Raw genomic sequence first — 58,588 nt, 5'->3', positions numbered from 1 at the left:
TATATATATAAAATTGCAATGACCCTCCTTCCCAGGGCTCTCCTAAGCGGAGCCTGCCCATGCAGTGGACTTTGCAAAGTGTCTGAATGACCTTGAACTCATCAGACCACCTCGGAATTAATTTTCCAGCAGAATCCCTTCCCAAAACTTGCTCTAGCCCTGCACTCCCCACCCTCCGTGCTCTTCCCCTCAGCCCGCTCACAGTGTCATGTCCTTGCTATGCGGTAGCGTCACCGCAGCCACGCCTGTTGCTCCAGGACAAAGATTTCCACTGGGAAATGCACGAGTGGGAGAGAAGGAGCTTTGCTGAGCCAAGAGAGGCTCATCACCGCTCGCCCCTCCTCTGAGGACAGTGGAGACACATTCTTCTTGACCTGGAGTCCCTGCCCATGGCAGGGGGTTGGAACTGGATGGTCTTTAAGGTCCCTTCCAACCCAAACCATTCTGTGGTTCTGTGATTCTGTGATAGAGAGACCCCCCTCAATTGATTGTGGTTGGGGGTTGCTTCCCTTTTGCTGGAGGATTTGGGTCAGGATGGATGCAGCCAGTCCACTGACCAGTCTTTCAGGGGACACAGAAAGAGAGAGGAAATAACAGAAAAATCTAGAGAGAAAAGGGAAAGGATGTGATTTTGGAAGAGACCTCCAAGAGCCAGGTGCTCTGAAGGCGGTGCCAAGCGTGCTTGTTGCTGGATGGAAATAACACCAAGAAATGCTGTTTTTCATCATCCTGGAAGTATTTGATAAAAGGGCAGATGGTTTTGCACTTCATTTCCATGAGAAATTTTCAACCTCTTCCTCTGACCTGGAGGTAGATGGCCACGTCTTCTGAAGATGTTTCTTTTGCGGCATGTTCCAGACCCAGCGCTGGATGCAGATTAGCCCTTCAGCTTAGGAAAATCAACCCATGGAGGCAGTTTTATCAAAAAGTGGGATGGTGGGAGGTACCCAAAGCTGCCTTGTGATTTTGTGAAAAAAAACCCAAAAAACAACAACAACAACAACAAAAAACCCCAAACATGCATGTCCTCTTTGTCCTGCTGGCAGACCAGCCAGTTCTGATTTTCTTACATTCTTCCCAGATTTCCCTTACACTACATGTTCTTTCTGGCTTACCCAGCTCTTTGTATTTGCTGTCCAGAAACCCTACTAACCCAAAGATGTAGAACAGGAATTATTTATAGGAGTTTTCAAAGCCAAGTCCCAGATACAGGGATCGTTTTGTTACAGAAGTACCTGATCCTGTTTCTCTATGGATGGATCATATAGAAACTGATGCTGGGAGTCTCTCTGTGGCAACTGGCAGGCATTTTTATGCAATTTAAATAGGATTTGGTTGACTTGCTAAGGAAAGGAAGTCACTGTGTGGGGGGTGAGGCAGTGGCCCAGGTTGCCCAGAGAAGCTGTGGATGCCCCATCCCTGGAGGGGTTCAAGGCCAGGCTGGATGAGGCTTTGGGCAACCTGGGCTAGTGGGAGGTGTCTCTGCCCATGGCAGGGGGTGGAACTGGATGGGCTTGAAGGTCCCTTCCAACCCAAACCATCCTGTGATTCTATGATTCTATGAAAAGAAGCAAGGACTGGGATATAGGGAAAGTTCTATTTATATTCCAAAAGCCTTAATGTGTGGCTGGGGGGATTGCAGGTTATCCCTCCTTACATGTGTCCTGGGGAAATGAGTTTGAAATTATATTTAAGAGCAGGGTAATGAAGTTTCAGGGAGATAGCTCACACCAGGAGAGCAAGGACCCAGCAGCTCGTGGAGAAGAAAGGTCTCATGGAGGGATGGGAACTCAGTGACCGTGTCAGGAAAACCATGGGTAAAGGAGACGTGGTAGATATGGTGTGGTCAAATAACCAGGTCTTTAATGAGGTCTGACTAGAGAGCATCCTGAGGGAGCTGAGGGGTCACAGGATGGATGGGGAACTGTTGTCACGGCTCTACAGCTGTCCTAGGAGGAAGCAAAGAGCAGGATTAAATGGTCAATTATGGCAGAAGGTCACAGCTCAGTGCTTAGTCCCAGGCGTGCTGTGCTGGTTAATGTGCTGATACACAGCTGGGAAAGAGAGGGAGATGAATCCGCTGATGACACAGAACTAATTTAGGGAGTCAAAGGCAAGGAGGAACTGCAGAGACACCTAAACAAGCCAAGGGGATTAGCATCGCCGTAGGAGTGGGAATTAAGCACTGATAAAATGCAAACTAACAGAGAAGAGAGGAGAAATTAAGCAAATCCTGAGCTGGACAGGATTCTCAGAGAACCTGTGCCTGGTCGAGAGTGACACCTCTGTGTCAGGACAGACAGTTCAATACAAACCTCTTTTCACTCTATAATTGCTGTCAGGAAAGCAAACAAAGCAGTGTGTTTTAGAAATACTAGGATGCTGACTATATTGATATCGCCTTCACGTAAAAAAAAAAAGTGTAGTCCTCAAAAAAATATTGGCAAAGTCACTCAGATGGTGGTAACTGGGATCCAGGACCTAGAGACACCTGAGAGAGACTGGAAAACTCTTGCATTATTTACAACACAGCTGAAGGGGGGTATTTTGCAAAAGGATATGAAATAATCCTAATGAAGGACATGGTTTAGTGAGTTAGGTGGTGTTGGGTTGATGGTTGGACTTGATGATCCTTGAGGTCTTTTCCAACCTTAATGATTCTGTGATTCTAATACAGACAGTTTAATGTCACAAGATGCAGAAGACCACAGGCGTGCTGGGACTTGCTGTTCTGCAGATTCCCAATGGAAAAAGCTCCTGGGACTAGGTGACCTGGCATGGTGGTGATCTTGCCTTGCCTTCCCATGGCACCATCCGTATGACATCTCAGTGGGCCATGGTGTAAGAGGACCTGCTGCTGCTGTCAAAAAGTGGGGTTTTTTTAATCTCACACCCCTTCTTCTCAGTGCCTGTCATCAAAAAATGTCAGATGGACCTTGATGGAGGCAACCCATCTCCCTGGTCCAGGCTGTCTGCTTCTGAGAGCCACAAGGCCATACAAGTGCTGCTGCTCTGACCAAATGCAGTTGTTAGATGCTTGGTCATAACTGTTGTCTCTTTTTCAAAAAGTCAAAACCTCCGGTAGCAACAGTTGTATGAAAAATTTGACAACTTCTCTGCATGTTCTGAGTGATTCACAGAGGGGCAAAGATACACTTTGCTGGCTCTTTTTTCCTGACATAGGCATATCTGCACTCAATTTTGTCCCATTATGTGTATTTATTTAACTTTCTTCACTGATGAGTTGGGGCAGGGAGTTGGACTCGATAATCCTTATGGGTCCCTTCCAACTTGAGATACTCCATGACTCTATGTGGGTGTGATCAAAATGTTGAAATCCCTCTCATGTACTTGGCAGGGATCGTGACCCACTGAGGAGTCCCTGGCTTAATCTGGTGGGCTTTTGTGATGTCCGTGTCCCGTTAGGTCTTCAGCAGGTCCTTGAGTGCTATGTCTGTCCAGTGGAGCCACAAGACAGATCCCGGCACTGCTGTATCCTCTTTCCCAATCCCACCTCTGTGCCAGGGCAACCTTAGCTCCTGAGTTGGAGAAACACCCAGCGTGGGTGATGATGTAGAGCAAGGACTGGGGAGTGTGTCACCAAGGATGATGCCCATGTTATGAAAGACCCTGATCAGGCAGGAGGACTCACTGACCCCACCAGTGCCAGTGTGATCACCCCCTCAGGGGGTCACACACCACTCTTGGGGTTCGGTAGGGTGGTTGTCTCCGTGCTTGCTCACACAAGTTGCCTGTGGGTTGCTTGGGCAATGGTCCAAGGAGATCGTAGGTCTTGAATTCCAGGTCATCAGTGTGGGTGTGGTGGAGGGATGGTGGCCTGGAGCAGATGTCCTTGCCGTGGTGGAGGTGAGAGGTAAATTGCATGCTGGGGAGGGGGTTTAGGAGTGGGAAGGTTTTCCCAGACCCTGTGTGAATGAAGGGTATTCTGGCCAGAATCAAGCTTTTGGAATGGAGGCAGAGAGAGGAGGAGAGATGCTGATGTGGTTCGTAACGCTCCTGGTTAGAAAGAGATCTGAGCCAGCCACAACTAAGAAACTCAAAATATTAGAAGAGATCAGCTTCAGGATCAGAGGGCTTTGATATGGGAATGCTTACAGGCAACCCTCCCCGCAGATCAGAACAACTGTAGGATTTATATTTATTTCCTTTGGCATTGATTTTACCATCCTGGATCAAGGTGCTTTGCAGTTATGTGCTGCATTTTGGGCTTTTATTGAACTACCGCTGTTTCAGTAATTGCAACAATATTCTTCTTAGCTCAGAGTCATTAAGGAGGAGGATAAAGAGAAGGAGAAGGCCATGAAAAATGAAGTTGTGCCCCTCAGCAGCAAGAGGTGATCAGTGTCACACCAGTCGCAGGTGACCAGGGAAGATAAGATGGAGGTGTGGTACCCACATGAGCCAACCTCTGCTTGTTTTTCTTGAAAGCAACACTTTCCAAAGATAAAAGAATGGGGAGAAGTTACAGAGAACAAAAAGGGAGAGTTTTTCTGAATAGCTGTGTACATACATAAAGAACACGAAGGTGCTTTTATCATAAACTTCACTTACAATAAATAGACAATTTTATGTACTCACTGGGGAGGGCTGATGAAGATGTATTAGCATAAAAGTGATTCAGTCTCTCTGTGTCTAGATTCTTCCCAGTACATCCCATTTATTTTCCACATTTAATGACAAATTTCACTTTCAGTCATCAGCAATTTTTTTTCCAGCTGATGATATTTACATGCCTTTTGTTCTGGAGCTGAGAGGAATCCACACGAGACTGTCATTTTTCTGGTTAACTTTCTCCATTATCTGGGCAAACACTATTTGTGCCCCCAAATGACCCCCAGACCCTGACGAGCTTGGAAACACGAGCTCTGGGAGATGTTGGCTGTCACCCATGTGGGGTGTCCTGGAGAAATGGGTCTCAACCAGCTCCTGCTGTGGACCAGTGCCTCCTCTCGTCTCTGCTGGTACCCGCCTTGATGAGGTTTGGACAGTAAATATTGGGGTGTCAGGATGGGAAGGTCTTTCCCTTGGAATTACATGGCTTGACCTCGGTGTCCTTTTTGTCACTGGCCCTTCTGATGACAGGACAGATGTAATGAAGAGCTATAACCAGGCAGAACAAAGTCGGGTGACGAAAACTTAGGTCATGAATGATTTACGAGCAACGTGGGACTGCAGGGTGTGCTGACCTTAAGAGCACATCTGAACTGAAACTAAGAGGGACTGCGTTTTCCCCTTGACATAAACAAATCAAAACCAGCAGGGAAGAAGAGCATTTTTACTTTTTAAAAAAAAAATGTTTTTAACATTCTGGATGGCGGCCAATGTTTCTCAATGAAGCATCTTTAAAAAAATGTGCCCAGCCAAATCTGAGGCTGTTTGAGGGGTGTAGGTTTGGCTGCTCTGCAGCCTGATAAGAGCTGTTTCTTCTAAGGCTATTCAGAGCCTCTAATCGTGCCCTCCTGTTCTCTCCAGAACAAAATGACCGCTGTAAAGCTCCATGCTCTGCATGTCATGGAAAAAAAAAGGATGGCATGTCTCACTGGAGAACTCTCTGAGGAATTGAGCCCAACGCAAATGGTAGCCTACAAAAAAAGCAACTCCTAAAGGGGAGAGCTGGAAGCCTTGCACATATGTGGTCTATTTTCCACCGAATGTAGGCTTGAGGAATAAACAAGGTTGGTGGTCTATTTCAGGCCCTCGTTCAACATTCAGCCAGCCTCAAGGTTGCTCAGGGTCTTGTTTGGTCGAGTTTCAAGTATCTCCAAGGCTGGAGGCTGCACAGCCTTTCAGGACCCACAGGCTGCACTGTACTCAGAGAAATATTTGTTTCTTTGTGTCTAATGGACTTGCTTGTCCAGGTCCCTTGGCAGGACAGCCTGGCCTTCCAGCGAATGGACAACCCTCCCCAAACTGGTGGGTCCCAGGGACATCTCCCAGAGATCTGCCAACGCATCAGGATCGATGCCCAGATGTCTCCTCTGGATGGGGAAGCAGAATATTTGTTTAACTTTTCTTTTCCTTGATTAAATATTTATGGTCTATGCAAATACAAAGGTCAATTTTTTTTTTTTCTTTTTTTACTTTTTAACTAGTCCTGATATTCTGGCTGCTCTGTTTGATCTAAGGCTCTCAGAGGAAGAGGTTCATCCAGCTGCTTTTTCAGCCTGTCTCACAGTGACCTGCAGAGCAGGAAACCTTTTCCTCCTTTGCTCTGCGCTCAGCTGAGAGATTCCAATTCCATTTGAAGATATTTACAGATCCATTTTCAGTTATTTTGGTACCTGATCCCTCCATTAGATATTACCTCTTGAAGACACTTACAGGTTGGAATATTTTTAAGCTACATTAGATATTTCTAACCTAAGGCAATTACGGATTTAGTTTTTTCCTGTTTACCTAAAATATTAATAGGAAGAAGCTAATTCATGCACAGCCCTAGTTGTATCTGTTAACTGCCCAGGACTTATTTTTTTCTGTGCTGTTAAAAGTATTTTTAGGAATACATTGGCATAAGCACCATTTTCTTGTTAAAAATAAATAATTTTTTTCTTGCCCATGTAGTCAATATTACCTTCTCTCGTGAAGGTTGCATAGTGTTTCCAGTCTTTTGTTTAATATTCAGCAGTCTGTCCTGACAAACTTCCTAGCTCTCTGTCATGGGATAAAGTAAAAGGTCCTCTGGTTTAATAACTGGTGGAATAAACAGAAAAGAAGAAGAAAAATAGGTATGGTTAAAGAAATTAACTAAGGCTATTAGAAATTTTCTTGAGGCAGTGCTCAGTCCCATAAAAACCACTGTATTCCAAAAAAATCTGGGAAAAGGCATAAATAGGTTGGTGACAGTTTGCTGACAATCCTTCATTATGCAGGGTAGTCAAAGCTAATGCTAAATGTGAATATTTGTGGAAGAGATGTCATGATATTGGATTAGCAGGTGGGGAATTTAATGCTGATGAATGCAAAATAATGTAGATGAGGGAAAAGCTATGCACAGGTGATCATGCACTCAAACCTAGCCATTAGCATTCCGGAAAGAGATGCTGAATCTTTGTGAACAGCTTTATATTCAGATAGAACACATAGGTTAGGACTCCTTCCGTGGAAAGGAGGATGATGGCTAGGATGGGTATGATGGTCCATAAACGGTGAATTAATTACACCCATCTGCAGATAGGGAATAGTTATTTGACTCATGTCAGAGTTCAAAATGGGGAAGCACTGGGCAGCCCATCGACAACGGGCAGAAGTTATTGCCACAAGGTTACTAGGGAGGCTGAATGTAAAGGTTGGATAAAAAAGGGAACAGAAAAATCCACTGATCTGAGGCCCATTGGTGACCATTTCTTGACATGCCATGAGTGTCAAAATCCAATTCCTTGGCTTAAAGAGAGGACAGAGAGAGAGAGACCTCTCAGACTGTCAGTCAAGATCCTTTCTCTGCTAATAAATCCCTCCAAAATAAATACCTAAGTGAAAAGAGTAAAAAATAACTAATCTGGACAGTTTCCACCAGCTAAAAATAGCTGCAAGGGCCCTTGATAGAAAAATGCAATGCAAAGAAAATGGGTGCTAAAAATACAGTGAGAAATAAACAGATGAGTCAGGGAAGAGGAGAGGAGAGAAAAAGAGAAAAGAAAAGAAAAGAAAAGAAAAGAAAAGAAAAGAAAAGAAAAGAAAAGGAGAGAAGAAGAGAAGAGAAGAGAAGAGAAGAGAAGAAAGAAAAGAAGAAGAAAAGAAAAAGAAAAGGAGAGGAGAGGAGAGGAGAGGAGAGGAGAGGAGAGGAGAGGAGATCTTTCCATCCAGGTTCCTTTGGGTCAATGGCAGATGCCCCTCACAGTGTATTTTCTCCTTTCAGCAGAACAGGTGCTGTCTTTGGGTAATATTTTAAGCTCGGCAAGACTTGCCAAGTCAGGCAGAAAACCATTTATTTTTAAGGACAGACAGCATATTTTGATAATATAGCCTGACCTCCTCTATAAGCAAGGCAGGAGAGCAATCTTTTACATCAAGCCCATTACTTCTCCCTGAGCCAGAGCGTGCATTAGAAAATAATTCTCTCTTTTCTTCTAAGTTTTGCATTTCAAGAACCTATCCCATATTTGAGAAAATTGCTCCAGTTGTTAATTACTCCCTGTGTTCACTTTTTGTTTTTAATTTTAATTTACCAAACCTCAGCTTCCTGCCAGTGGATTTACTATTCTTTTGCTGAATCAGAGTCCTGCTTACCCAGAGCCCAAGAGGTCACTGCTGGAGATGTGGTCTGTGGAGAGAGGGGCTCAGCTGAAGCAGCTGGGACTCTCAGGAATAGGAAAGATGGACGGAGAAAGTGGAGACTGGAAAGAAAATCTAACCCATGTCTACCAGTAAATTAATGGCTTTGAGCAACCTGGTCTAGTGGGAGGTGTCCTTACCCATGGCAGGGGGTGGAACTCAATGATCTTGAAGGTCCCTTCCAACCCAAACCATTCTGTGATTCTATGATTTGATGATTCTAATCAGCAGGGGGATGTTTATTCATTTTTACAGGCAGTTTGGTAGCACAGTTGTTCATCCTTGCTCAGTTTGAAAAGCTGGAGATGTGGTAAATACTCATAGTGTATTCAGGACTAAATGGCCAACTCATGCAACTTGAAAAAAACAGTTTCTAATTTCTTGGGGGCAGGTTAGGGAGAAGAACGTATGGAACAGTATAGAATATGGAATAATATGGCTCATAGGAACCTCAGAAGGGTAAAATAACCCCACAACCTGCAGCAGGATTTGTGCTTTAGATAGGATACCTGTTCTATCCAAAATGCTTCCTAAGATAAATATTTGCCTGAACTCAAGTGGTGGAAATTCCACATCCTTTCGGGGCAACCGATTTCAGTAATGGAATGTTAGAAAACTCGTTATTGATTTCTGCGTCACCCACATGGTGATTCAGCAGCTGCACTCAACACGATGACTTTTGGGTGGTAGCTTCTGGCTCAAGAGGACAAGGGACACAGCCTGGGTAAGAAGTTACCCACAAACAGAAAAGCGTTTATGCCAAAAAAGCACAAACAAGTATTTGAAGGATAAAATCTATACATATTTATCAGTTTATCTACATATACCTATGTAGAGTTATCTAGTTATACACATGTATGAATATATACCTGTATAAAAACTTATTTATAAACTGTCAAAAGCCCCATCTCCTAAAGCTTTGAGAAGCAATGTTTAAACTTGCAAGCCTAAAACAGGTTAGAAACAAAAGCACCGCAGCAATCAAAGTTAAATTGGATTTGTGCTGTGAATCATGTGTTGAAGACTGGAGTCATAAACGCGCGTAAAACAATGGCAATTTGCTCACAGATTACCATTAGTGCTGCCAAGGTAGCAAGCCTTTTAAACCCACAAAACTACCTTGCTGTGATAAAAACAGGGTTACCCAAGGGCATTTTTCCAATAATTTTTCGAGATATTCCAATCTGTGTCAAGGCACCTTGCAATGACAACGAGCTTGTGGGATAACTCAATGTAGCTATCGTTTTGCCTTGTGCGTTCATATTCTGGACTTGGGGCTTTTTTGGGTCTTTTTCTGTTCCTGTCAGGTTTCTGTATTTCAAACACCTTCTGTGAAACTCTGGAAATGGAAACTCTCCACTGAGAAAGAGAAAGGCACTTGCCATGGTATTCCTCTTCTAACCGTGCCACCTGGAGCCTCCTGGCCATGGATGGAGCTAGGCTTTGGGACGTTCTCCTTCCAAAAACACCCTCCTGTCACAACAGAACTCAAATTTCTGGTCTATTTATTATTCTATCAGGATTTATAACAACCACAGGTCTTGTAGGAGGCAGCAGTGCGGTTCGAACAGGTGATGCTAGAACTAGATGATCTCTAAGGTCCTGTTACTGATCCTAAGGGTCTGTTACTTAATTATGGTCAGATTTCAATGAGATTTCAAGAACTAACTATAGCCCTTGGGGAGATTTTTTTAATTTTTTTCCATCCAGAACGTAACAGCTGTGGAGGAAAGAAGAGGAGTAAATATTCCTCACAGGGGCTGGACTGGGCCTTGATTTTTTATGAAAAACCCAAATGCCTTTTTTAAGGTCTAGGTGAGATTTTTAGCATTGGTGAGATGGACCTATCATGGGCAGGGTCCCTGCCTTGCTTCAGTCTTTCTGAAGGCAAAGGAGAGAAGTGCAGGAAGTTCGTCAGTTTCCAAACTGTCTGAAATATCCATGTTGCGAAAATGAAATTGGAGAGCTGGGCATAATAAATACAAGATAATGTTTAAAGATAATGCATAAAAATTATTTTTGATGGCTACGCCCTACCCTTCAAACCCCAAGACATCTGTTATCCACCAGCACTGCACACAGGAAATCTTTAAAGCTGGGTAAGTTTGGTTTGTTGAGCTGAACAGAACTGAACATTTTGCTATAAAATCTTTTTTTTTCTGGCCACATAGGACTTCAGGATAGGTCACTATCTCTGACTTGTCCATCCTGCCCTCTTGGCAGGACTGTGTCTCCCAGGATGCCGTAGGGACTGGTTGGCGTGGTCCCACCTGAAAGTCAAACGTGTATCTGACTTTTCATGATACATTAAACCACAATAAAAATTCTGTTCCCTGGGGAAAAAACAGGGATCGGAACTTCAGTTTCTGCCTGTTCTTTGCCCAACATTTACTTCTCCTTCCAGCTTATAGATCAGGTCCTTCTGCCATGCTCCTGAGTCAATTTTGCACAACACATTTTATGTCCTATTTCCTGGCCATGTTCAGATGTCTTGGATAACCTTGGATGGATCAAATGGCATGAAGCACCTATATTCAGGCAATGTTTTTTTTGGCCTTTATCTCCATAGTGGTGTTTAAACATCTGGCTCATACACAGGCACCTTATTGGAGCGGAGATGTCTTAATCTGTCAGTTGAATCCCACCAAAGGTACCTAGGAAAAGCAAACCTGCTTGTCAGTGGCCTTAATGTCACTGGGCATGATCCGTGTCTCCATGGAAGTCTGAATGTGGAAAAAAAAAAAATATATATATATATGTATAAGGATATGTAAATGTTTCCAACAGCCCTTGATGGATTTTTTTGTCACAACGGCACCTAATTGCTGTTCTGACCCCTATAGATTTTTGGCAGATGCAATATCTCCTGGTGATGAGTTCCACCATTTGAGAAAGTGCCATGTGAAGGATTACCTGGCTTTGTCCATTTTGATAATTGGGTTTGATGTCATTTAGTTCCTGTGTTATTATGAGAAACAGTGAACAACCATCCTTTATTTGTCTTTTCCCTGGCACTCCTGGTTTTATAGACCTCCACTGTGTTCTTGCTCAGTCATCCCTCTTTCCCAGGAAAGTGCCCTTTGATTTAACTCTTCTTCGGATGGAAACTATCCCATATCTTTGGTCAACTTTGTCAGCCTTTTCTGAACCCTTTCTAAAAGTCCATTCTATCCTTCTGAGCTGGGCTAATCAGAAAAGCAGGTAGCAGTCAAATTACAGGTACATTATAGATTTATCCAGAGGTGCAAAGATATTTTTGAGGTTATTCTCCATCTCTTCCGTTCTCCATCTGTTTTTCCAAATTCCCTGACATACAGTTTTCTCCTGTGACTGCTATCAAATATTGATCCAATGTCTTTATATTTTGATTTTCCCTTTTCCACTGCCTGTCTCAGATACATATCCTATATATATACATATATGTATATATGTCATATATCCCAACAGCTGATCCTCCACAAAACCTCGGCAGCATCTCCCTCAAGCTCTTGCAAGTGCTGTGCTGTCCCTGGCAGGTTTTCTTGGTGAAGTTCCCATCTAATGATGCACCAGGCTCAGGGTGTGCAGAAAGCCCCATCAGAGGGTGTTGGGGCAGGACCACCTGGGTTTGACCAGCAATGTGACAACCCTGGGGTGAAAGCTTCCTAGGTGGGGTCAGGGAAACAGATCTCTGGGACTTCAAGGCCAGGCTGGATGAGGTTGTGAGCAACCTGGGCTGGTGGGAGGTGTGCCTGCCCATGGCAGGGGGTTGGACCTCGATGATCTTGAAGGTCCCTTCCAACCCAAACCATTCTGTGATTCCATGATTCTGTGATTCGCTTCTCTGGGAAGGGGTGCTAAACAAAGAAGCCATCCCCAAAAGTATACTGGTGCTCCAACCTGCCAGGCAGTGTCCAGGCTCTGCCCAGGTTTAGCTCCAGTGCACTGGGTTCAAAATACTGCAGCTCAGCAAATATTGAGTCTCAAATGGTGACAAGTCCATCATGGAGCTAAGAGCAACCTAAGTACCAAGTGGTGGCTTTCCTCAAACCTGAATAGAAATTAAAAAAGAAAGAAAAGAAAAACAGTAATGAACTCAGTTGGATAGTCATCACCAAGATTTTAGAGGTGGTCCTCATGGCCATGGCCATGGCATTGGTCTTTCTTATCATACCCTTGGAGAAGTCATCAGCAAAGCACCTAATGCTTTTGTACTGGCATTTGAGCAGAGCAGCAGCCTGGCTTGACAGTCGCAGAGAAGGGAAAGAAGTCCCTTTAAAAAATATGAGCACCATCAGTCAAGAGCATCCTTTGCTGCAGGCTCTCCAGGGAACACAGCATCCGTCCCCCTTCCCAGCATCAGTCTGACTCAACCACACATGAGCATTAACAGGATGCATGACAAAGTCATAACGATCTTTCCCTGGAGCTGGTGAGTTGCATTTGGTGGCTGCTGGCTTTACTTCTGCCTGGAGCCATCCCTGAAGGACATCCAGCCTTGGGCTGTGTTTGGTCATTAGTTTTGCAAAGAAATGTTTCTGGGATACTTGCTGGATGTTTTCAGAGCTCTGTTTCTGCCCTCACTGCATTTCAGACTCTGCTATATGATATTGCTCTAGCATCCTATAGGTGTTGCAGATGTTTTGTTTTGACCTTCTCCCCTCTGGGCTTCCCAGCTGGGAGTCCTCGTGATACCCAGCCCTGAGACACCACTGCCCAGTACCTAGAGGTGCCATCAGGCTGCGTTTTGTGAAATGGAGTGTACCTGGAGTGAGACAGAAGCGTAAGAAATGCTATTTCCATTTCACCATGGGTAGGGGTTTTGTGAGTGATGCTGGAATTTTAACTGTAGAAGAAAGATGAAAACTTTCCAGAGAAATCTTCAATGAGCTGAAATTTCAGTTTTCATTAAAAAATATTACTCTAACGGAAATTCTTTCACCAGATCTTGTTCCTGACAACTGACTACATATCAACCTTCCCTCCTCCTGCCCTCCTTCATACCCATGGGTCATGGCTGCATCCAGATTCCTCCTGCTCCAGGGAGCATCTGGGCAAAGGCATGGCTGGTGCAACCCCTTCATCCCTGCCTGCTCCAGGGAGCATCTGGGCAAAGGCACGGCTGGTGCAACCCCTTCATCCCTGTGAGGCACAAAGCTGAGCATCCTCTTCTGACTTGTTTTTATCATAAATTCTTGGATGTGGGAGCGATTATCCTTGTGAAATTACAAAAAGGCCTTTGAGTCTTCCTCCCTCCCTCATCCCCTACAACCTGTGTTTTAAAAAATCAGACGCAGGAACAATTCACAGCAATGTTTTAGACAGGTTTGTGCATGTATTTGGTACAAACGAACAAAAATATGTGCATTCTGTTTCATAGAGCTTACATCAATCCGACAGAACTTGAATCACAAAACAGAAATACTCTGGCTAATAAATACATCTGGGGATGAAAAATAAAAATCTATACATAAAAAATTTCCGATGTCTGCTAAAGAAAATGTACACTTATATACACACTGTAAACAATAGTAATGCAACCCAACTGCGGTCCAGCTCAGGCTGACAGGGACCTTCCTTCCCCTTCTAATAGGACTTGTGAGAGTCTACTGACATGAAAGCTGCTGCTCACCATCCTGCACACTTGGTTCATCAAAGCAGCAAGGTCTGACGATGCAATGGTGACACAAAGCCAGCGCGACGAGGTGAGAGCTGCTGGATAACCAAAGTACGGGTGCTTCGGGCAATGGGCTGCTTGGCAAGTTTGGAGAAACAGGGACATACCCTCGGCTGGTCACACCCTTGTGTGTCCAGAGAATTCAGTGGGATCAGATCAAACTGACCTCCTGAAGATCTGAGCCTGTTTTTCCAAACTTGGGAGATCTTGGAGATTAAGGGAGTCGGAGGGAAACGCACAATTTCAGATCCTCAGGTTGTATTTCATACAACATTTTCCTTCCTCCCCTGCCAGCAAAGGCAGCCCTGTCTACTCAAAATGAAGTTCTACATGTAGAGCCTCAAGAGTCCTGTCCTGGCATCGCCTCCTCTGATGCAAGATGCTGAATAAAAATGAGCCCTGGCTTAGGTAAGAAACAAATATTTTGCTTGAATGCAGCCCAGCAGAGCTCAAGACTTTCCTACAGCACCTTCAAGGGTATCTCTTGGGGACTGATCAGGTGCAGGCAGAGCTGCAAGGGAGGAAAGTAAATGAGCCAAAGTTTGGGCATTTATGTGTGTGTATGCGTATATGTACTTAAACAGATTTCATCCTCATTTTCTCCCCTGTAGAATTGGGGTGGCAGGGCAGGTAAACCCCCAGATTAATCTTTCTTTCCCTTCTGGATGCTTTCAAGGGAGCTGGAGGCTGTAAATGTAAATACTTTAAAATTGGAAAAAAAAGAAAGAAGTCTATTTAAAAGATTAGGGAGAAGTGCAAGCAATAATTTCAACCCGCTCTTGGGAATGAAGTGCTTTCCAGCAATTGCAAAAGCCCCTGCAAAGTCTCCATTTATAGGAGAACGTTTGCCATTTTGGAGATGATATTTATATATGTAAATGCAGTAAAGTGTGTATGTGTGTCTGTATGGTCGTGGATGCACACGTTACCGTATGCTATGGGTCTCTGGCTGTGGAGAGACATCAGATAAATCTGCTCCTGAGCACCAGAGAGCATTTAATGGCAAATGTCCATCTTCCCTGTGACTATAACTTCTGATGAGATCTGTATCAGCTGGTCCTAAACTGTGCCCCCAAATTTCTTACATTTTGCACTTGCATGTGTTAGACCTGCAAAGCGGTGTCGCCAGGGGCGAAAAATGCAGGTCTGGGTGCATTCACTCCCTCCAACAGCGCCATTTGTGCACGAGCATCCCAAGAGGTGGGTGGAAGGTGGGAGGGGTCATGCCTTCACCTTGACCTTCCAGGCATTTCTGCTCTTCAGCCACCGTTCTCTCCCTGATTCTCTGCTATGTCCCCAGTGCCAGCAGTGTCCTTGCCTATCAGGATCCCAAAAACTCCCAGGAAACCAGGGGCAGCTGCAGACCTGACACCGCAAAATGACAGTCTGTGTCACCTCGTCATCACTATAGGATCTCACTTCCCTTGAAAGCCAAAAAAATGGGGAAAAAAAAGATGGGAACGTTGTTCCCATGGGGTACTTGGGCCCTTGCTTTGGTGGGGCTGAACCTCTCAGGCTGGAGAACTCTGGCTGATTTTGCAAACACTTGTCATCACCTGCGAAGGTGCAGGCAGTGATGTGCCTAGGTTCAGTGTAAGTGCAATGCTGCCCATGTGCCTTGGTGGGATTTGCTGCTGGGAGGAAAAAAATTGGACAAAATCTGCAGGTCGTTGTACAGTAATTCATCCAGTTCAGAGTCTTGCATTGAGTAAAGGACAGAAAAGTGTTAAGGGTGTTGAGACAGGCCAACTCCAGATACCATGTCTCAGTATGCCCCGTGCAAAAAAGTAAAAAATAAAAGAAGTCCTACTTCTCCTCTGTTTCGATTTCATTTGACGGACATGAACAGGAGAAAAAATGGTGACATTCTCTTTGCTATGCCCAGGAGCCTTTCATCTCCTTTGACAGCCACCCTCTAGAGGATGAGCTAGATGTGCTGTAGGCACATTAATGAAAGACTCCTAATGGGTCTTGGGGACAGTGCTGATGTGGATGAGTTTCCATCCAGGACACATTCAGTGTCATATCTCCACCCCTTGTCTTCACGTTCCTTTTGCTCACCTGGCTGGTGACACCACCCCTCAGATCTAGACTTGGCCTCCATCGCATGTGTGTCTTGTGCCTCTTCCCATGCCTAAATCTAGCAATATCTCTTTGTGGTTCATTGACTGAATTAGCACTCTGGGGCTGTGAGGAGGGCAAAAATCCCCCCTTGTTGACTTTGCTTTTGACATAATCAAGGGCAACAGTTGATAGCCACCGAAGGCTTTGATATATCAGGGATGTGGGAAGCCACTTGGGAGAAGAGTCATGGGCACAGCCCTGACTGGGGAGAAGATGCATCTACCCGAGGAACTGAGAGAAGAGAGACCTGCACATCCATTGGCATCAGCATATACATCCAGACTAATCCTCTGGCCTAAAACCAAGTGATATGGAAGGGGCAAAGCTGTAATCACTGCAGACATGATGGCTGAGATCCATGATTCCCCCACCCTGCTTGGGAATACCACAGTCTGCTCACCATCCAAAGCAAAGGCCTCTCCTGGAGGTCCTGCCCAGCCCTGTAGACCTGCAAGCTCCTGATCCATTATCTATCTGTTATCCTTTCTGGGTGCTGCCTCTGGATGGAAACGTGATCACATGTACTAAGGCAGGGTTGGCATCTTTTGGGGACTGATCTTTCCTTTAGGTTTTGTGGTGGTGGTGGTGTTTTTAAGGCAGAGGAGACACCCTGCTTTCCCTTAATTGCACAGCTTCTTCCAAAGTCTAAGATAACCATCCACTGGAGGAAACAGCTCTTTTCCCAAGGCCATATCCACCCCACATCTGCACTCCTGCTGCAGCTCATTAAAATGGGATATGCCACCGGCTCTTTTCTGAGGAACCCATAATCCCAGAGAAGGGGCTGACCTCCGTGTGGCGGATGCTTGGATAACCTTTGGGCAACTGCATTTTATACCTGATTGCTGCTTCCAGTCTGCCTGACAGACCCACAGATGGTATCCCTTCATGTTTCTGATAGATACCTCTAAAGAAACCATCGACAGCTGTCCCAGGGGCTTCAAATATCTGTTTCTCTCAGCCCGCAGCAGTCTGTTAAGTCATAGGTTTGGTAGTCGATGGTTTCCGTGAAGTCATGAGGGATCCCGATAGAGACAGACTCCACCTCTGTTTTGTAGGTGGCTGTCACCCCGCCTTTGCTGGAGCCACCCCGGATTTTATTGGAAAGGCTGTTCATCTTCTCCTTCAGCTGGGTGGATGCTGGTTTCTGGAAAGGAGTGAGCATTTTCCAGCCCTTGAAGCTGAGCGTTCGCCTCTTACTGGCTCTCTCCTGCAAGGAGGAGTTAAATATGAAGGAGCTGTTCAGGGTGTTAATCCTGGGCCTCAGGTCCGTCTCAGAGTCTGGCACCGGGCTGTTGATGGAGGCCCCTCGCCAGTGGTGGTCGTAGACACGCCAGATGGGCCGTCTTCTCCGGTGGCATTGGCACTTGAGCAGCCTGATGAAAGCTCGCTTGAACTCTTTGCTGGAGCATGGGTAGATGATGGGGTTCACGCAGCTGTTGAAGTATCCCAGCCAGAAGATGACCTTGAAGACCATTTCAGAGGGTTTCAGAGATGGGAAGAAAGAACCTTGGAAGAGATTAAAAGAAATATGATTAGAGAAAGGGGAAGGGTATGGCAGCACAGGATAGTAAGCAAGGGTGGTGGTCAGCCCAGTCTGGAAGAGGTAATACCTGCAGAAAAGGCTAAAAGTGTGATTCTGCTATTAGGTCCTTGGCTAGCAAAGCTGTTGCCACCAGAGTGAAGACCTGGCCACTGTAGGACTATAAGGCACCAACCCTAAAGTGATAATGATGGATAATACTATGTCTTTGGCAGGACTCTCTTAGCCCCCACTGCCAAAGGGCTCCCAGCAATGGACCCAGCACCCTCAAACACAGCTGTGAGCCATCGAGGCAATCCCACACAGCCTGGACGGAGTCTGTTAATTGTTGCAGCAGCTACATGAGCATGAGGGGTGGAGGGGGTAGAGGATTTTTCTCACATCTCTCTTCAGACTCTTCAGACACCATCCAGCTAAACCCCTCAAGTCCAGCATGCACTCCAGAGGAGAACGTCTTGCTGCAGGACCCAACAGCCCTGTGGCCAAACCTGTTTCCCTCACTGTGGGTTCAGCCATCCTTGATGCAGGAGACCTGCACCCAAGAGGTATCTTCAATATCTGGGGGCTGGGTTGCTTTCTGAGACCCTTCACCAGGGGCTGAGTGCATCATTTTGGGGAACAGGTGGAGATCAGATAGAGAAAATTGTTGTTCAGATGTTTTGCAGGGATCGGTTCTTGGTGCCTGCCTCTTCCTATGTGTTGCACTGTCCAGTTCACCACTGCAACATAGAAAGATGGACGTATCCCTGGCACATGCACTGATGGAAAAGCAACATCTTTCTACCTCCTACACTCAACATATTTTGGGTCATCAGTGTCACACACCCTCTGTTCAAATTTTGCAGAGGTGCTAAGGTGGACACTTAAAGTGGGCTCAGACAATATCCACCACCCCAAGCTTGTATCTGCTCCTTGAAAAAAAGTCTTTTGTCCACCCCAAACCCTATTTATGCTTTTGTGCTGGTGGTTCCCACTGGTTTTCTTGGTGAAAAAGCTGGAGATTTTTTTTGCAGCCAGAAGATGTCAGTGTTGCTCCCACATGGTCCCGTCATTTAGCGTTCCCTACTCAGATCTGAAATAACTTTCTGACTCAGCCTTAATTTCTTTCAGTTTTAGCTCTAGATGACAAATCGTGCTGCTGTGTGACTGAGTGTTAATTTGTGTTTTAGTAAATAACATTAGCTCTGGATATCATTATTATTTTCCCTATGTTCAAAAGCTTGAAACCAGGTGCCAAGAGCCAGAAATTCAGGACTGACAGTACATAAAAGCTCCCCAAGTTCTTTGCTGGAGAAAACCCATCATCCAGGAAACCCAGAGCACTGGTTCCAGCAAAGCATTCTTACACCCATCCCTAAAAAATGCAGAAATTACAGCCAGACTCAGCATTAGGTACGTGGGCTACTCCATCACGGCGGCGTGGGAGACTAAAGCCAGATCTCAGCATTTTCTGGTGGTTAGGCAGGGAAAGCACAGCTGCAGCCATGCAGCTTAAATATCTGCTGGAGGACAACCCAAGTCATAGGGCTGGAGTACACGCTGGCTGTCAGTATGTGCTGAAGGAGGCGTTGAATAAGGACGGTAAGCAGGACTCTGTGCCGGCAAGAACTGGAGGCTTCATGGAGAGAATGGTGTTTGCAGTTTAATGAGCAGCCACTGGTGTTGTAGCCCATGGCTTTGAACCATGAGCACTGGGGTTAGGGGTTTGCAGAGGCAATGACCCCACCTTGTCTGTTTGGTTAAAGGGGTTTATTCCTTCAGGGACTGCGGTGAGATTTACAGGTTGGTGCTAGGCTGCTTGAATGACCACATCCCATGCTAACCACCACAGAAACACCACCCCTGAGTGGCCCAGGGACCAGCCTCTGCCCATGTCCCTGTGCTCTCTGCAAGGGTTTCCCTGGCTCTCAACCCTAAGACATTGCGGTATCCCAGCTCAACCCTGTGTCCTGGTTTGGGCTGGGACAGAGTGAAGGTTCATTCCCAGCAGCTGGTGTGAGGCTGTGTGGGGGTTTGTGCTGGGGAGAAGCTGATCACACACTGATGGGCAGAGCTGCTGCCAGGACACTCAAGGACTTTCCAGCTTCTCTGCTGTGCCCGTGTCTGCAGGGGCAGGAGGAGCTGGGAGGGAGCACAGCCCCAGTGACCAGCCCAGGATGCGACCTCAGGGTTAGGGCTGAGACCCAAACTGGCCAGTGGTCTATTCCACACCACGTACGGCACGGCCAGGATAGAGGAGAGGAGCTGTCCAGAAGGGCTCTCGCTTGCTCTGGGTTTTGTCCCTCCAGGTCACCCCTCTCTCAGGGTCGTCTCAGTCTCTCGGACACTTGGGCTCTTATCTCTGTTCCAGGATTGTGTTTTTAGGACTCACCCTATTCTGGAATCATTAGTCAGGAACAGGCTGAGCCTTGGTCATCAGGTGGTCAGCAGTGTCACTGTGTATCACTTGTGTATATTTGTACATATTACTGTTATTATTATTATTTACAGTATTATTGTAGTTTAGTTATTAAATTGTTCTCATCTCAACCCACGGGTCTCTTTCCCCTTCATCCCTTTAATTTTCTCTTTGATCCCTGGGAGACAGGGAGGGTGAGCGAGCGGCTGTGTTGTGTAAAACTACCACACCCTGCCATAGCTCAGTGTGAGCGTTTGGGTCTAACACAGATGAAGGAGCTCGTCAAGCGTGTAATCCTGCTCCTACCCTTGTTGGGAAGAGTATCCATGCCTCAGTTTCCCCACTGAAGAATGGGGCTAATAATGACCACAATTTATTTTGCACCGTTGCTGTGAACCCTGTTTGCAGCACGCTGGGTTCTCAGAGGAGCTGCAGCTTTATGAAGCATTTTTGAACTTGAGAGGAAAAGAAAACAAAAAGCTATGGTAACAAAGCAAATAAAAGAAGGATCTCTTTAGAAATGAGACTAGTAATTGCCGCTTGCTCCAGGCCACTTAAGAGGTTGGTGCTTGCTTAAACAGCGTGGTGAGTGTTAAAATAATAATTTATATCTAGTGTTGAGCAGTTCATTGCACAATGCAATTTGTGTGCTACGTGCTTTGTCCTTTGCATTCGGATAAAAAAATAGAAATAGAAAGAGAAAAAAAAAAAGCTAAGAATTCCTTGAATTTCAACTTTGGCTGCTTTTCACCCGCTAGAACCTCGTGTACATCTGAAGACAAGGGGCTCATTACCATCCTCATTACCATGCCAATAAGCGTGTCCCTTGGAAGAGACGTGCACTGAGTGCATCCATGGTTTCCTTATTTGATCACACTGGGATGAACAGAGCCAGGCAGGGAGTCCCCAGAAACGGGTCCTTGGCCAGAAACCTTGCACATGCTCTCTCGATAGGCACTGGGAGGCTGCACGTAAAGAAGAGTTGCGGGACCTTATTTAGGGAATGAGTAAAGAATGGAAGAAACTAGCTCTTGCTTCTGTACAGACAAATATGCATCAAAACATTCAGAGAAGGAGGGTTTTTGGACTGGGCTTTCTAACAGTTGCTATAAAGAAGCACAGTTGTTGTTAGGATGTATGGAAGACAGTACCGAGTAATGGACACTTGAAGAGCTCAAGAAAGAGAGTTGGATGCTTCTAAAGTGCATAAGTAGAAAATAGGAGCAAAACATCAGGTATAGCAGATTCCTACTCACTCTAAATCAGCCCTCTGTACATCTCTCTTGGTCATCCAGCTCAACGCTTCATGTCAAAGCTTGGTGTAATTTCCAAAGGAGGAGGTGCTGACACCCACCTTGGGGACATCTTGGTGTGGTGAGCAGTGACACTTTGAGTACTGCAATCCAGCGACTCCTGGATCACTTGCATCTGGGAGCATCTGGGATCCCAGAGCCCTCCCAGAGAGAGGACAAAGGAGAATTGGCTTGCCCTTGCTCTGCTCGAATGGGAATTCTGCTTTGGGAGTGGTGGTCCCAGCAGGGAAGTCTCCATCCAACCTAACCAAATCCACATGTGAAACACAGAGACAGCCTGGGGAGCAGGGACAGACCTCTGGGGTGTCCCTTCTCCACCCAGTGACACTTTATCCTAGTTGTATCTCAGTGTAGGATGCTCCCAGGTAGGGTGGGATGCAGAGCCTCGTCCTTTGTATTTCCTGCTGCCTTGTTGAGAAGGCTCCACATTGGCTTATGGAGATCCTGCTGAGGACTTTGCCTTCTCCTAATAAATAAAAACTTTATAGTAATACTGCTGGGGGGCTTGAAAGTCCTTTTGGGGTTTTTTTCTTCTCAGCATTTTATGAAAGGTCACTCCACATTTTGCAGAGGCTGAATCTTAGAGCTGGGTCTGAGCACGGGCTGCAGGTCCTAACCCTAGATATTTACCTTCAGGATCATTAAGAAATTAAGAAAGCTGAAGGTGAGCTCAGGGAAAGCCTGTCCCCACCGTGCAAAGTGACTGGAAATGCAGTCTAAACATGATCTGAAGATTGAATTTCATTTTTTGGGGTGTACAAAAGTTGAGCCAGTGAAAGGTGTGTTCTCTGAATAGTTTTTTCCTAGGTAAGGTCATGCTGCTCATATCTGGGGAAAAACCCATCTAGCTACAGATACCTGAAGCCATGGGCATGCTCCCCAAAGCCACGACACCCTGTGTTGGCTGGCTAGTGCATGCAATCTCCCCCCTACGTATCCAAACACATATCCCTTTTTTTTTTTTTTGGTTGTTTAAGTGAACACAATCTCATGATTTTTCCTTGTCTGCACTTCTCCACCCTGCCCTCCCCATGACTCACTCAAAGGTGATATCACTGGATTGTTTGGAGAGTTGCTGGTCCCAGTGTTCAGCGCTCAGAAAAATAAAGCAAAACAAGGAAAAAAAAGACAAATGCACAAATGAAAATGGACCCAGTCCAATCTAAATTCTGGCCCTGGCTCCCAGTGCGCAGCCAGAATCTGTGAGCAGGCTTGCTTTCTGCCGCACGTTGGCAAGGGCATCTTTGTTTTAAAAGGTCTCTGCTTTACAGCATGACCTGAATGGCACAAAAATGCTGCAGACATGATGGCAGGTGGGAAAAACAAAGTGCCACCATCATGCCCCAATGGTCGTCCCACCATGAATGGGAAATGCAAGGACCAGCAGGATCATTCATGGTGACAAGGGGCTCCGTTGTTGCTTGGTGTGGGCTTTTGAAGAGGAATAGCCCTGGGCAAAAATATCTTATGGAGAGCTTGACCCTGCAGGTGTTGGTGGAATGCCATGGAGAAGGGAACTACGGAGCTATTAGTCACTGCCTTTTCCAATACAAGGAGCATGGAGACGAGTGGGTGGGCTGTTAAAAGCAAAAAAGACGAGATGGTTCATCTCACAGCGTGTTGCTCAGCTGTGGATGTCTCTGCAGCAAGAGACTGTGGATGCTAAAAAATTATTGGCCAAACTCCCAACATAGGAGGTACCACAGCTGCCAGAGCTCACTATAGGCTCTCCTGGACAAAGAAAGATTCCAAGCCTCTTCCTTCTTTTCTCTCTGTCTCTCACCAACTAGTTTAATTAAATCTGGTCCAAAGCAATCATGAGCTGCCACTTTCTGCTTGCATACCTCCTTGTTGTCTCCTTCCCAGACCCCCATGTTGAACAACCTCCCTGATGTGGCTGCCAAGCTATGGGAGAACAGGCTGGGTATCTGCAAGGATTTCTGCCTGTCTATGGATCTGGGAGTTGCAGCTTCTGCCCAGTCTTTCCTGACCTTATCTATCCACTATTGACCACCTCCACTGGATATCTGTAGGCATCTCAGGGTCCCTAGAGGGTTAACACTTCCTTGAAGCTTGTGGTGTGTCTTGGAGTGAGGAGGGAGTTCACTGCCCTCCTAGGACGGATCCAAGAGCCGCTTGGCGGAGGGAGGAGGACAGCATGTTCGCAGTGACTCTGGCGTTTTCCCTGGAGGACGATGGTGTTGGGATATCGAGTGGAATTCCTCAGGCTTGTGAGCCTTCCAGCCGACCCCATAAACAATGTCACAGATAAGTGACAGCTTCCGTCATGCAAACGAAAGCCCCGATGAGCTGCCTGTGTGTCTCTCTGCACATAGGCATGCCTGCTCGCTCCAACTTCTGCTCCCTGATCTGGCTGATCAGAAAATCAGGGAGAAGCCACCCCAACCCTGCCCATTGCTGACCTTCTCAGCAGATTTGCATTGTCCCAAGATGATGGTTGGAGAGGTGTTCCTGGGGAGCCCCTGGCAATGCCAAAGCCATGGTGGGGGTATCTGGTGTGTGGGGTCCCTGTGGGGAAGCCTGTGGTGTGGTGGGGATCAGGGAAGCATGGTTTAGGCTGAGGGCGGGGGGAGATTACAAAAGCAGGAGAGATCAGCCTGGGGGGGTCAAGGTGTCTGAAAAACACCAACACCCTCAAGCAGGATCTCAGATTTGAGGACTGAGTGTGGTTTGCCTGTTGGCAAGAGAAAGATAATGCAGCAGAGCCTTGTTCTGATAACTTACTGGTCTAATTCATGGTCCCCAAATTTGTCCCCTGACATCTAGGCAGTATGGTCAGAATGATGTCTCCAAAACTTTTCTGTATGTTGCAGCACATCAGTAAGACTTTGGCTAAAATTGCCCTTCATCCCCCTCAAAGCTCATGTTGGAACTTTTCTCAAAGCAATTCCATGAAGCTGGACCACCGATGGGGATCTTTGCCATGAGGATGTTTCTGAGGCATCAAAGTTCTTTAAAATAGTGGGTCTTTTTTGTGAATAATCTAATTGAATTTAGGTATCTGAGCAGGTCCCTGGGGTCCTCTTACTGTCAATGGTTTAGTTGGTAGACTCTGTGGTGAGAATGGAGGAATGATTTGTCTCATCCTAAGTGTGAGCCTGCACTTGGCAGGTGGATCACAACAGATCTCAGATGACTGGACCCCAACTCCTGGCTCATGAGCATCCACATACCGTGCATCCAAGGATAGTCCCTGGGAGGGTATTGACCCTTCATTTGGAGACACATAGCTGAAAGCAGCAGCAGAAAATCCCCAGAAAGTCATTATATTCATTGCATTCTCCTTCTGAGGACCTGGATGTCCTGTGATAGCACCATGAGCGTTACCTGAACTGCTTTCCATCTTTCGTTATGGATCTATAAAGAAGAAAGTCTTGCTCAAGACAATAAAGGAATTTATCCCTAGGGATTGTGAACTGCCACAGTACAGGGGTTGATCTAAAGATGTATGGAGCCCTGAGTCTGTAGAAGGGCCAAGAAGGGATTCCCTTGTTTTCTAACTCTGTAGACCTGTGACAAAACCATCTTTTGGAAGTACATATACCAGCAGGATGAGAACTGAAGAGTTTTTCCCTCCTTCTTGATTTTCAAGAGGAGCTCTGGAGACCCTCTTTAGGCAGGACAAGGCAGAGGAATCGGGGGAGAGAGATTTTGAAATCACACCTGGACTTGGACACTGCAAGCCAAGCTCACTCTGTAACAAAGCTTTTAAAATGGTGAAGGCAATGCTTTCACGAAAGAATGAAGATCAGGACCAAATGCTTCCTTTGCAAGTGGTGGAAAGTAATGTTGGCTCATTAGCTTTCTCATGCCCGTGATGAAGGCAGGTCCTGGGCTCTGAGGATGACTGCTGATGATTAATCCTGGTCCACCTGATGAGCTCCTCATCACAAGTGCTTTGCTTGCATCTGCAGTGAGGACCATGGAGGGGACTGCAGAGAGGGTAGCCCCAAGCTTGCTGTTAGACATTGGCCCCTCCAAGCCCTCCAACCACACTGTCCATTAACTCATCTCAACACTCCCCTGCCCAGGAGTAGCCTTTTTAGCTGCTGGGTTCATCGTCCAAGAGGAAGGGCCGGACAGCAGATTCAGGGCCACAGGCAATGTTGAACATGGCAGGATCGGTAGGAAGATGGGCTTTGAAAATGAGTCACAAGATTAAAAAGATGTGAGCTTTTTAAATGTAGCTTCTAGTACGGACTGCCTTAAAGGTAATCTTTCTGTAATGTTTCTTATGCTTGGGAAAGATATATGTGCATCTGACTGCTTATTCCTTAATGATTCACAGATAATAGCCTGACTCCATCCCCAAAGGAGACTTTAAAACAAATATTAAAACCACGAGACTCAGCAAAAGGACATAAATAAAATTAGGAAAAAAAAAAAAAAAAGAAGTCTGGCTGATTGGCCAATCTGGCAAATCCAAAGGGAGATGTCAGGAAGATTCTTATTTACCAGATGCAAATGAATGAAGAAAAAAAAAATAATATGTCTCCTGAGAGAAGGAAAAAGTCAGGGTAACTGAGTCGCATGTCAAGAGCTGGCCTCTTGTCTTTCTGTCTGAGCAGGAGGAAGGCTGGAACCCACGTGCTGATGTTAGAGTGAGCACAGCAGAGACCACAGCGAGATTCTTGCCTGGATGGTTAAACAGAGGAAACACGCTTGGAGTGGTCTTCAAAAAGAAAATTTCCATCTGGCTCAGGATCTGAACGAACACAATGGCCGTGCCACGTTGCTAGGTTCCCTCCGCGGCACTGTAAAAATCAGCGTGTCCTTCAGAGAGGAGCGCTCCTGTGGCTCCCCATTCTGCAAACACGGGAGCGTCCTGAGCGTGAAGGTCTTGCTGCATCTGAGCCTGGGAGTTTCTTTGCTGCACGATGGCATCTCAGGCAATGCAGCCAGTATGACCAGCCCTTGGGGAAGGGAAGCGTTTACAGACAAGCTGACCAGATGCCATCTGCAGCAGGAGTAAGCCATAGATAGAATGTCTCATGGGCAAAAATCCAACCACAGATATAGGCTGCAAATAATAATAAGCAAAGATGTTGCTTATTCAAGCCCTGTGACTTGAACCGCATAAGCCACACCCCAATGTATCTTGGTCTACTGCTAATGTTTCAAAAGGGTGTGGGTCCTCTGTAAATTGTCTCATATCAGCCAGATCTGTGCAGGTGGCTCAGGGGTGGTTCAAGTCACACTAGAGACTGGTGGTTGTGTTGCTGAATTGAGCCCTGGATGTTGAGCTTTTAATCTGGCACCAAATCCAGCTCAGCAACACGAATCTCATACGACTGGTGATACACTACCTTGGGTTTTGACTCATCCATTTCCCAAGCAAACCTGTGCTCTGCCAAGTCAGTTCTGGGGCCACAAAGACCTTTAATGCAATGTTTTTATGCATGGAGAAGCAAGGGAGGTTGGCTACCATCAACTCCTTGCTTTGGAGTCTTGTGGCGGTGGTTTGGGAGTGCAGTAGGTCACCACAACCCAAAGTCTTCCTCTCCTCACTCGGTGACATGAAGGATTGCCTCAAGTCATCCCTTTTAGAAGACATGAACAGAAAGCAACCCAGCAACACAGGACATTGCTGTCATGAGACCCTGCTGCAGGTTTCTGTTCTCTTCGTGATGGGCTGTGGCATTTGTCTGGAATGTAAATTTTCACATGGGATTTCTCAGGAGTGGAGGAAAAGTTCAATGTGGGGTTGTTTAGGAATATAGCCTTCACATTCCTGTCTGTCCAAAGCCCCCTGGTGTGTGGGATTTCTACTTCTTTTGAGGTCCCAACCAGCTCCCATTTGCAATCTAGTGAATCTGGTTTTCAATCTTTTTCCCAGACACCTCAGTGGCTGACCATCTTGCAGGGTTTAGCTTTCAAAGCCTAGGATAAACAGAGGGAAAATTGGTGCTCTCAGCTGGGTGGAGGTTGCAGACTGTGGAAGTGGCAAGTGTTGGGAGAGGTTCCCAACAGAACCCCCACTAATGTAATATCTAATCAATATTAGGAAATATTGCATGATCTTCTTTGTTAAGATAATGTTCCCTTCACAGACTACTCTAAAAAAATCAACAAGTTCTTCATGATCATCAGCTTTGCTATTTAGAGAAATGAAAATATTGCATATAGAGGGCAGAGTGCTTAATGAAATACATACTGAACTAAGAATAATTGCCAATAATCAAGGAAGAGAATCACTAAAAAGGATCCTGGGGAGTCAGTTGAAGATTCACCACAATAATCTACTTGAGAAAACCCTAGGGGTTATGACAAGATAAGCAATGATAAACTTCCCAGCTAGAAGGGTAAGTTAGTAGAGACACTGCTGTGGTTTCATGAGGAAAAATCCAACACATATCCTGACACATATATTTCATGGAACTATTAAAACTTTTATTACAAGAAGATTGCAAAAATGTTTCTTCACGCCTTGATACAAAGAGCTCTCTGCTTCTGTATCTATAAACAGTCAATGGACGTAGTACAAGGCTTTAGCCCAGTGGTTCTCCAACTTTTCTGAACTAAAAGCTGTTAATCCTCATAATTTTTTTTTCAGACTGGCTGGCTTCCTTATAACTGTGTTTTTCTGTGCACCATTTACCAAGTCTTCATGGACCATCAAGCCCAGGCTGGATGAGGCTTTGAGCAACCTGGGCTAGTGGGAGGTGTCCTGGGAGGTGGGGGGTTGGAACTGGATGGTCTTGAAGGTCCCTTTCAACCCAAACCATTCTGTGATTCTATGATTCTTTGATTGATCAAGGTCTGGAGACCACGAGTTGGGAACCACTGCTCTAGACTAGTGGTTCTTGCATTTGTAGGCAGACACAATGGCACTTTGTCCTGACCACTCCAACTGACTTCTGTGCAACTCCTTTTAATAGCTTCCTTAAACTTCCTTTTCTAAGAAACTGCCATTCCTCTGTGGCTACTGCAAACAGAAGCCTGGCTTCAACTCACGTCCAATATAAAATGTCCTTTTCTATCAAGCCATCTCCTCCACTCTGGTCAGAAACACTGAGAACATGTGTTTTTCCTGACAAAAGAGCAAGTTTGGGAAATCCTGTTGAGAAGGAGTGGACGGGAATGATTCTCAAACAAGTCATCCGAGTCTTGGAAAAACCACTGTATTTGCTGGGTCAGACCCAAGACTACTCTTTGTTTGTCAAACTCAGAAGTTCTTTTCTCTGCACTTGGGTTTCTAAGAATGTGAACTCACCCGCCCCGTCCTGTTTACAAGCTCGTAAATATGCAGATCAGATTTGGCTGTGGGGTAGGCCTTGGACGGGCTGAATCCTGCTGGGAACACATGGCATTTTATGTACAGTGGGGCCAGATCCAAGCTGCACAAAGGAAAAAGGCAATTTCTCATTGGGCTCAACCCAACCCAGGAAATCCCTACGGCAAAATGCATGAGTCCTGACTTTTCACAGTGCAGGGTGAGCAGGACTCATATTGGGTGGGTGAGCATCACCAGGACCCAAACAGGGATAAGACCATTGATCTAGAAGGATGCTACAGTGGAAGGTTTACTTAAGCTGATTGCTGGCAAAGCTGGTGGCCCCAAGTCTGGAGAACTTGCCAGTGGCGGGACGCCAGTGTTTGAAAAACACGCTATCAGGGGAGGTGTGGGAGCTTCCTCAGCACATTTCCACCGTGCTGGTCCCAAGGACATTCTGTTTATATCAGAACTGGGCAGACAGCACGTCATCGGCCGCGGAGCCTGGCACCGCAACACTCGCAGCCCATGCCCCCCTCCCGGTGTCCCCGGCTGTGAAAGATGCTGAACAGCATCCTCCAGAGAGCCCCACCGCTGGACCCAGGAGCGTCGACGTCACGGAGGAAAGGGTGGGGAAGAAGGAATGGGGGAGGTTGATATTTTCAGCTCTGATGAAAAATGGGGACTGGCCGTACCGGCTTTGGGGGGGGTATTCAAGGACCAGCCAGCCAACTTCTTGTTTCTTTTCAGGCTTGGAGGGGAAAATCCTCCAACGCCTGCCCTGTTTCCGCACCCAGGTCCAAGGCACAACCCTTCTGGTGTTAGCTTGCATGGAAAAATCTGCAGAGTTTCTCATCACTCTCCTTCTCTTTCTTTCTTTCCCCCCCTCCTCCCGACAAGACAGGAAACAAACAAAAAAAAAAAATCCTATTTCCTTCTTCTCCCCGAAACCTGGAATCATTCAGGGGAGATAGCAAGGAGTTGCTCTGTCTCTCCCAAGCCCTGAAAGCCAGCTTTAAGCTGATACCAAGCTCTAAAAAAAATGACACTTCAAAAGGAGACGTTTTCCCCCTCTCAGAAAACAATGGGTCAGCATAACAGGGCTCCAAAGATATAACAGGAATGCTGAGATAACAACGTCCTCATCACTCCTGACAGTTCCCAAAGCCCTTAACTTGAAGGGATAAAGTCTCCTGTTTAATGCCTGTGAAGGATCCCTCTTGCTCCATCCTTACCCCCGTCTCCACAGGGAGGGTCATGCCATCTGTCTGATGTGACCAGCTGTACATATCTTATCTGGATATTCATCAGTGATGCACTTAAGCCATATCTCTGTGGGTACAGTGATCAGGGACAGGAAAAGGGACCTGATTTCAACCGAGGGACACCCAGGCTGTTCGCATGGACCCTGGCATAACTTTGGCATGGACACGGTGCAGTGCCAAGGGAGGTACCTGCATGCAGATCCCACATGCAAGGTTTGTACCCCAAGATTTGTAATCCACAGCAATACGTCTGGCAGCGTGGATGGGAGACTGTGTGGGATGCACCACGTTAGGAGACAAGAGAGCTTGCAATGCCCAGACTAGAGTGGTCTCCAGCAGAGTTGGTGGCATGATATAACCATGCACAATGGTGTCAGGACCTGTCGGTGGGAAGGGGTGACAACCCCAGAAAACCCAGACTATCAACATTTTTTGTTACCTGAGCAATCCACCTGGATGTCATGGCTGAATAGAAGGTGAAATGACAAAAGAGGCAAAAACTGGCTATGTGGTTCTCTTCGAGCTGATCTGGGGACAAGGACCAAGACAATGCTGAGAAGGACCAAGAAATGGAGCAGCAGACCAACCATCACATCAGAGTGGTTTTGTTTAAGCTTTACAGCCACATGGAGTTTTAAGGAGATGTTTCAGGAGAGAGAAGGCAAGAAACTTGCTGCATTGCCTGGTTTAAATGCCTGCACAGGGCAATGGGATCTCTGCTGAGAAGAGACAAGTGTCTCAAAGTGCCTCATTACGGTGATGAGGCTCATTCTCCACTGACATGCTTCCCGTTCCATCTCTGCCCTATCTCTATTTCTTTTTTAATCTCTGATCCCGAAGGGAAAGGGTGGAAATTTGCATTCAATTTTCATGGCAATTTGAGTACCTCCCGTGAGACATCTGTCTGCCTCTTTCTTGCCTTTTCGTTAGATAAACAAGCCTTTTTTGCTCCTGTGCTCTTCACTCACTGCTCAGAAGTAATAGACATGGGATCTGGGGTGCACACTCCCTGTCTTGATGTGGCCTTGACTCCTAATTAATTGGATATGCTAATTTTGTGTATTCACTTCTTATTCTGGGTAAGTGACCCTAAGTGGACTTTCTACCCCTCCTTAGGAAAGTGCTGCTTTTGTGGACAGCCCCTGTCAAGACAGGTACCATCCCAGGTAATTATTATATCCTCTTCTTCCATCATCACCAACTAGTTTCTGACTTGCCACCTCACTCTTAGGAGACTTTGATCGGTCCTCTTGTCAAGAAAACAAAACCCCATGCCATATATAACTTGAATCGTAGAATCGTAGAATCGTAGAATCATAGAATCATAGAATGGTTTGGGTTGGAAGGGACCTTAAAGATCGAGTCCCACCCCCCCTGCCATGGGCAGGGACACCTCCCACCAGCCAGGTTGCCCAAAGCCTCATCCAGCCTGGCCTTGAACCCCTCCAGGGATGGGGCATCCACAGCTTCTCTGGGCAACCTGGGCCACTGCCTCACCACCCACACAGGAAAACATTTCTTCCCAATATCTCAGCTCAATCTACCTCTTTCAGCTTAAAGCTGTTAGCCTCCTCCTATCCCCACACCCCTGATCAAGAGTGCCTCCCCATCTCTTCTGTAGCCCCCTTTCAGCACTGAAAGTTGCTCTAGTGTCTCCCTGGAGCCTTCTCCAGGCTGAACAACCCCAACTCTCTCAGCCTGTCCTTGTATGGGAGGTGCTCCAGCCCTTGGACCATCTTCATGGCCTCCTCTGGACCCACTCCAACAGGTCCATGAATAATCATTACTATAGAAAAAATTAGTGCCCAGAGATAAAAAAAAAATGGCCACTGGTTTGAACTAGAAAATCGACATCTAGTCCAAGTAATTTCACTTGCTCTCTCAATCCCACTGTCCATGTCACCAACAAAGGTGTTAAACAACACCAATCCCAATACTGACCCCTGAGGAGTGCCACTCGTCACCAGTCTCCACTTGGACACTGAGCTGTTGACCACAGCCCTTTGAGTGTGCCCATCCAGCCAGTTCCTTATCCACCAGTGGTCCATCCATCATATCCATGTGTCTCCAATTTAGAAACAAGAATGTCATGGGGTACTGTGTCAAATGTTTTGCATGAGTCCAGGTAGATGACCCCAGTTGCTCTTTCCTTATCCATTAAAACTGTGACCCCATCGTAGAAGGCCACCGAATTTGTCAGGCACAATTTGCCCTCAGTGAAGCCATGCTGGCTGTCATCAATCAGCTCCTTATTTTCCATGTGCCTCCGCAGAATCTCTGGGAGGATCTGCTCCATGATCTTGCCGGGCACAGAGGCGAGACTGACCGGCCTGTAGTTCCCCAGGTCTTCCTTTTTTCCCTTTTTATAAATGGGGATTTTGATGTTTCCCATTTTCCAGTCAGCATTCACCAAACTGCCATGACTTCTCAAATGTGATGGGTGCTGGCTTAGCAACTTAATCTGCCAGTTCCCTCAGGACCCATGGATACATCTCATCAGGTCCCATGGACTTAGTATTATAGAATCAAAGACTCATTAAGGTTGGAAAAGACCTCAAGGATCATCAAGTCCAACCCACACCACCTAACTCACTAACCCATGTCCCTCAGCACCACATCTACACGTTTCTTGACCCCCTCCAGGGATGGTGACTCCACCACTTCCCTGGGCAGCCTGTTCCAATGCCTGATCACTCTTTCAGGGAAGAAATTTTTTCTAATATCCAGCCTAAACCTCCCCTGGCGCAACTTGAGGCCATTTCCTCTTGTCCTATCACTTGTTACTTTAGAGAAGAGGCCAACACCCACCTCACTACAACCTCCTTTCAGGTAGTTGTAGAGAGTGATAAGGTCTCCTCTTGAGTTGCTTGCCTTGTCTAAAGGCAGGGAGTTGGGGCGTCCAACGGGAGGCTCCCGGTGGGTCCCCAGGATGTCTTGATCAGTCGGTCTTCAGGCAGAGGTGTTCAGTCTTGCACAATGAATCTATGGCTGGGTAAAGAGACTACATTTGCTGTGAGACAGGACTCGGCTTCCCTACAGAGCAGATCCCCTACAAATTGCCTCCAGATATTCAAGACACTGAAAAGAACAATTTCTCTGGCAACTGAAACCATCTGTCTCAGACAACACCAGTGGCGTTCTTCTTCAAGACTATCAACTTGCTTGTACCAAGAGACAAATGTCTTGTAGTACTGGAGGAAGCAAAGCCATCTGATGATCCCTAATTTAAATGTAATCGTACAGATTTTAAAGATAGTTACACACTAAACTCCCATTAAACTCATGAGCATTAAGCATGAAAATACCTTCTGAACACGAGGGTTCCCAGTTAGCAATACTGTCAGTTCAGGATCAGTATTCGTGCCCACCCTGAATAGTAGTAGCACATGGGAACATTTTGGTGAAACTGTTCTTGGAAGAAGTATCTTTCCTTCCAGTAGCAGTTGCTGACTTGCTCTTACAGCTACCTCCCTCCCAAAAGGCTGCCAAGGCTGTTGGCAAAAAAACCAAGTGTGATCCACCTAGGAGTAGTGTGTCACAGAGCATTAATGATAACAGCACAAGCTCAGATCATAAAAAAGCCAAGAACAGGAACAGATGAAGCAGACCAAAGAAGACTGAAAAAAGGAGGTTCCTCATATGGAAAATTATGTCCCATTTGAGTGCCCACAGCATAGAAAGGAAGTTAAGGAGATGGAAAATGCTCTGAGGAGCTCTACGAGACAATGCAAAGGTCTGGAAAACTTGACTTAAAGCATGAGATTAGAGGATCTTGATCTATTGACCTTATCCAGGAGAAATTGAAGTAACTTGATCATGCATTGCAGTGAAATACAGGGGAAACTACTTCTGATGGCAAACATATCTTTAATCTAGCCACAAATGGTAGAAAAAATTAATGACTTAAAGTTATAGCTAGATAAATTTACCCTGGAAAGCAAGCAGTCATTTTTAATAGCAAGGACATAAAGCGACTGGAAAAAGCATAACTAGAGACAGGGGTTCTCCATTATTTGCAGTCCTGAGTTAATACTGAGCGTCTTTCTGAGGAGAAAACTGGTTTTGAGTGATGGGGGAGTTGAAGAAATTATTGAACGAAGTCCTTAGGGCTGCAGTCATCTGTAAATCACAGTAGATAGTTGGAGCAGCCCCTTCTAGCCTTGCACATTATGACTACGATTGGCAAACTCCGTGCCAAAATGCGGTAGGTCTCAAATACAGAAAAAGTTGTAAAAATCATCACGTCACAGAGGATCTTCAGACATGATAAGTGCAAGAACTCTTTGGCAAACAGTTGGTCTGTCCTAGAAGCTGCTTTAACTGGGAATAGCAGTGGACCTTTATTCCCCTCTGTGAGATCTTTCCCTGGGTTTGACACCCCTGTGCTGTGATGTCTACATTTCTGTGCATTTGCTCTTAATTAGAGGGACTGACAAGGAGTCAAGCATCTGTATCAAGGGGTTTAATTGAGTATAATGAAGATTTTGCTTGTTGGGGATCATGTCAACATTTAATTAATTACAGTGAGCTACAATGTTGATATTTGAGACCAGTTAGTCTCTCTGCACTCTCACATCCAGAGCTAATATCCTTTGGTGTGCTAGTAATGACCCAGAGCAAACAAAGCTGGGAAGAAATAAGAACCACAGAGTGTTTTCTGGGTCCTTCCTCTCAAAGCAAGCTGCTGCCTCTTGCTGGCACTGATGGCAAGGTCTGCGAGGACCCGTTGATGCCATGAGCAGAGACCCGAGCCAGTCGTTCAGGTCCCAGAAGCATGAAAGCTGCATTTTTTTGTGCTGCTGAAGAAATCAATGCATGGCGTGCTAATCCTGCTTTGCAGCTCTGGGGACAGCTGGTGGGAGCAGCCTGGGGTGTCCTTGTGTTTGTGGGTCCCGCATCTCACCTGGGAGTGGTTCTAAGGACCCCCAAAGGAGCTGGAAAAGCATATGTATTGATGTAAAGCCTCATGAAAAAGAGCTTGTCTAATAACATCCCTTTCTCCTGACCTGTGAGCTTTCCCCTCTCAGTCCAGCAGCAAATGTATAACCAAGATCAAGAGAAGAAAAACCCTCAAACAACCAAAACGGCTTATTAAAAAACATCATCTCCCTTCTCCTTCCTACACACCTAGTGCTTTCTCTGGGGAGACTGTCCCAAGGCCCCCATCCAAATGTCCCCTGCTCCCTGTCAGGGCAATCAAATGACCTCTGCTGGTGACCTTCTCCTGCTTTCCCCTCCGTGGTTGTGTCACACTCTTGCAGGGACAGGTGCCAAAGGACACACGCTCGTTCCTGGCCATGCCCAAATGAGGAAAATCAAACCCAGGGCACTTGGGAAACTCTGCCCGTTGCTCAGTGGAGCTGGAGTCCTGCACAGCATCAGCACCAGGAGCTGGGAGACTTTACAGCCCAGTGCTCCCATGACCTTGTGTTGCTTCTCTTGGTGGTGGCCTTGTTTCTACATTCCCTCTACCAGATTCCTCTCCCTAAGGTGTTTCTGCCTTATTTCCTTGGTTTTTTGCTAAGGTTTCCACCTTATTTCCTTGGTTATCCTGTTCAACGCCAGATGCCTGTGGATTTTTTCCTTTGCTATGCCCCTGCCACACGTAAGATGCTGAGAGCCTCAGAAATGGAGTTAGCCATGCCAGAAACCAGCTTAAGTCTTCAAGATAAGCCACGGGGACAAAAGCAAGGGATGGGATGGCATCACAGTTGCTTTCATATTTTCCCAGGAACAGACTAGTTTCCTGCAAGGAGAATGTTTCAGCCCTGTGAAGATAGGTCATGAGGTGTGAGTCTTCAGTAATCACCACCTTGCTTCTGTCTTTGAGAGGTCCCCTTGCCTCCTGCTGGCCCAGAGGACATGGAGATGCCCTCCTTAGTGACAGGGTGAATGTCACCTGGACATCCTGCTGCAAGGTGCTGAGGGAAACCCTGGAGGGATGCTACTTCCAAAACCTGACTGCTCTTCTGGGCCAGACTGTGCAGCTAGAGCTGGTCTACTTTCCAAAATGAAATGAATATTAAGAAAATAATTAAAGAGAAAATATCTCAGATGAATTGTCCAGGATGCTTTTCGGAATCTAGAACAGACACGCTGAAAGGCTGAATGTGACTGTGGAAGAGCAGTGGCTGGGACCTGAGACTCTTATGTCCCTGGGAAGCATCTCAGCATAAGGCTATGAGAGAAAGGTATGGCTCTTTTTCAGTTAATATCTTGGAAAATGGTGCAGGCCAGCAAATTTTCGTCGGTGCTAGATCTCCAGCTGAAGCCACACTGCTGGACTTGTCCTGGACGACTGGAAAGGGGGTTACAGGAGGCTATGAAAAATCCCACCTGTGTCTCAACACTCCTCCTTTCTAGGAGTCAGACCTGTAGGTCCACCCAGAACTTCAGATCTCTCTCTCATTGCTTTTGTGCCCTTTTTTTTTTGGGAGGAGCAGACTGCCGTGCTGAGGACCCAGCTGCAGCGCTAAGAGGCTTTGCAGAACCTGGCAGTGTCTCTGCTGCCCACCAAGCAACCACAGCTGGTGAGTGCCTTAATAAATAGAGTTTATTCCAAGTGTACCTTGGATGCTGAGCTAAGCCTGATGACACACAGAGTGACCTCCTGGCATTTGTCTCTAGAGGAAAGCAGATAAATCCTCTTATCCCAGCTCTTCCAACACTGCACATGACGATGGATGCTATCTCCCAATTATGCATCAGGCCACGTAGCATCACTCGGATACCCTGGTCTTTTCAGCATGTCCATCCAAATTCCAGAGTACACGACCTAAAACAGCAGGGAACGGGGCAGAAATTTCTGTTTGCAGCCAGACAGCTCCTTTGCTGTTTGAAAAAAATGGCTTTTCTAACTGAACCAAGGTCTTACTTAAAATCTTGATGCAGATGTGTGTGTGTGTTGAGCTATGTGCATGAAGAAAAAGGTGTTTGGGCTGCTGCTCCTGTGTATGGGGCTCAAAACACTGAGAGTATATGAGGCTTGGCACTTCCGCTTTCAACCTTGGATATCTGGACGTGAGGCCATCCCTAGCACCCCTGAGGGTTTTTGGATCCTCCCATTACACTTGGAAGGCCTGAATCACTCCTCTCCACCGATGAATTTTCCACACAAGTAGGGCTTATTTGGTTCCAAACCTGCACAAAACTATGTGGCTGTTCAATGTCGAATTTCTCGAATTGAGTCTTTTCAGGTGTATTTTTTTTCTATTGTCCTCCAACCTTGAAAGCTCAGATTATCCCAGCTGTGTTTGCCCTGGTCTGATAACCTCTTTAATACCTCCTAGAAGTAACTACACAACATCAATACACTGCTGTTACCAATACCATTAAGTCTACATCTGAGCAGAAAAGAAGGAGCTCCTTGCCAGGCATGGAGTTGAGCCTGGACTGATCCTGGACCCAAGAAAACCCATTTCAGATTTGCTGACAGGTCTCTGCACACAACATCTTGTGACAGATACTATATTCGTTCAGGAATAGATAGGAAGGTTTTCTCATTAGGGCAGTCAGGTCATTCCCCCAACTGTTTGCTAACAGAGAAGGAGACTGGAGGGGACTCACCCTGAGTTCGGCTGGATTTCACGCCCTTTGTGCCAGCAAAGCAAAGGTGAAGGAGCCAAAGATCAGAATTTGCACCACTCCTCTGCAACCTATTTCTCACAGCCCCACAAAGAGTCCTTCCTTCATCATAGAACCATGGAATCATAGAATGGTTTGTGTTGGAAGAGACCTTCAAGGTCGTCAATGTTTGTCATTTGTTTTCTTTCAAAAAACAGAACATAATAAAAAAACTAATGAAAAATTTCAAAGGAACTATAAATTTTAAAAAAATTAATTATAAGAACATCCAGTGCACACTGTTGTCTAAAAGGGATGTATCCCTGGAAACCTGACAGCTTCCAGCTGACATGGAAACACTCATTAATCCATGGAGATAGCCATGCCAACAGTCAACCACCACGAGACAAATCTGTGCAGTGGGGCAGTCTCCCCCTTCTCCCCCTTCTCAATCCTAACCAGCCACAGGGTACAGAAGATGCAAAGTCCTTGGCCAGCTATGCTCCCTGGGCTGTTCTTGGGATGAGCAACACAGGAGATCAGGCAATAGAAGTCCTGCGGTCCTTGGAATTTATGAATGTGGGAATCTGGCATGTCTTAGAGTCCCCCAAATTAACATATTTGTAGCGGGAAGCCTTGAAACATGACAAAACCCTTTCTGGAGCCAGGGTGCTTGGGGCTTCGAGGTTACTTGTGTTGGATCCAGGAGTCAACCCCGGGTTGGCACAGAGCTGCCAAGGTTTTCGCTCTGCTGGTTGCATGGTAAGAAAGCCATGGAAACTTGGCATGAATGGGCTGCCCTGGAGCTATGAGTAGTGATTGAAGTAGAGGCTGTTAAACCTGGGATATTTCTGCTTGGTTTTCCAGTGAAATCCTCCTTCACTGGCCAGCGTCCAGACCTGCTCCTTGGGAATCTCGTGAGTTCAGCGCCTGCTTAAATGCTTCACTTACTTTGGGCCATTGCACCCAGGAGAATGACAAGGGCTTTGCAGAATTTTAAGGCTGAATCCACGCCCCAAACATTGCAATTAGAAGGTCAAATAAGACAATCAAACGAGACTGGATTGACAATGGAGAGCACAGGGCCTCTGGCGTGGCTGAAGGAAGAGGGGAGAGGTTGTGGAGATGGATCTTTTCTCCATCTCCATTCTAGTATCTGCCTAAAGGTTTATTTTCTTCTTTCTAACTCCATCCTCACTCATGTATCACATCATTCTGATTGCTGATGAGAAGGGAGGACAAAATGCTTCTGCTCAGACAATTTCACTTTCTGTTTTAAGAAAGTACTTCCAGTTACTGGAGAAGATCAAAACATGGCTTGGCAAATGGATGCTGACTTTCAGATTGTCCTGGGAAGGATTTCTCATTTGAGCTCCCTGATAAGGTAACTTTTGCTTCTCTGCAAAATCTGACATCCTCTCCTGCCCTTGCAATAGGCTGTTTAAAGAAGAGGAAGAAGTTGGGTGACAGGAGATATTCCCCTGGGTGCTGGGTGACAAATCAGTCCAGATTCCACTGATGGACTCTGTCCTGGGGGAAAAGGGGGATGTTTGACTGTCTGGGAGATTGCTCCCCTGAGAAGACCCCGGGATGAAGGTGGTCTCTGCCCTCCTCACACTCTGGGACGTCGATGCTCCTTTGTTCCTTCCTTTTGACCTCCCTTGGCTTGGTTCCTTCAAAGACCTCCCTGAGGAATAAAGAGGCTTGGTATCAACCAGCTGCATGAGACAGCTGGTTATAATCTCCTCTTTGATGTCCTGGCATGGAGAAATCCCTGGATGCTCCCTTTGAGAGACAGGAAAGAGTCCAATTCATGGGCTGGCTCTGCAGGCTGTCAGAGCTCCCTTGATGCTTCACCTGTGAACCTCCACGAATCTACCCTTGTTCCTCTTCTCCTGTGGCACAGGTATCCCAGCCGTGGCCAATATAAGGAGAAGTGGGTGATACCATCTATGCCAAGAGTCCCAAGGAGGGATTTTGAAGTAACACTGGGAAGAGTTTAGCTCCATCGCTGAGCTGGACCTGGTGCCTTGATGCTGCTCCCATGGCCAACGATGTCAAACTGGCCCCTCCTGCCTGGATTTTGGGACAGCTCAAGGGTGATTATTTTTTAAGGGTTGGGTGGCATCCTTTCTAACTTCCTGCTGCTGCTAACAGTCCACAACTTTCCTTGGAAAGAGGCCACTTGCTTCCCTAAAATGGATTTTGGGAGATACAGACCAACAAAGGCACATTTCAGTCTGGGACTTGTTCTGCAAAGGGAAACCAGAAAATGGGTACAACCAAGAAACGTCATGGTTCTTCATAGCAATAGCATGTGTCTGGTTTTTTATCCAACCTTCTTAATCATTTTGTACACAGAGATTCCCAAGAGCTTTCCGGGCTGTACTAGGATATCTCTCCTGACACCATTCTCATGCAGCCTGCCAGAAAAAAAGACATCTGATGAAACCATGGCAAAAATAGAGTGGTTGCCTTTTTCATTCACTAAAAAGCATACAGATTGGAGGAGACAAACACAAATTTTCACACAGGGCAAACTCATGACACTATTTTGGCCAAAGCAGAGAGAGAAAGAGAGTATTTGAAAAATTTCAATATTGAAACTTTTCTAAGCAAAACTTTTGTTTTGGGGCAGGGAGGAACACGCATGCCAAAGTACTTTGTGTTAAAATTTGCTTACATTTACGTTTATAAACCGAACCTAATCAAAACACAAAAGGAAATAGGACATTATGGATCAATTTGAAAAAGAGTTTCATTTTTTTTTGTGAACCCAACAATTTTTTCTCTTCCTTCTCTAGATCCTAAAGCTGCTGTTGAAGGACCATTATAAGCCTTCTGGATCCCCCTTGGGTGATTCAATATATACATTATCCAACTTTTCACTGAAAACGTATACATTTTAATGCTTGATATTCTTCTGTGCATCTGATGTGGACCACTTGTGATAGCCCCACGACCTAGTGGTGGTGGCCAGAGGTCAGCAATTTGCACCGTGAAGCTCACAAAACCAAGACAATAGGGTCTTGAGAGTGAAGAATTACCATCTTTTTATGGGAGTTCCAGTTCCTACACGCATGTTCCTGGATATAACTGCAGTTCAAATAGATTTTATTAATAGGAATAACAAATAATGAATTGTTGCCAAATGATCACATTCTTGCATTCTCTATTGTTTTAGTGGTTTGGGTTTTGTTTTTTTTTTTTTCTGTTTGCTAATGGGAACAAACAGCTCAGCTTGCTTTTCATTTGTTGGCCTTTTCTTTATGGTTTTGCAGGCATTCCCAAATTTATTGGAAGCATTTGTCTAGTGGGATGGTTTTTGCTCCTTACCAGTGTTTGGGGTAATAGAAGCACAGCTTAGCACTGCTTAGCAGCCTTGGCAGTTTCTTCCAAAAACCTGCAGGACCTGTCAGAACCTGCAGTGGTTTTTCTGTTTTGTGTAGGAGCAGCATGCGATAGTGATAACCTAGGAGAGGATGAAATCAAGGGAACTTGCTAGTGCTGGAACTTTTCTGAGTGACCAGCTTAGCATCAGCAGATTTGGTTAAAAGAGGCATTCAGAGTGGGATGGAGACCAACAGCCTCTAAATGAGGAAGGTTTCAGCCTTGTGAAGGAAAGGAACAAGCTCTGGGTGCAGGTATCAGTCTCCTTGGTCCCCCACAAGCTGCTTTATCGTTGAAATGCAGGTCAGTCCCGGGCTGGAGGAAGAGAAGGGTAGGAGATAGGCATTTGGAAGTGACAAGAAATAAATAGGGAAAAAGAAAGACGGACTTTCCTGGATCATTTTTCTGAGGTGCTTGACCCAGTCACCATGGTGACCATAAGCAAGTGTTCGAGAGGCAGGATGACTCATATCTGCCAATGGAGCAGCATTTCTTAATTCATGTTTCAGCACTGGCTGATGAGACCTCATGGCTTCAAGGTGTACCCCCCTGGGGAGCTGTTTCCAGGCGAGTTTGTAAGGAGGGTCCTTTGGAGAGTCCTTTATGGAGCAAAACAGCAGCACAAAAAACAGGTTTATGAAATAAACCCTCTGGTACCATCCTGAGCATGCACCTGGCCATCGCAGGTAGCATCCTTTTTTTTTATTTATTTTTTTTCAGACACTCTTCCTTGGAGGTCTCTGTGGAATCCAGAGCTGGCTCAACAGCCAGAGCAGCAAGCTGCATGGGTTCCATGGTGGCAGTCATGGGGGACATCCACCAGCACAGTGCAGGTGGTTGCCTTCTCTGTCTCTTCTCTAGTGGAATGTGTTAGCTGCCACTACCGTTGCTAACAAGGACATCAGGATTACCATAAATGACTCCTTGATCAGACCTCCATTTGTCTGGGGCACCTTAAGGAGTTTCAATGCAAAGTACAAGGTTGGTCTCCCAAAGCATCCAAATCATCAGTGATCTTCTCCTAAAGGGGAGTAAATCCAGATGGACAAGTGCAGGAATGTGGATGATAAAGGTAAAAGGGAATTCATTAGATGGGATGAATTTTTGCTTGCTCAGTGCAGCAAAGAGTCTTCAGGGGAAGAAGGCATCTGACCACCTGTCTGCCAGAAGGGTGAAAGCCAAAGAGGGGATATAACTACTTAAGGAAGATGATATGGATTCAAAACTAAATGATTGCAAATGAGGCATGGATATGTTCCCACTGCAAACAAAGTTTCTAAGAGTTGCATGCAATAGGATCCAGAATGGCTTCCCCAAAGGCACAGGCAGCAGAGGGTCAGGGACTGGGACACATGTGAAGCTCAAGTGATTTTGGATGGGATCACGCAACATGGTGATCTGCCGTGGCAGCTGCCTGGGGCACTTGTACACCAGAGCCACAGAGGGGTACGGATCAGAGGAGGAACAGGGAGAGAAAGAAGAAGATGAAGAGCTATTAAGGAAGAAGGATTGCCAGTACACTTGGGATGGCAGACGTGATTGCATTTCTGGCTACGTTGCTCTCCCATGGCTTGTCTGAATTCTGCTGTGAGTCACCCAGCTCCGCTTTGAGTGGTAAATGTTTTTGGAGCAAATTATTTTTGCTCCATGCATTAGGCCGCTAATTTAATCACCTGCGGTTTCTCTAAGTGCATGCTGGTGGGTGTGCAGCGGGAGCACAAAGAAAGAAGGAACAGACCTTTTCCAGCTGAACGTGTGGAACGAATCCCGGGAGGCTGATGGCCACATTCAATGTAAACAATCTCTGCTCATCCCCCTACCCCCACTCCCTTTCACTCAAACATCCTCAGACACTGGGAAAGTTCTGTTTTGAATGTAAACACTTTCTCTTGCCCTGTCATTGCAGCAGGAAAAGGAAACCACCCACGTCCTGATTCCCCTGACCTTTGGGGGAAGTTCATGGATCCATCCCATAGAAGAGCAGTAGCCATGCTGTCCACTGGGGTCACCAAGGGATGCCAATGAAGCCCAGGAAGAGCTTGTGCATCATGTGGGTCATGCTGTGTGTTCCTGAGCTTGTTCTCACATCTCAGCAGTAGAAGGTAGGCGAAGATCTGGAGTTATGATGGGACAAGCTTCATGCACACCGCTTCCTATCCAACAGCCTTACTATCACTACATGTCCTAAATCATAGAAACACAGAGTGGTTTGGGTTGGAAGGGACCTTCAAGATCATCCAGTTCCACCCCCTGCCATGGGCAGGGACACCTCCCACCAGCCCAGGTTGCTCAAAGCCTCATCCAGCCTGGCCTTGAACCCCTCCAGGGATGGGGCATCCACAGCTTCTCTGGGCAACCTGGGCCACTGCCTCACCACCAAATGGAGAGGCCAAACCCACTACTGTCAGGTTAACTCCATATTTTCCATCTATTTGGCCAGATGGGTGCTACTTGCCCAGATACACATGCCAAGTGATGGAGCCCACAGTAGAAACAGACCTGTCAGACCAGCAAAGGCACTTAGATGGTTTTTCTTCTCTATCTCTGCCAGTCAGTCCTTCCTTTAAAGGCTTTTCTGTATATTTCCTCCTATTCCTGCGTTGAAGCACTAGGTGTGTTTTTTAATGCTTGACAGTGATGTAAAGGAAGCCAGACTGACTCCTCATAGGTCATCTGAGAAAGCAACAGTGATCCCTTTGTTTTTATTTTCAGGCCACAGCTTCAGAATTTGCCTGTGGAAGGGCGCATCCAAGGGGAAGGTATTGACACACCAAGATATCAAGCTTCAGGGCATAACCCATACTGCATTTTATGAGAGAGAGAAAGAAACATTTCTGGGACCCGGTTACCAGAAGTATTTCCCATGAGGGTGTCTGGTTTTCTTTTGAATTTCTTGCAAAAGTAATCCAGGGTGCAATCCAGGTCATCCTAAAGTAGGCACTGAGATTTCCTACGTGTGTAGTACCATTGGAGATAAATGCCCTGTGATGTCCCTCCTGGTCTCTGGAAGTCCCTCTAGAAGAATGCAGGGCTTCTCTAAGTCATGTCTTGCAACCCAAAGTCTGGCATGGTTGTCTCTTCTACCTTAGGGGATCTTGGACAGCACTGAGCACCTCTAAAATGCAATCCAAATCTGGTTATCAATCTACCTCTCTAGACATGGACCACAACAGGGGCTGAGACATCCAGCTCACACGCAGACACCTACCCATAGGCAACTGCACATCGAAGTCTTCACCTGAAATGCCAGTTCTACCCCTCATCTCTTTTCCCACCTGCAAACCAGAAATAATGACATGGATGTCTCCTTCCCTGAACACCTCCTTACCAGTGCTTCCCTTCTCATCCAGGTCTGGGGACTCAGGGAGGGAGGGTGGTGGCCAAGGAGGTGACGAGATGGGATGGGAATTGGGTCTTTCTCCCTGGATGCCTTCCAAGCACAGTAGAATCCTTCTGCCAGTACCTGCAACGCCATTTCCTCCTCCTTTGCCTGAATGCCGGCACACCTGCAGCCTGCCAGCACGCAGATACCACCGGGTGCTCTCCTGCCTCCCACATCCATCTGGATCCACCACTTTGAGCTCCTCAGGGCTCGAAATAACACTGCTGTTTGTACAGCACCTGACACAAGAGGGACTGAATCCTCTGACTAACGGGCTTGTGCATCATTAAGGCTCTTGGACAGACCAGTCTGCAGAGTCCTGACGTGCTGTGACCCTGTAGTATCTTTGCAGGTGGAACCCAGTGTGGCTAATCCCAAATAACTGCGCTTTTGCAAGGCAGAAGAGAGGGAGACATGCAATATTTGGAAAACTCTCTGTGCTTTGCTCCTTCCTCCCCTGTGAGCTCTCTGAGCAAGGAACGCACAGAAAGCAAACCCTGTGACGTGAAGTCATTCTGTTTTGTTTCCCCAAATCCCCAGCCTGAGTGCAATATTGAGGGAGGCAGACAAGCTCGTGGCTGGCCGCCAGCTCGACTTCTCGAAGCATCCTCACAGCTTTCCAGATAATTCCTGTGGAAGGGACCCTGGGAACAGAAATAGCCCATGGCTGAAAAGCTTTTCTGGTGCAGTGTGACAAGTCTCTCCTAAAGAACTTGGTTTTAAAGTCAGAGGTTCAAGAGCTGTCAGCTGCTCTGAACCTAAGTCTCTGCTCAAACTAGGTCGGTGAGCAGCTGAAGGTGTCTTCACTCTTGTGCTGTGCATGTATGTGTGCCCCACACCCTTCCAAATGGTGTTCCCGAAATCACTTGTGGGATGGCAATCCACATGTCAGGTCCCCCGCTGATGGGGCTTTGGGCAACCTGGGCTAGTGGGAGGTGTCCCTGCCCATGGCAGGGGGTGGGACTGGATGATCTTGAAGGTCCCTTCAACCCAAACCATTCCACGATTCTATGATTGTATGATTCTAAATCTGCAGCTGGAAAACAGCCAGGGATGAGACGTGGCATGACCCCCTGTGCTGGTTGTCTCCTTCCCTCATCCCGTCCTGGGGTGGCAATGCCCAGCTCTGGACCATCTTCCTGCTGCAGAGAGGGTTCCCATCCCTTTCTTTGTCACGTTACCCTAACCCACTCTTGGCTCATTGCCACAAGAATAAAGCACCATGCCGTGAAGGTATCCCCGCTGTCTCTATACTAGAAATCATCTGGTTTAGGTTAGGATATGAATTTCCTCTAACAACTTTCTTTCTTTGTTAGCTCTCCCCCACCTATATGCTTTCACAAAGGTCTTGCCCATGGCAGAAGACCTGGAACCAGCTCCATCAAAGATGGAGGCTGTCCCCTGCTCCGTGTTTGCGGAATTGATCCTTACATGGAAGATCTCTTGCAGGGCCTCCACATGTATATTTTTTCTCCATCATGGACATCTTTCAGAGGATTTGCAGCCTGGCTCTTGTGCTTTCTCAGCACTTGCAACCCTGCATTGCAACAGTCTTGAGGGGGGATGCAACCAGGAGTTCTTTAACTCAGGAGATCAGGTGAGATAACCCCTGTGATTTGCTCTAGCGTTTATCTTACTGGGGGAAATGCAGATTCCATTAACTGTAAAAAATAAACAAACTGCTGAACGGAAGAGGGGCCAGTCTGATTCCAGGTCCTGAACCCAAGTGGCACCAACCCCATCATGTTCATCCTGCTCCAGGCGTGCTTCTTGGGCAGATTTGTGTCGGAGAGAGCTGGCTGGGGCCAGTCCAACACTTGCTATCACCTGCTGGTCCTGCTTTATGGAGTGCCATCAATGTGCCCACTGTGAGCAACGGGAACGGCAGCTTGGACTTGTCTGGGCAGGGGATTCTCCCAGCAGGATTGCAAATGTTTGGTTTTGTTTTTTTTTCAGCTACGGGAGGGGATAAGCATAAAAGTTGCATTTCAGTGGCCTTAATGACTGGATTGTGAATTGCCTCGTGTTGGAAACTTCCCGGGAGGAGGAAATGCCCTCTCTTTAGCGAGCTGGCTGTTGGTTTTCTGCCACCGGACCTGGTGGTTCTCTGGCTCAGCTCCAAATGCATTAGCTAAGGGGCCCTCTTAGAGAAAGGCTATTCATTAGGAGTTGCTAAAAAGCCATATCCTGTTCCAGCCGCTCCAGTAAATCCATCCTTGGGCTAATCGCACCCATAAATTGTGGTGTTGGGAGAAGTGCAGTCTTCTGTTTCCACGTGACAGGTCCATACAGCAGCGAAACACAGAAAGCAGGAGAGGCAGAAGTAGCTGGTGTGTTCGCAATGCTGGAGAGCTACCAAGTGACTGCAGGTGTGGAAGTGGTGCCTCAGTTTCCCTAGCCAAAAATGATGAAGAACAGTGCTGAAACAGACAGCTTGTCTCCCTCCCTGATGACATTTGTGTGTGTTCCTGTTCTCCTGGGGGCACTTCTACCCTATCGTTAACTGACTGACCATGTAATAAGCATGAAAGTTAAGTAATTATATGCTTGATTGGTTAATAATCTTCTCCTGAGCTGCACTACAAAGTCATTTAGTTCATATTATGGCTTATTACAACATTCTGTAGGTACTAATTCACGGTGTGCATGTATAGGTGCACATATATAGGTGCACTGGGTTTGTTTAGCTTGGAGAAGAGAAGGCTCCAGGGAGACCTCACTGCGGCCTTCCAGTGCTTGAAGGGAGCCTATAAACAGGAGGGGGAACGACTGTTGAGGTTGGTAGTGACAGGATGAGGGGGAATGGTTTAAACTAAGAGAGGGGACATTTAGGTTGGATATTAGGAGGAAATCTTTCACTCAGAGGGCGGTGAGGCAGTGGCCCAGGTTTGCCAGAGAAGCTGTTGATGCCCCATCCCTGGAGGGGTTCAAGGCCAGGCTGGATGAGGCTTTGGGCAACCTGGGCTAGTGGGAGGTGTCCCTGCCCAGGGCAGGGGGGTTTGGAAATCAGTGATCTTGAAGGTCCCTTCCAACCCAAATCATGCAATGATTCCACGATTCCTATTTAGCCCTATGAACGATGGAGCTGGCCCCACTGGGATAAGGTTGTGTGTCACCAGCACATGGGAAGATGTGGATGCTCCCTCTGCCGCTCAGGCAGTTTTCCTCACCAGCCCAGACAGCAGATAGTTGATGAAACAAGTCAGTACCCACCAGATACTTAATTTTTTGCATTGAAGTGGCTGGAATTTGCTTTGGAGGAAGGCAGAGGATGAGGATATGTGGGGATGGGTACACCTGTGTGCAGGTAGAGGTGCAAAGAGCTGAGAGATCTCTGGGTGGAAAGTGCTTGTAAAGGCAACGCCTTGAGAAGGCAGAGCTCATCACTCAGTCTTCCTAGCAGCATTTTAGAGGAAGTATTTATAGCAAACAAGAATGGCAATTAACTGCCAAATCAGAAAACATCTCTCCTGTGAAAACAGCCAGCTGCTGCACTTTAGTACTGAAGCTGTTCCTCATGAACTACCCTTGTTTCCAAACCCCCAAAGCCTCTTAGCCACAACCAAATTAAGAGCAGGTGGGTAAACAAAAACAAGTCCATAAACCAGGTTTGCCCCTTGGAAGCACTCTTGTGAGTGTGAGCATTAGGAGAGAGAGGGGACAGTTCTGTTTTGGGGCTCAGCAACCCCTCTGTTGGGGGCGTCACCTCTGGGAACTTTGTATCCCTACCACCCCAGGGCTGCTGGAGACAAGAAGGGCTCCCAGTCCAGCCTTCCCAGCACCTCGCTAGCCTCACCAGTCTCCAAACCTCCTGCTCTTCCTCCTCATCTCCTGCTGTTCCTTCCACATCTCCAACTCTTTTCTTTGCCCCCCTTCTTGCAGAGAACCAAGTGTCAATGAACGAGGGGCTCCACTGCAGCTACAGGGGGTTGGCTGCCTCCAACCACATGCAAGAGGTCCCTTGTGAGGGAGAGAGGAGTGCTCTCATGTACTCCACAGAGAAAACCTTGCCCACCGGGAGGTACCACCCATTGGTGCTATGCTGTAACCTGGTGGGACAGGGCGTTGGATGGGCTCCATGTGCAGGGTCCTCCTGAAGCACAGGGCACTTGGATTGCCTAAATTCTTCTTTGACAGCTTGCCAACAACTGGTATGTTATTGTAGAACCTTTTGCATTAAAAACGTCTCAAAATAGTAGTAAAATAGTAATTAAGCCATCCTCCTCTAGGGTCTGGCCCATCAGGAAAAGTCACCGATGCCGGCACCACCATTTAACAGCCAATGCACAGAAGAATCAAACACTGGCTGTCCTCAGAAGAGCTCTTTTGGGTTGATGCACGCAACAGATCTGCCTTGATGACAAGCCAAGAGAAAGACAATGACAGTCTCAGGGTTATGAGACCACACTTAGCCTTGCCTCATTATTACATGACAAGGAAAGGAGGTAATTAATTCACAATGTAGAGCAAAAAAACACATTTACAAAGTGTAGTTAGTACCAGGCTTTCCTAGGAAAAGATCTGCTCAGAGAACAAAGCTAATTCACAACCTTCAGACAAGAACGGTCAAGTTATCCTGTAAGGAATGATGGATTAAAATACCACTTTGTGCCCTCAAAGCTAGATACCATAGGAGGCCTTTGAAATTTTGCCTGTAAAAAGAATAAGGAGATGGAACATCTTGGGTTGGTCAAAAAAAGTCTAAACATCTATTAATTGGAAAACTGGATTTTTCCCTGAGTACATTTCATGCCAAAAGATCTTTACAGCCTTGTTTTGCCCAAACACCAAGCAAACAAACCCTGAAGTATTTTCCATTGTCAATGAAAATGTCCTTCTTCGGAGAGATTTGCAGTTCAGTTGCTCTCCTGTTACTACTTGTCTGGAGATGGTATAATCCTAGGCTAGCACTTGTGTCTTGGCTAAGTGGGAGGCAGTGGGGTACACCAGGAAACATGCACCAATGAGAAGGAACACCATGGGTACCCACCAAGGGTAAGAGATATACAAAATATGTACCCAATGGTGCCACGCACCATATAGAGATATCTAGGGGTAGAATTGTATTTTCCTGAATTGAATTTATGTGGAAAGAGAAATTGCAAAGAAAACCCTTGCTTTCTCAGGCAGCTCCTGTCCTTATCAGCCACCTGAATTTGGGAGTTTATATTAAAAGGTAGACGTTGCTGCAGGCACCTCAAAATCCCACCAGTGTCCATGGGAAAATAATTGGTGAAAATGGGGTGAGTAAGCCACAGCCTTTGCAATGGCTGGTTTTGAACTTCAGCTGTTGCAAAGATGTATTTTCTCATGCAGAGAACAAGTATTTTAATAGATTATCACATTCTTTGCTTTGTAATCGGGTTTTGTGTTAAAAATTGTCTTGTTTAACTCTACCATATGGTCAACACTGGTTTCTACTGAACGCACAGAACAATAGCTTACAGACAAGTTATAGTCTATCCTAGAGAATAAAATTGCTAAATGAGCACTAGGGAAATTGCAAAGTTAAGGACTCAAAAGATCGACAAAGCCAAGGTGAAAATCCCCTTTGAAAAACTTTGTTTTCTTGCATTTAAAGAGTCTAATTTCAGCATCATGCTCTATTGTCTCTGCACACCGGTTGCACGGAAAGGTGGGTGCTCAGTTAAATAATGGTTGGGTTGAGCTATTCAGTATCTCCTCGCTGGTCAGGATGTGGCTCCACACTTTACAAGCTCACCCTGCTCAGCTCTGCTCTGATGACGGAACTATTTGTTTCCTCGTGGGTATCTGAAGGTACTTAGCTCAGTTATGGCTGAACATTTTGCAAACATAAATATTTTTCTTGTTAGGAGAACAAGGTGCTTTAGAGCTGCTTTACCATCCCATTTACCAAGCAATGTCAAAACATCCGATGCCAGGATCTATCTTGACACTGGAGAAGATGGGATCAGCATGGAAGTGAGCAGTACAGGGGACAGCAGAGGAGCAGAAATGCTCATCAGACATCATCACATCATTGCTCTTAAAAGCCCTCCCTCAGCAAGCTCCAGCCTTTTCCAACACCTCAGAAACAGGTGTTCTTCCCAGAAGTTGGCCATACTGGGCCAGCTTTGTCAAGTTTCTGCCCTGTCCTGACATAAAGCACCAGGTAAAGTAAAATGGAGTAAAATGTGCAATTTCTGCTCTGACATCCAATACTGCCAGAGCTTTTTAAACTCAAGTCTGTCCCCATAACATTTCTTACAGGAACTGAACGCTGGGTTTTCTCCTGTCATCTTTCTCAGATAGGGCTGTCTCACATTCGGCAGGACAAATTCAGCCTGTTACAAAGACAGGGAATGGAAAACTTGACCTAATACATGATGTTTGACACCAGAAACTGGGTCTTTATTCTAGAAGGTTCCCAAAATGTTAATAGGTACTATCAGCCCTACCTAAAGTACAGCACAGTGATCATATCAAGTAAAAGTCCTGATTGATTGATTGGAAGAAAATTAGTTGTTTTCCCAAAGAAATGTACTCATTTTCTGAAGAGTCTTGAGCAAAAATGTTGTGTATACTCACTAAAGCAATTACATATCTAATTAAAACCCTACAGGTAGCACGAAGCTTTTACACTGTTAGTTGCTAACACAGCACAGTTGCTACTACCTAGTGCAACCTATTTGCTGTGGCAAAACTGACAAAAACAAGCTGGTAGTAAGAGATTAACCAACCACCTTGCATAATCACACCAAAGAGCATCCCCTTCCACTCAGTCTTCGTTACATCTCATTAACCAGATTATTCAGAATTAATGAGCAAATATTTATTCACATATGAATTAATGAAGATCGATCAGGCTGATTAAAAGCTTCTTCCCAGAATATCCAGGACAAAATTTTGTGTGTGCAAATATAACAAAACCATCAGCCCTAGCTTAATACAAGTTGTATTTCATATTATATCGTGTATTTTGGTGTTGGTTTCAAAACTCCTCTGAAATCGCTCCATGAGAGATTTTATGACATTTTGCCCACTGAATCACACTAGTTTTAAATTTTTCAAGATCTATTTTTTTTCCTGCTTGTGGTAGGTCCATTATAGCAACTACCTCCAGATGCATCAAAGACACTGTGATATAAAAACATACATTTGTCTTTAAATAGTTTTATTTGGTGGTGGAGAGGGTGGACTGGAAAGCAGAGCAATCCTGTCCATAGGTCATGGGAGATCTGGATCCTATTCCCAGTCCTTTCAATGAATCACTGCAGAACTTTGGCCAGGGAGAAGCAAAGCAGATGTTCAAATTCGGGTGCCCAACTCATTACTTGAGATCCAGGATGCTTCATCTCTTGTGACAGCAAAAGCTGTACTAAACCCCTCTGTCTCTGTCCTTCTACACAGGGTAATGGGTAGGGAGGGAACCACATGAACTCCTTTGGACTCAAGTAATCATTTTTTCTGGCTATTTCCAAAAACACGTAGCCCATTTCCCTGCTGTTTTGCACTCTGGTGGCTTCCGCACTAGGGCACAAGGAGTGAATCAACACCGCCAGATGCTTCAGCTCCATAATTTACTCACAGGCTCATTATCCATGTGCCTACTTGTAATTCTCTCCTGTGCCCTTCTGCAAGATGTCAGTGTGTTCTCCCTGGAGAAGAACCCAGCTCACAGGTTGCTTTTCCACAGTATTATCTCTAGGCAGACAAAATAAATGCAGATGACTCCCAGCCAGGTCCCCTGTGCCTGCATTATCCCTCCAGTGCCATCCCAGTGGGCTGCACACCCCTGTATGTCCCTGTGCCATGTCCACCACACGCATCCTTCCTATCGTGCCCTAGGAATGAGGTTCTGGTAGGCTGCAACACAGCCCTAATGTTATTGCAGACACTCTGAACTGGAAAATGAGAAGAAATCACATTTGAGAGCTGCTTAAGCAACAGTACAGTTTGCCTGGGAAAGCAATGGGTTTGTCCTCATTGCCGTGCTTTAAGAACAGTCTTGAAAAACAGGTCAAGATGGTTTGAGGCCAAGTGGTCTTTCCCTGAGAGAAGGAGATGGGCTGGAAGACCCATCCGTCTCCTATGATTTAATGAATTTATGCTAATTTGGCATGAGCCCATCTGACGGAAACACCCTGTAGTCCAAAGCAGAAGAGAAGAATCTTGCCTCTTGCCTGGATGATGTCCAATAAATCAAACTGGAGCCTGGTACCTAGCAGCTTCTGAGACTCTGTGTGTGTGTCTTTGCTGGTATTTCTAATAATGTATGGTTCCTGTGGGCCAGGATCAAGGGGGAACATGTGGCAGATGGAATAGTTCATTGCAATTTCTCTTGCTACAGTTTGATTTGACCCTCTGGACCACAGCTAATTATTCCAAAGCAGTTGCCCATTGCTTTTTCCATGCCAATTCTGCCGCTTCCACCATGACTCAGAAAATTTCGGGAGATACAAGAGACTGCCTTGAAAATCAAAGTAATTTAATGGTCTGTCTTTGATCCTTCTCCTTTTAAATCACACTTTTGATCAGGTCCTCCTGTGCATGACAAAACTGAGGAAGTTTGGTTTTCTGTGGAATTGTGTCTTGAGGTGGATTTTTGGTGAGTATTTTCTGATGTCTAACCAAGGGCTGAGCTCACTCTGCTGCCTTCCTTCTGTGAGGGACAGTGTTCCCACTCCTTTACTCATCTGCCCATTTTTATAGGAACTTGACATACTGAGGATTTTAGTACTTTCTCGAGTGTGATTGAGACTGATGAAAGAGTTCATCAGGTGGTGGGGAAAGGCTTCCATGCACACAGACACAGAGTGATGTCATATGGCATTTCTTTTTCTTAGAAAACCGTGTAAAATTCTTTTCTACCAGAACAGAGTTAGATTCTCCACTTCTCTCAGAATAGACTCAGTCTCATCTGAAATGTTTTTCTACCTCCATTCCCTTCCCCATCATTTATTTTACAAGTGACGGTTACCAAAGCTTGAGCACAGCTATGCCTCTGTGAGCTTTCCTACTGCAAAACGTTTTGTGAAGGGACTTCTCTGTGAAAAACACCATCTACCAAACTATTTTTGTTTTGGTTTGATGGAGACCTTTCTGAGCCTGGTTTGTGCAGCAGCTGCCTTTCCTTACAGGTGAAAAAGTCAGTACACTTTTTTCTGAATCATAGCTGGGAATAAGAACCAGCTTCCTCTGCAAGCACGGGCATGTCATCAACCCAAGGAGAACGTGAGACCATGAGTGTGGAGGGTTTTGCTTATACTGGGAGATCTCTTAAGTCATTCCTTGTCTGGGTAACCTGCTGCTTGTGGAAGGACAGAGTGAAGGGAGCCTTGGGTCGTGGCCTTCACCCTTGTGTGGCACTAGCTATGGGTGCTGCTGTGACTTTCTCACTTTGGTCTTGATTTCTAAACAAATCCAAAGAATAACAACCCTGGGAGCCCACCACCCAGACTACACTATGCTTCTTAAAAAACAAGGGCCACCGAGGTGGCCATCCTTTCAATTTTTTCCTGTGCGGGGGGTGAGGCAGTGGCCGAGGTTGCCCAGAGAAGCTGTGGATGCCCCATCCCTGGAGGGGTTCAAGGCCAGGCTGGATGAGGCTTTGGGCAACCTGGGCTGGTGGGAGGTGTCTCTGCCCATGGCAGGGGGTGGGACTGGATGGGCTTGAAGGTCCCTTCCAACCCAAACCTTTCTGTGATTCTATGATTCTATGTTCCTGGTTACTGGCTAGTGCATCCTTGATCCCAAGGGATGGTTGTTTCCTCTTAGATGCTTCTGTGGTGGTGATGGAGAAGGTCTTTGCCTCCACTCCACCTAACTTTTAGCTGGGTTTTCCATTAACAGAAGTGCCAGTGAAGCCTCTATGGTTGTGTGACTTAAGAGAGTTTCTCTGTCTATTCTCTCTCTGATAAAGGCTTGACAGAGGATTGAGCTTTCCCTCACCTGCGCATCTTACTTCCATTAGACTTAGAAAAATCCAGACTAGGATACATCCCACCTCCCTGCAAATACCTGCAGCGCAGACACCATCAGCTGGTTAATTGGGCAGCTTTTGTAGTCAAGGGAGAGCAAGAGGCAGCTGGACACCACAATTCATCTCCTCCTAGGAAGCATGTCCAAGATTGGTCAGGTGGGTCACACCTTCAGACACTCTCCTGATAGATAAAGGGAGCTTTGGACGACTATGACTGATTGATCTGGTATTGGTGTTGCTTGGACCTTCAGAGGTCCCCTCCAACTACCATCTCCAGCATGCCATGACTAGCTGAGATGAAGACACAGATGTCTGAGATGTTTTGTAGATGAATCCCTACAAAACACCTGTAAACTCCTGGCCCACATCTCTGCAAAGCCTCCAGTCTTTGCTAAGGGAGGAGGTACCCCGGCACAACCCACACAGCCACCCCCAGACAAAGCCTGGTAGAGCTCTACTGCACACCCAGCAAAAGGTACGACCCCCACAATCGTTATGTGGGTAATTAGGATTTCATCTCTTGGTGAACAACCAGCTGCTTAAAGAGTCTCATTAGCCACAGAAAATGTTAATTTGGTTAAAAGTCCAGGCGATGGCATCTTGTGCTTGGGGACATGTCTCACAAACCCACCAGTGAGTTAAATTACTCAGCTGATAAATAGACTGCGGAGGTATTGGGGAGTTTGAGCTGATTTAAAGAGTCTTTGTAGATTATTCAAGCATGGAGAAATGGCTGACAACATTTGGCACACGCATAGGTCCTGTTATTTCAAATTACTGGTTATTTCAGCTTTGCAACACGGATGTAACCAATACTACTCCTGTGTAACTGATGTGGAAACTATTCTGCAGAGATTTGCAAAGATGTGTGCAGCCTCACACAGGCACCGGTGACAGAGCCAGTACAGAAGTTTCTGATTGCTACGGCAATGCTAAGGAGAGCTGGGAGTCTTTTGTCAGTTGACAAATTTGCTTATCACAAGAAGGATAATCAGACAAGTCAGGCAACAGTGCCAGTCAGTGACAACTTCTTGCAAATTCATGTCAAATAGAAAAAAAAAAAAAGTCAAAACATTTCAATATTTTTAGAAGAAAATAGATCACTTATTCATTTCATTTTGGTGTGGCAGTTCATTTTGAAATGTATCTGAGAACTCATTTTTGAATAAATTCCCATTCACTCTTTTCTTAAATTGAAAGTTTCACCCCAATGGAAAGTGATTTTTGTGTTCCATTTTCATTTAAAATGTGTATCAATATCATTTCCACCTGGCCCCAAATTATTTCACCTAAGTTTGTCTAACAAGCAAATAAAAAATCCATTCTACTTAACCCTTTACAATCCTCTTCTCAAGGAGAATTGGCCCCAGCATGTTTCAGTTGGTGGATTTACTGGTTTCTCTGGGTTTCAGACCTGTCTCCTGAGCTGTAAAATCTAAGATTAGGCTTTGCAGAAGCTTCTGTTCTCTTTCGAGATAGCACTGAACATTTCTCAGCTTTGAATGGGAAATTGCAATTAATAAAAGAGGGGTGAAATCAAAGGCAGCATATTTTGTGGTCATAAAATAAATGAACCTTTGCTGTGTTTATGTTACATGTATAATACAGCAGGAAGTAAAGATCAAAACTGTTTATAAAGAACTTGGCAAGTTGTGTGCTTGGAGAAAGCAAACGGGTTCATGGGAGGTACTTAAAGGATGAAGTTTGGATTTTTAGCTGGTGTAAATCCACATATCCCCTTTAACTGCAGTGCTTGGGTAGTGATCTACATCAGTGGTGAGGTTGATTCAAGGGTTTCACAGGAGAAGAGGTATAGTAAAACAAAATAAAGTATTTTTTCTGATGACAAGTATTTGCCTGATGTTTGTTCTCTATTTCCAAGTACTGGGAAGAACTCAGAGGAACAGGATCCTAATTCCCAGCTTCATTAGTAAAGGTGTGGAAGGTTTGGAGCCCGTTCCTGCCCTGCTGATCGGCTGAGTATCAGACTGGGGCTGCCCAGAGAGCTCAGCCCTCAAGTACTGGAATCTCCCTGAGCCCCACAATTCCCAAACCATTTATTTGCAGGCTACAGAAATCCCCCAATGTACCTGATCAATGAAAGAGAAACTGAGGCACGGTCAGACGGGATAATTCATTGCAGTGAGAGGAGTTCACAGCAGCCTTCCTGCTCCCTGCCTGAGTTATACCATGAACCCCCATGCTCATATAGGGTGAGAACTCTTCCCAGCAGCAATTTCCCTCCTATAGAGAGCTGAGAGAAACTCGTCAAATACCAAATCTGAGATATTTTGAAATACCAATATGAGATCAAAACCTCAGCAGGTTAAATTAGTCCTGTGGTCACGATGCTGTTTCCATTGACTTAAGAGGCAGCCTCAAGCTAGAGGATTTGAGAAAAAAGTGCAGAACTTGCTATAAAATTTCCCTGGCTGCAGAATTACTTGGACACAAGTCCCCGGTGGGGACATGTGGGTCCCACTCAGCAGATGGAGTGACAGACCTCTCTCTCCTCTATATTAATAAGTTAAATCTCTTCCCCCCCCCGCCCCCACCTCAGGTTTAGCTACACCACTCCAGAGGGTTAATCCCATCCGGATCCCATCCCGGTGCCTGCTGTTAGTTGAGGTGTGATGAAGAGCACTGGTTTTCCTACACTTTATGGGCTGTGGGTAACATTGGTGCTGGAAGGGGACGCTGTCTGGACACCATCCCCGTGCTGCTCAGCCTCCTCTGCAAGTAGGGGGCTGCATCCTTTGCATCCAGGCAAACAACTTGCCAAAACTTCCCAGCACAACCCATCAGACAACCCTAGATGAGCACCCAGTGACACGGGCACCGTGGCAGGGACAGGAGCTGAGGGCATGATGCTGCAGGAGGTGGGTCAGCCCTGGCAGGACCATCACCCTTGTAGATAAGCCCTGATCCTGCTCCAAGTCCCTGCACAGCACTGGCATCTCAGAAAGTCAGCAAGAGTTATGCTTTAGACTCTGACATGCTCCTCAGGTGGATCAAACCTCACCCATCTCCAACACCTTCACCAGTTCACAACAGGTGGGAGCCCTGGACCCACGGAGGCAGATCCCCCAAAGTGGGAGGGAGGGGGTGGCAGAGCTGTTTGGAGACCCCAGTCCCATAACAACAGCTTGAAACAGAGCTGCTTCCTCCTTAGCCTGAACTTCATCAATCAGACTGCTGGAGAACGAATTCATTAAACCAATTATTACGCTGCTATTCTATTCATTTGCTATTTACTTTGATTGATTATATGATTCTGATTAATAAATATTGAATAAGTGTTAATTAATTGAGTTAATCCATTGCTGGCTACCTATCCCTCACCTCCACGCATGTGTTGTGTCCTGAAAGTTTTTCCCAAAGAGCAATTTCCCGGGGGCTCACCCAGGGGCAGCAGGGCTGGGATGGGGTGACAGGGTCACTTACCAAAAGGCAGGACAAAGAAGAAGGGGAACCAGCAGAGGATGAAAACACCCACGACGATGGCAAGAGTCTTGGCTGCTTTTTTCTCACGGGAGAACTTGAGGAGCCGCACGGAAAGGGAACTCCTGAAGTTGTGCCCCTTGCTCCGGGTGCTGGAGAGGGGTTCCTCCAGCACGCTGCGGCAATGGATGCGCAGTACCACCTCCATGGATTTATTCCTCTCCTTCTTGACCCCTGCCTCCAAGCTCTGGGTGGTTCTTCTGGCCACCACGTAGATCCTGAAGTACATCACCAGGATGACCATGAGGGGCAGGTAGAAGGAGAAGAGGGAGGAGAAGACGGCGTAGCCCGGTTCCTCTGTGATGCTACAGATGCTCTCATCCGGCGGTGGCGGCTCCTTCCATCCCAGCAGTGGCCCGATGGAGATGACCATGGATGAGAGCCAAACCACCACGAGGATGACCCCCGCTTTCCTCTCGGTCATGATCGTGGGGTACTTGAGAGAGTACTTGACGCCGATGTACCTGTCCACGGAGATGATACACAAGCTCATGATAGAGGCAGAGCAGCACAGCACGTCCACCGCTGCCCAGATGTTGCAGAAGATGCGCCCAAACACCCAGAAGCCCAGCACCTCCAAGGTGGCCGAGAAAGGCAGCACGGTGGTGCTGAGCAGCAGGTCGGCAATGGCCAGGTTGACAACCGTCTGCAGGTGTCGGTTGCAAGCCACTGAGAGGATGACGAGGATGTTCCCCACGATGGCCGAGAGGATGAAGATGGCCAAGAAGACCCCGATGCCCACCGCTTGCACGTCCAAGGCGAAAGTCAACGTGGTGCCGTTCCCCTCGGTGGTCTCCTCACTTTGCAGCCCCCAGGACCGGTTGGCACTGCTTTGGCTGCCCTGTCCCGTCCGGTTCTCACTCAAGCTGCCATTGCTCAGCTCAGGGAAAGTCATTGTAGAAAAAGTCCGGGCTCCATGGAGGGCGAGGAGAAAGCGATGCCGAGACACAGCCCCCTCGGCATGATCACTGAGGACCCCTCCAA

The 58,588-nt window shown here is 46.4% G+C and overlaps 1 protein-coding gene across 1 annotated transcript; it reads right to left on the bottom strand.

Annotated features, from left to right (window-relative positions):
- Positions 1-17,012: 17,012 nt before the first annotated feature.
- On the bottom strand, positions 17,013-58,499 carry ADRA1D (adrenoceptor alpha 1D). The gene is made up of 2 exons (XM_010074977.1): positions 57,548-58,499; positions 17,013-17,581 (listed from the first exon to the last, which is right to left on the bottom strand). The coding sequence occupies exons 1-2, from the start codon at positions 58,497-58,499 to the stop codon at positions 17,013-17,015; spliced, it is 1,521 nt and encodes a 506-aa protein (XP_010073279.1).
- Positions 58,500-58,588: the final 89 nt, after the last annotated feature.

Source organism: Pterocles gutturalis, unplaced genomic scaffold, assembly GCF_000699245.1.
Source record: "Pterocles gutturalis isolate BGI_N339 unplaced genomic scaffold, ASM69924v1 scaffold202, whole genome shotgun sequence".
NCBI classification, from domain to species: Eukaryota; Metazoa; Chordata; class Aves; order Pterocliformes; family Pteroclidae; genus Pterocles; species Pterocles gutturalis.
This window is presented reverse-complemented; position numbering and strand designations above follow the sequence as displayed.

What these genes read in the sequence shown, in the direction of transcription:
- ADRA1D (XM_010074977.1), bottom strand. Translation starts at nt 58,499, where the DNA reads ATGACTTTCCCTGAGCTGAGCAATGGCAGCTTGAGTGAGAACCGGACG. An exon ending in CTTCTTTGTCCTGCCTTTTG is followed by an intron (nt 17,582 to 57,547) that starts GTAAGTGACCCT and finishes ATCTCTTCCAAG; the next exon opens with GTTCTTTCTTCCCATCTCTG.